This window comes from Quercus suber, unplaced genomic scaffold (assembly GCF_002906115.3).
Source record: "Quercus suber isolate HL8 unplaced genomic scaffold, Cork oak 2.0 scaffold_773, whole genome shotgun sequence".
NCBI lineage: Eukaryota > Viridiplantae > Streptophyta > Magnoliopsida > Fagales > Fagaceae > Quercus > Quercus suber.
Window position 1 is genome coordinate 86,538 of NW_027070209.1, and position 71,733 is coordinate 158,270.

At 34.8% G+C, this 71,733-nt stretch overlaps 5 protein-coding genes across 8 annotated transcripts; 3 read left to right on the top strand and 2 right to left on the bottom strand.

Moving 5' to 3' along the window:
• The first annotated feature begins 1,814 nt into the window (after window positions 1–1,814).
• Window positions 1,815–23,058, top strand: LOC112033995 (uncharacterized). Of its 4 annotated transcripts, none has more exons than XM_065767113.1 (15): window positions 1,815–1,974; window positions 2,134–2,193; window positions 2,365–2,485; window positions 3,572–3,644; window positions 4,206–4,251; window positions 5,502–5,612; window positions 13,656–13,737; window positions 16,635–16,731; window positions 19,005–19,065; window positions 19,170–19,300; window positions 20,389–20,506; window positions 21,264–21,387; window positions 21,592–21,708; window positions 21,853–21,927; window positions 22,037–22,677. In XM_065767113.1, exons 1-15 carry the CDS (start codon window positions 1,903–1,905, stop codon window positions 22,072–22,074), a joined length of 1,326 nt encoding a protein of 441 aa, XP_065623185.1. In that variant the 5' UTR covers window positions 1,815–1,902; the 3' UTR covers window positions 22,075–22,677. The 4 variants fall into 4 exon arrangements, with proteins under 4 accessions (XP_065623185.1, XP_065623183.1, XP_065623182.1 ...); XM_065767111.1 differs by lacking the exons at window positions 13,656–13,737; window positions 22,037–22,677 and adding exons at window positions 7,555–7,636; window positions 22,728–23,058 and having other exon boundaries at window positions 1,817–1,974; XM_065767110.1 differs by lacking the exon at window positions 22,037–22,677 and adding an exon at window positions 22,728–23,058 and having other exon boundaries at window positions 1,817–1,974.
• A 2,580-nt stretch (window positions 23,059–25,638) lies between these two features.
• LOC112034087 (probable F-actin-capping protein subunit beta) lies at window positions 25,639–30,622 on the top strand. Its single transcript, XM_024066873.2, has 8 exons — window positions 25,639–25,995; window positions 27,578–27,648; window positions 28,421–28,534; window positions 28,738–28,820; window positions 28,899–28,972; window positions 29,120–29,239; window positions 29,958–30,053; window positions 30,281–30,622. Exons 1-8 carry the CDS (start codon window positions 25,867–25,869, stop codon window positions 30,359–30,361), a joined length of 768 nt encoding a protein of 255 aa, XP_023922641.1. The 5' UTR covers window positions 25,639–25,866; the 3' UTR covers window positions 30,362–30,622.
• A 244-nt stretch (window positions 30,623–30,866) lies between these two features.
• LOC112034265 (pentatricopeptide repeat-containing protein At1g34160) lies at window positions 30,867–34,231 on the top strand. Its single transcript, XM_024067092.2, has one exon. The coding sequence runs from the start codon at window positions 31,778–31,780 to the stop codon at window positions 33,527–33,529; it is 1,752 nt and encodes a 583-aa protein (XP_023922860.2). The 5' UTR covers window positions 30,867–31,777; the 3' UTR covers window positions 33,530–34,231.
• Window positions 34,232–37,716: 3,485 nt separating this feature from the next.
• LOC112034196 (co-chaperone protein p23-1) lies at window positions 37,717–40,929 on the bottom strand. Its single transcript, XM_024066997.2, has 6 exons — window positions 40,791–40,929; window positions 38,733–38,919; window positions 38,485–38,650; window positions 38,331–38,368; window positions 38,188–38,245; window positions 37,717–38,060 (listed from the first exon to the last, which is right to left on the bottom strand). Exons 1-6 carry the CDS (start codon window positions 40,793–40,795, stop codon window positions 37,951–37,953), a joined length of 564 nt encoding a protein of 187 aa, XP_023922765.1. The 5' UTR covers window positions 40,796–40,929; the 3' UTR covers window positions 37,717–37,950.
• Window positions 40,930–49,781: 8,852 nt separating this feature from the next.
• On the bottom strand, window positions 49,782–60,438 carry LOC112033980 (very-long-chain aldehyde decarbonylase GL1-9). The gene is made up of 3 exons (XM_024066766.2): window positions 60,123–60,438; window positions 59,579–59,930; window positions 49,782–50,709 (listed from the first exon to the last, which is right to left on the bottom strand). Exons 2-3 carry the CDS (start codon window positions 59,807–59,809, stop codon window positions 50,167–50,169), a joined length of 774 nt encoding a protein of 257 aa, XP_023922534.1. The 5' UTR covers window positions 59,810–59,930; window positions 60,123–60,438; the 3' UTR covers window positions 49,782–50,166.
• Between the last annotated feature and the right edge of the window lie 11,295 nt (window positions 60,439–71,733).

Genomic DNA, 71,733 nt, shown 5'->3' on the forward strand with positions numbered 1-71,733 from the left:
TCATAAGTTCATAACACATAGGTCATTTATTTTTTCTCAAAGTTGAGATTTTGTTTTTTGGTGGATAACAGATTTGTTTTATTTTGTTGGTAAAAAGATTTTTTAAAATATTTTTTGGATGTGAGTTAAGCGACCATTTTAATTATTTTATCAAACTTTCAATTTGGGGAGCTTTAAGTTATAATTTTTGGGCTATGTGCAACTTTTTTGGCCAAAAATTTTCAAATCATATCCTATGCTTTTAATCTTAACATAGTTCAAAAAGTTTATCATAGAATGTCTAATGAGTCAATTTTGTACCGATTGATATTGGTGTACTGTTTCAAGATTACCACTATTTATATATTTCTATATACACACATGTATGTATGTATTTACTATGTAAGTATGAATTTATGAATTTTTATGTTTATTAACAAAAAATAAATAAAATTCACATATTTTATAAGCCTAAGTACACTAACTAAAATATTAGCTTAAATAATATGTTTTAAAGAATTACAAATTTTAACATTTGTTAATTATATTGGCCGAAACGTCGATATTAGCCAAAACACTCGAAATATGCTTGATACAGCCAATACAACTAGGTATTTTTTTCTGTACAGTTTAGATGAGTATCGGTAGGGCTATCCACAAGTCAGGTTTGTGCCCAACTTGAACTCGATAGGAAAACTTCAAGTGGATGAAAATGTAATTTGAAGCCAACTCAGAAGACTCATCGAATCGGCCAATTTAAGTCTCATCAGGTGTCGGGTTTATTGGTCAGCTTTGGGATTTGTCATCGAGGGCGAGATTTGGCCTGATCCATCGAGATCTAGTTAGATCTATTAAGATTTGGCCTAGATTTTGGCAGATAATGACGAGATCTTGCTAGATCTGGACTAGATCTCAACGGGTCTTGACAAGATCTCACCTGATCTGATCTAGAATGCTTGAAAAATTGTAGGAATTTATGAAAACTTTGGGTGGGTCGCGTTTCATTGGTTTTTAAAGAGGAGACTCACAATCAACCCGCTGGGGTCGTGTTTAGAGAGGTCAGGACTCACGTCCGACCACCAGAGTAGTTGGATCAAGTGACAGCAAATTGGGTACAGGCAAGTTAGGTGGGTGGGTTGGACACCCCTAAGTACTGGTATTGGTTTAATGGTTGGTATGGTATATCTCTCTGGTACAATCAATATTGGTACAATATTGACTTCTTTGTAGATTGCACCCTAGTCTCATTACTTGTCACCACAACTCACGCCCTTATTTGCTTCACAAAATGGGTTACATGCCATACAAAATTTGACTATATGACATGGGTTAACAGGTAATGACCCCTATTTTCCCTCTTTTTGTAGGTTAGGTCCCATAAAATGACCCTTGTGAATGTAAAATATGCTTTTGTATAGGAAATGCTCAAGTGATAGTCACTGACGTTACTCTAGTGATGAACACGGCAGTGAATTTATAGTGTTTGACGGTGGCTAAATTTGACTAGTGTGAGATATTTGAAATTATTGTGTATTAAAAAAAGAGAGTAATAATTAAAAAATTAAGAAAAATTGATATTTTAATAAAAGATAAAGTAAAATAGGTAATTTAATATAGAATGTTTTAAAATTCAATTACATGAGGTTTGGAAATGTAGCGTAAAAATTTACAGGGGTTTTTTCTTTTTTCAAATTTTGATTTCCAACTTTAAGCCCAAATTCATTCTCAATAAAATTCAATTACTTACATAAAATAAAAAAATAATTTTTTTTTTTTTTTTTTTTTAAGTTCTTACCTCTTCAAACGCCGCCGTCTCGTCTGCACCTCGTCTTAGTTCATACTTGCAACTCTTTGTCCCCCAGAGAGAGAGAGAGAGAGAGAGAGAGAGAGAGATCCAAAGTCAAAAGCAATTTGGGAGCGACCATGTCGAAGGAAGATAGAGACCTCATCGCTAGTCTGCAATCTCTCGTGCACTCTCTTCAACACAGAGTTAAGGTACATGCTACTTTTGCTGTATTCAAAGTTTGTCAGAGGCGCTGTTTGGTTTTTATGCAAACTACAACTTTTTTTTTTTCAATTTTTTTTGTCCTTTGAATTAATAGTGTCTACAAAGTTTATGGCTTTTTAGTTACTAATTTGGAAGCTATAAACTAGGAATTAGAGGCAGAGAATACAATGCTCTCATCTCGACTTTCCAGTTGTCGTTGTCACGAGGTTTGCAATTCTAAACTTTTAATAGTGTTTTTTTTTTTGTTATTATTTATTTTTTGGTAATTGTTGCTCTTGATTTCAATGTAAAACATTGTGCACAATTAACAAAAAAAAAAAAAAAAAAAAACAGAGAAAAGAAGAAAAAAGATTAATTATGTAGTAGAGATGATGCAGATAGAGGAAGCATGTGACAGAGCTGTTGTAGATAGTAGTAATTGTTTTGATGAGAAAAGAAGGGAGTCAAAAACAGGTGGTAAGAGGAACACAGTCAAGAACTTAGCAGTGAAAATCCCAGGTTTTGTTTCCCACACTCCATTGATCCAATGATGTCCAATACATTGTTTAGCTGTGACTTCGTTTATTTATTTATTTTTAACAAGCACAAAAATGTGATTGAAAAGAATTGTATAACACTTACACAGTTACACCATAAAATTGTTTTTTTTTTTTTTTTTTTGGCTAAGAAGAAAGAATTTGACATTGATGAATATTAATTGCAATTATGAAGTTTTGGTTGTGGATAAAAAACTTAATATGGCCTAGAATGTCTCAGATTGGTGGTTGTTGCCTGCATTCGACATTCCCTTGGGTTTTACATAAATTTTCTTGCTTTAATGTTTTCAATCCATCTATTTTGTAGCTACAAGAACTGCATTAGAATGATTCAGGAAAGTGCCCTGACACCCCCCCCCCCCCCACCAAAAAAAAAAAAAATCAATATCATCATTAAGCTTAAGTTTTGACATATGGAGAGAGAGAGAGAGAGAGAGAGAGAGAGAGTCCTTATTTTTGAGATGAGGTATGATATCTTCATGGTTTATTTGCTTCTTATTGTTCTTATTCATCGACTTTGTGGGTGTCTTATTTTTCAAGGCCAATATTGGCTAAGCCCAAGGGATAGCACAATCAGCTCGGGACCATGCCTCATGAAGCAGAGGTTATTAGATTGAATCTTTCCTTCCCCCTTCCCTTGGGGCCCAAAATCTCACATATCAGGACAAAAATATTGGCTATTTAATAGTATCAAAAATAATTGCAATCTGCATTGGCATAAATAAAAAAATATGTGCTTCATAGTTTTAATTGCAGAACTAGTTTGTTTGCAGATATTTTGCAGGAAATTCTGTAACTGTTTTTTTCCCCGCTCCTTCTGTTTTTCCTTTTCTTTTAATTATAGTTGTTATTTGTTTTGTTATAAAACTGGTTGCAAGTTTTAAGTTTAATGAAATTGTTGTTGTTTATACTGTCCTCTTCTTGTGAAATGTGTCAGTTTGCTGAACACTGGGTGCCTATGTGACAACGTTTGTATCTAAACATTCCAATAAATTATCTTCCTTTAAAAAATGTCTGTATTTAGATTTACTTTTCACCTCTGGTGCAGGTTATAACACAAGGACCCTGAATCACCATTGCAAGAGATACGTTGCTCTAAAAATTATGTATTTTGGGCAAAGGTAAATTATGTAGCCATTATATTAAGCTCGATACATTTGGAATATATTTTCCGTTGACCAATATTTACTTATATAATTTACAATGACATAATAAGAAAAAGATGGAAAACATAATTTTTTTTTATTAAAGAAATGTTGATTCTCCTTAATACTGTACAAAACCCTTTGTAAAAAATCAATTTACCTTCTAACTAGCCAACACTAGAGGTAAAAGGTATTCATAATAACTAATAAGGCTGAGTTTCTCTCTTTCTTTTTGTCTATTTATTCTTTTTTGGGAAACATGCAGTAATCTTATACGTATATAGGAGGTGTTTCAATAATAACTTAAAAATTTGTATTTTTAAAACAACATTCCATATCTTTAGGCTCTTACTGTTTAAAGCTTGCAAGCTGCATAAAGACAAGAAGTTTTGGCTTTAACTAAATGATATTCCTCTTTCCTGCAGTGTCCTTCATGGGAATTTTAATGATCATCATAATTATTATGTTAGAAGAGCTCACACTCTTCATTATGACAGTGGAATACAGATATAAATGACTTAATGTGCTACATGACAGGTTCTATGCTTTTGCTTCAGAGGCGCATATGGAACCAACTATTGAGGTATTATTTGCCTTTATATACATATACATATATATATATATATATATTCTTTGGATTGTTATTTTTTCAGAGTTATGAACTAGTGATCCACAAAAGGTATAACTGAAGTATAATAACGTCTTTTCATGCAGGATTTAATTTGTAACTTAAGGGTCTTCTTGTAGCCTGGCTAGTGTTAATTGATGACATTTAAATATAAAAAGAATGATAGATATAGTTTACTTAGTGGCTAGGAAGCACGGGCACGGGCATGACATGGCAACAGGAGCACTTTCTAAAAAATTATAATATGACATGCCTGGTACGACACGGGTACGGCATGGATACATCATCCCAAATGAGGTGTCCTTGCTTCCTAGCTTAGTGGTCTCAAGAAGTTAGAACTAATATATATGTTAGGTAACTACCACCAGAACCCATGCAGAAAAATTCAAATTTTTATTTCACTTCTTCAAACTTTGTGGCAAATATTGGTGGGTCTTGGTGAATGGTAGTGGCTTGTGTAGTTAGCTATTGGGAGAGAGAAAGAGTTGAAGGAGATGAAGATTAGGGGGGGTGGCTGTGACTGGCCAAGAAGGGGAAATGGGTGAGATGGGAAGGAGAAAAATGGTGACGCACATTTTTGGGTAAAATTACTGAACTGCTCCCACTATTTTCCCTTAATTTCACATTGACAGATTGACCTAACCAGGAATTGACATCTATGCCCTTATTCTTTTTGACAAATTCCAAAAGTTCCCACTAAATATCTAAAGGGCCTTATCAAAGTAAAAGTTAGGTGAGTGATTCTCTAATCAGAAAAGAAAATTATTTATTTATTACATAATTAACACATAATCTCCATGGGTAATTTATGAAGAATAGTTTTTAGTGGGTATTACCAATTTGAGTACATTGTTTCAGGGTAAAAAATTAGTTTCACCCAAAATAATAATCATAATAATAGACAATGAATCTTATAAATAGTTTATTAGACTAATAAGCACAGGATATCACACTTTTACATTCCGATTTATGGTGGCGGTTGTACTTGGTGAATAACTGACAAATATTTCACTTTTTTGGCTCTCTAAATATGATGTTTTAAGGAAACAAGAGAACAGTTGCTTAAATTATAGTTGATATAAGGCATATATGGGTCCATAAATTAATTACACTTAATTGCTTACCACATGAACTTCTTTATGTTATCAAACTTTTTGTTTTTGTTTTTTTTGGTTAAGTCATATGTTATTAAATTTTTCTTGCAGTCTGAAATTTTCAAAGCTTTTGAGAAAACAAGGCTATTAGTTGGTGACAAGAAGGAGTCACAGTACTCTAGGTGTGGTAGAACAGACAAGGGGGTTTCCTCTGTTGGACAGGTAAGTTGGTGCAAAAAGATTTTTTCTTTTTATATTTTTTTTCTTTTGATTGAATTTGGGTAGCAAAAATTGTTATAATCATTCAAGTACTTGTGCTTAATATTTTTGATGTTTTGTTGATGGTGCAACCATAGCATGTTTGGATAAGCAATGTCCTTTTTGGAAGCCTAGGTAAAGGTAAAGCCCAAAAATAAGTGTCTATGGTAGTTTACTAGGTTTTTATATTTTATTTTATGTTTTATTCAATTACTTTAGAGTCAAGGGTATTTTAGTAATTCTACTATTGTTGGGTATGGACCATAGTTATGGGCGTTGGGATTTATTATATTAATAAGTGAGTCTTATTTAGTTTATAGGTCTTTGCTTAAGTCTTCTTCTGCCAATCGCTTGACAAAACTTCTCATCCAAGATACTGGTGACTAATGTGGAATTAGAGTTCCAATTTAAATTTTTTTTTCTCAAGACTACAACCAGTTGTGGTAAGAAGGCGAATTCAATGGAAGTAAAAGTTGTGGTAAAAAGGTGAATTCAATGAAAGTAAAGCTTGAAACATTATCCATTATGAAATGAACTTTGGATAGGCTGTTAGCCATCATTCTTGGCAAAATTTCTGCTGAAAATCCCCATTGATGAAGGAGACAGTATCTTATGCACCTGTCCTATGGAGACGCCTCTCACAAGCGTGTGGGTCCCACAGGTGTGGGGCCAACATGCTTGTGAGAGTTGCGCTCAATAGGTTAGGTGTATAAGATAATTTTTCTTGATCAAGACTTCAAATCCTTTTAATCAAGTCCAGGTTCATCCCCTATACTTCCCCCAAGATCAATACATTTTTCTTCTGTAAATTCCTATGGACTGAGCACTAGCTGGATGCCCCCACACGGTCCAATATTGTGTTCGCACATCAAGGAGGTGGCTTTATGGAAGGGAATCGATCTAATCATCCATTATTGGTTTGGTCTCAAGGAGATCCTAGATTGGTTGATGCGGATGGAGGTGTTATACTAGAAGTTAGTGATTTTTATGAGGAGGGCAATCCAAAGGTTTTTTTTGATTGGTTGTATGGTATAAAAAGCTTTTTTAGATGGTATAGCCTTCTTGATAATTTGATAGTTTAGTTGGGGGAGGGGGGATATGAACCCTGGACGTTTCCTTTGGAAACAATAGGAGGTGCTTGTTGAGCTACAAGGCTTTTGGCAGTATAGCTTAAGGGAAGAGCGGAAACAATAATAATGAAAAATTTGCCAATATAGTTAATAAATTAGCGATTGTCTCACAAGTTTAAATTGTTAGAAAATGGTGAATTTAATCACCTAACCATAATTCTAACATTTCCCCTCATTTGTGGGCCTAAACTTCCTTTTAATAAATGGGGCCTAACATGTGGAATTTTTAACATTTTAAATGGGAGGTAGAGTAAAGCTAAGGATCAAAAACTCATGATTTGTTGCACCGATACCATGATAATTTATCGGTTGTCCCAAAAAACATAAGCTGTTAGGAAATTGTGAATTTAATTACTTAACCTTAATTCTAACATTAGTAAATGTGCTAATATCATCTTTTCATCTTTTGATTTAGTTTATTATTCTCTTTGAGCATTCATTGGCTTTTGAGCTAAACAAGTTGATGCTTTCTCCTTGGTAAATAACTACTGAATGAATGGCATCTATCATCAGGGTGTTCTTAATAGTTAATTTCTTTGTTATACTTGCTATCATAGTATGTACTTCAAGCAGTGAAATTTAGTTGTTCTGATTTTGTAATTCCCACCAAACTATATAGTGATCGAGACAACATTTTCAAAAATCGTAGCCCTAAACTTTGTAAGATGACATGGCTCATTCTTTTTTATGGGTTATGCTCTTATACTAGTATGCTGTAAATTTGTCCACTTTCTTGTGACATGGATGATTGAGAAGATGGCAACTGCTTGATGCAGGTGATTGCTCTCTTTTTACGATCAAACCTCAAGGGAACTGGTGTGAACAAGTCTGGAGATATTGTTTTAGAAGATCAATATGGTCAGCCAAAATATCCTTTTCTATTACTCTAATGTAGAATATTGAGCTTTTGCTGGTTATCAAATATAATTTATTTAAGTTTCAGAATCTCACAATGTTGCTTCTAGTGGGTGAAAAAATGCAACCTTAATGTGGTGGAGGTTCAGAATCTTGCTAAATCGAAAAAAAAAAATTACGAATAAATAATTGGACCAGATACTTGGTCCCATGGTAGATCTTTTTTATTGAGATTGCAAGTGTTTGACATGCATTCTTCTTAGTTTTCTTGACATCAAAACATGGCAGAAATAGAACCTATATCATTTTTTGTTATTGAGGTTGTAATGATTTAAGGGATCGCTAGGGCAAACAGGACTTTCCAGTGGATCCAAGTGGGAACTTTGCTCAGTTGAAAGATTGATGCCTCAACCTCTCCCCCCCCCCTCCGCCAACTATCTCCCTCCACCTTACCTCATCCCTCTACCACAACCACTAACATCTCTCCCCTCTTCCCAGCCAACCCAGCCTCCAATTCCACCCCCTGCCGCCCAAAATTTTTTCCCTTCTCCACAACAATTCCTTACCCCATACCCTTGCCCACCCACACAACCTTTCTTTTGGCCAATTCAATTCGGTCAATTCATTCCTCGTTATCCCCAAACCCTGACCTCCTTACCCTTTAATCCGAAGCCTATATTGCAGATGCCTAAACCCAATCACAAGTCTGTTTCAACCAAACCAGGGGTTCGAGAGGTGAAGCACTCTTTTTCTTTTCGTATTGATTCAAAGTCATTTCTCTTGGCTTTTGATGGGAGTCGTATGGATGCTTATGCCATTACTGAAAATAGGGGTAGGTATCATAGCTCTATCCGGGTTGGTAGATCAGGGTTGGATTGGACCATTGCTTGTTTAGTAGAGTTGGGCAGGTAGGACTTTAGCAAGAAGCACTTTTTCAAACGATTTCGTGAGCGGTATAAAATCTTGGAGTTTTCTAGTAGGTCGAATAAGAGTGGTCTTTTTGTGGAAATCTCCGAGTATCACAATGGGGCAAGACGTGGTTGTTTGTGTGTCCCGGAAGGGAGGAATAAGGGAGGTTGGGCTTTCTTTGAATTGAAGCTACGTGAATTTTTCTTGGGAAAATCAGCATCTAGGCCGGGGAAGGAGGTGGTTGCTGGCGGTGGTGGGCTAGAAACATCCACCGGAAATTCAAGGAACCAGATTTGGAAAAATCTTAATGGAGGCACGAAATCTGGAAGGGAGTTATGTCTAGAGGATCAATTTCCAAATATTCCTAGGAATTTAAATCAGAAGGAGAGTTTTGGGGGATTTGATTTTCTTCAAAATTCAAATAAGCATCCCATAAATATCTGTCCCTTACGTGGCCCTTCTGCCAGATGGACCCAAGCCCACTTCTCTTTAAAAATAACTGCTGCCTTTGATGGGCATACTCAACGTCAGGTACGTTGGAGCAATTTTGTCAAACCAACAGGAGCTAAGTTGGGCTTAGTACATTCTGATCCAGCTCAGCGGGCCGAACCAACTAAAGCCCAAAATGAATTTCTTAAAAACTTAGAACGGTTGACAGAGAGAAGCTCGTGGGAGGTGGGAGAAGGTTCAGGAGTACAAGCTGAGAAGGCTCCGAAGCTGTCACTGATCACCGGCGAGCTGGGTGGGGACCTCCCAAAGGCCGATGAGCATGTGGAGGAGGTTTTGACTTGCGATTTATTGGCGGGACCCCAGTGTAGTGACGGATCGAACCCCCATGGTCCAGCCGAGAAGCTTCTGCTGGTGGTTCCAGGTTCCGGCGAGCTGGGTGGAGTCTTCCCAAGGTCCGATGGGCACGGTGATGAGATTGGGGCTGTTGATGGTCTCCCGGTGGGCCATAAGTCAAGCGGGGCTGAGGCAAGTGGTGTGGGTGACACTGAAATTGTCGCCGATAGTTCAGCGGAGGATTTCCCAAACTCCGGTGGTGCTCAAAACTCTGATGGGCAGTCTGTCAACGCTGATTCCGATGCTTCCCCATCTCTATCAGTTTTTGAATCCTACGATATGGTCCGCCATCACAAGTTGCTGGGTAAAAATGATTTCTATCCTATTTCTGAGCTGGGTTTTGATTCTAAGGAAGAGGAAGTTCTATTGTTGGATTGGGTCAATCCCATGGGGTCAAGTCAGGATGAGGAGAGTAGGAATACTTTGGATTGTGTACCTCTGGCTAAGTGGGATCCTCACGGGGGTTTGGATATAGTCTCAGAGGCTGTACTAGATGATTTTCTTGTGGGGGAGGATCTAGAACCTTCAGTGTGGGTGAAGAGGAAGATTAAAGGCTTTAGTAAATATGTGGGATATCCTATTGATTCCTGTGAGCAGCAGTGCATTGCTCTCTTTCAAAAGCTTGAGGAAGTGTGGGAAAAGCAAGCTACGGCAGGTAGGTTGCGCCGCAATACCTCGTCATCTAAAAAAGGTATGAGGGAATTGAGGAATTTAGTTTCTTCCGTCAACTATGAGAGGCAATCTGGGCGACAAACCAGAGGGATTGAGTATTCCTGTGGGGTGGGTTCAGTTAGTTATCCATGAATTTGAAACTCTTATCTTGGAATGTGAGAGGATTAAACAATCCTCATAAGAGAGATACGGTGAAGAATTTACTCAAGGAGTGGAAGTGTGATGTAGTGTGTCTCCAAGAAACTAAAATGGATTCTGTCAATCCTGTTGTTGTGAAGAGTCTTTGGAGCAGCCCTTTTGTTGATTGGGTAGCTTTGGATGCCATTCATACAGCCGGAGGGGTTATTTTGGCTTGGGACACGAGGGTATTTAAAAAAATGGATGTACTGGTTGGATGCTTTTCTGTTTCTATTTTGTTTCAGGGTGTGGTAGACGGTTTTGCTTGGATATGTACAGGGGTGTATGGTCCGAATGTTGATGGTCTTAGGGATGCTCTGTGGACTGAACTTGATAGTGTGAGAGGGAGGTGGAATGCAGCTTGGTGTGTTTTCGGTGATTTTAATATCATCAGATACCCAGCAGAGCGTCTTGGTTGCACTTCTTTTAGTCCAGCAATGTTCAAATTCTCGGACTTTATTGAGAGGAATTTTTTGGTTGATATACCTTTGGTGGGGGGCGAGTTTACATGGTTCCGTGACTCAGAGAATCTTCTATGTCTAGAATTGATAGAGTGCTGGTATCCGCTGATTGGGAGGATCACTTTTTGGATGTGATTCAAAGGCCTCTTCCTCGAGTGATTTCGACCATTGTCCTATTCTAGTGGAGGCAGGTGGAATGTCGAGGGGAAAGACTTCTTTCAAATTTGAGAATATGTGGCTTAAGGTGGAGGGATTTGTGGATCTGGTGCGAGGTTGGTGGAACGGATACCATTTTGTGGGGTCTCCTAGTTATATTCTAGCTTGCAAATTAAAGGCTCTCAAGGGAGACTTGAAGCATTGGAATAAACATGTTTTTGGGGATGTGTCTTTTAGGAAAAAATGCTGCTGGCTGAGCTTTTGGACTTAGATTTGAGAGAAGGGATGCAATCTTTGTCACCGGCAGATAGTGCGAGAAGAGGTGAGATAAAGGCTGCTATTGAGCATTTAGCTTCTTTGGAGGAGATTTCTTGGAGGCAAAATCGAAGGCTTTGTACTTAAAAGAAGGGGATAATAATACGGGTTTTTTCATAGGCTTGCTAATTCTCATAGACGTACAAATGCTATGAGGGCTGTGGAGGTTGAGGGCATTTTGTATGAGGATGAGCCTGCCATTCAGGATCAAGTGGTGGGTTTTTATAAATCTTTGTACCAGGAGACTGAATCTTGGAGGCCCACTATTGATGGTTTAGAGTTTGCAAATCTGGATGAAACTGATAGGGTTACTTTAGAAAGGGAGTTTGAGAAGGAGGAGATCATAGCAGCCCTACGGGAGGCTAAGGGAGATAAGGCCCCGGTCCAGATGGCTTTACGATGGCTTTCTTTCAAAAATGCTGGTGTGTTTTTGAGAATGAGATCTTGGCTTTTTTTGCAGACTTCCACAAAGAATGTATCTTTGAAAAATCTCTCAATGCCACATTTTTGTGCTTGATACCCAAGAAGATTAGTGCAGTCAATATAAGAGATTTTCGCCCTATCAGCCTTGTGGGTAGTTTGTACAAGCTACTTTCAAAGGTTTTGGCACATAGACTTCGTTGTGTTTTGGATAAACTTATTTCCAATTCTCAGAATTCTTTTGTTGGAGGAAGACAAATTCTTGATTCTGTTCTAATCGCAAATGAATGCTTGGACAGCAGATTGAAGAGTGGTATTCCGGGTGTGATTGTTAAATTGGATATTGAGAAGGCTTATGATCACGTGAATTGGAGTGCATTATTTTATCTTATGGAGAGGATGGGTTTTGGGAGAAGTGGGGAAGATGGATGAAAATGTGTATTTCTACTGCCCGTTTTTCAGTACTTGTTAATGGGTCTCCAGCTGGTTTTTTTGGCAGTTCTCGTGGTCTTCGCCAAGGAGATCCTTTATCTCCACTCCTATTCTTATTGGTAATGGAGGTTTTGAGTAGGTTGTTGAAGAAACAGAAGATGGAGGCTTTCTCAGTGGATTCCAAGCAAATCCCAATTCAAGTGGAGGTTTGCATATCTCTCACCTTTTGTTTGCTGATGATACTATTCTCTTTGTGATGCATCTAAGGAACAATTATTACATATTCGTATGGTTCTAATTTTCTTTGAAGCTATCACAGGATTGAAAGTAAATGTTGGTAAGAGTGAGATTGTGCCGGTTGGTGAGGTTGGGAATTTGGATGCCTTAGCTCGTATTTTATGTTGTAAGGTAGGCTGTTTACCCATGTCTTATTTGGGTATGCCTTTGGGGGCACATTATAAGGATTCCTCCATATGGAACCCTATTGTTGAACGGATGGAAAAAAGGCTTGCAGGTTGGAAGCAACTATATTTATCAAAAGGGGTAGACTTACTTTATTGAAGAGTACCTTATCAAGTCTCCCTACATATTATTTATCTTTGTTCACTATTCCACAACACGTGGCGGACAGATTAGAGAGGATTCAGAGGAATTTCCTTTGGGGGAGATCTAATGATGTTTTTAAATTTTCACTTGTTGCTTGGGAGAAAGTTGTGTGGCCAGTGGAGGTAGGTGGCTTGGGGATCCGGAAGATTGGGCTGTTTAACCAAGCTTTGCTTGGGAAGTGGCTTTGGAGATTTGGGAATGAGGCACCCATTTATGGAGGCAAGTTATAGCTTCCAAATATGGGGAAGCCAGTGGGGGTTGGTGTACTAGAGTTGTTAGAGGGACACATGGATGTGGCATGTGGAAGAACATTAGGAAGGGGCTGAGAGCTTTTTTGGGCATGTGTTGTATGCAGCAGGTGAGGGTTTTCGTATTAGATTCTGGTATGACCCTTGGAGTAGCCCTACTGCCTTGAAGGATTTATATCCGGCTATGTTTGCTATTGCTGTAGATAAGGCAGCTATGATTTCTGATATGGTTGATGTTGCTCCGGATGGGGGTGGTAGAAGTTGGAACTTACGTTTCCGTCGTGCATTTCAAGATGGGGAGACAGGGGTCTTTTATGATTTTTTGAGCATATTTCATCCAAGCTACCTAGAGGGGGTGATGATACCATGATATGGCAATTGAATCGTAGTGGTGTTTTTGATGTGCGCTCTTTCTATTTTTCATTGCTGGCAGCCCGATGGTGTCTTTTCCTTGGAAGAGTATTTGGTGTGTTAAGGTACCTAAAAGGGTAGCTTTTTTCTTATGGACAGCTGCTAGGGGTGGGATTCTTACGATAGACAACCTTGTTAAGAAGCAGTTACCTCTTGTTAATTGGTGCTGCATGTGTCGATTGTGAAGAGGNGATTTTGTAATTCCCACCAAACTATATAGTGGTCGAGACAACATTTTCAAAAATCGTAGCCTAAACTTTGTAAGATGACATGGCTCATTCTTTTTTATGGGTTATGCTCTTATTAATGCTGTAAATTTGTCCACTTTCTTGTGACATGGATGATTGAGAAGATGGCAACTGCTTGATGCAGGTGATTGCTCTCTTTTTACGATCAAACCTCAAGGGAACTGGTGTGAGCAAGTCTGGAGATATTGTTTTAGAAGATCAATATGGTCAGCCAAAATATCCTTTTCTATTACTCTAATGTAGAATATTGAGCTTTTGCTGGTTATCAAATATAATTTATTTAAGTTTCAGAATCTCACAATGTTGCTTCTAGTGGGTGAAAAAATGCAACCTTAATGTGGTGGAGGTTCAGAATCTTGCTAAATCGAAAAAAAAAAAATTACGAATAAATAATTGGACCAGATACTTGGTCCCATGGTAGATCTTTTTTATTTATTTATATAGAATCTCAACCTATAATATTCACTTCTGATAATTGTGCTCTTACCGTCAGAACAAGACATCAATTGATTTTTGGTGTAGGCGGGGATCGAACCCTAGATTTCTTATTTAACCATCAGATACTTTACTAGTTAAGTTAACTGGAACCACATAGTAGATCTAAAATACTTCTAATAAGATAATCTTAATTTTTCTCTGTAATATTTATTATTTACCAATTAAATCCATGATTGGCACCATTATTATCATTGAATTATATAAATATATAATTGTGAGAAGATATTGGATGCTTGAAAAGCTACTACCTGTCACCCCCCTCCCTTACCAATATGATCTTTTACACTATGTTTGGTTTGAGAGAAAGAGGAGGGAAAGGAAGAGAAATAAAATCTTTTCCGATGTTTGGATGGCTTGAGAGAAAAGAAAATGAGCTAAATTTGTTAAGAAACCTATCACTTGGGCCCACATTTTTCCCTTCCCCCTTATTCTTTTTCTCTTCTCTTCCATTCCCTTTCCTCAAACCAAACATAGGGTTAGTAAACAACTTTGTCCTCCAATCAGCAAAAATTAAATTAAGGGAAAAAAAAAGAAAAAAAGAAAAAAAGAGGCTAATGGCCTTTAAGCAAGGTTTTTCTTTTATTCCTATGGCAAGGTAGGTTGTTGGAATGATGTATTGAAGTTTTCTTTCTCTTAAAGTCTTTATTGTAGAATCTTAATAATAGCTAAATGTAAAGATTTAGATTTATTATCATCATTTACTAATGTATTTTGTGCCTGCATTACTTCTTAGTTACTATACTTTTGACCTTAAACTGTATTCCTCATTGGAAGATTATGGTCTGCAAAAGATGGCAGACAGTATTCATATATTTAGTTAAAAAAGGGTAGCTTTTTTCTTATGGACAGCTGCTAGGGGTGGGATTCTTACGATAGACAACCTTGTTAAGAAGCAGTTACCTCTTGTTAATTGGTGCTGCATGTGTCGATGTGAAGAGGAAACTGTGGATCACTTATTGATCCATTGTAAGTATGCTCAGACCTTGTGGAGTGAAGTCCTTCGTTTGTTTGGGGTTCAGTGGGTGATGCCAAAGAGTGTTGTTTCTCTTCTCTTTGCGTGGTGGAATTGGTTGGGGAGTCACACTTCTAATGTGTGGAATATGGTTCCAGCGTGTCTTATGTGGTTACTTTGGAAGGAGCGTAATGCCCGAACTTTTGAAGAATCTGAAAGACTTGTAGACTGTGTGAAGTCTTTGCTACTTAGGACTTTGTTTGAGTGGTCTCGTATTTGGGGGTTTACGCATTGTCACTCTCTGTCTGATTTTCTTAATTCTGTTAGCCTCTCTTTTTGATTGATTTGTATTCTTTTCAGTGCAATGAGTTTACTATCGTAAATTCATTGTACTTTTATTATCAATAAAGTCTGTTATTACCTATCAAAAAAAAAAAGATATTGGATGCTTGAAAAGCTACTACCTGTCACCCCCCCTCCCTTACCAATATGATCTTTTACACTATGTTTGGTTTGAGAGAAAGAGGAGGGAAAGGAAGAGAAATAAAATCTTTTCCGATGTTTGGATGGCTTGAGAGAAAAGAAAATGAGCTAAATTTGTTAAGAAACCTATCACTTGGGCCCACATTTTTCCCTTCCCCCTTATTCTTTTTCTCCTCTTCCATTCCCTTTCCTCAAACCAAACATAGGATTAGTAAACAACTTTGTCCCCCAATCAGCAAAAATTAAATTAAGGGAAAAAAAAAGAAAAGAAAAAAAGAGGCTAATGGCCTTTAAGCAAGGTTTTTCTTTTATTCCTATGGCAAGGTAGGTTGTTGGAATGATGTATTGAAGTTTTCTTTCTCTTAAAGTCTTTATTGTAGAATCTTAATAATAGCTAAATGTAAAGATTTAGATTTATTATCATCATTTACTAATGTATTTTGTGCCTGCATTACTTCTTAGTTACTATACTTTTGACCTTAAACTGTATTCCTCATTGGAAGATTATGGTCTGCAAAAGATGGCAGACAGTATTCATATATTTAGTTAGATGAGGCTCATATGAAAATGGTGGTATAAAGCCTTGGTTTAGGCAAGTATGGATTGAAAATGGTTTGTTTTTGGGCATGTCAAAAAATGAAAATAGTCTGTTTTTGGGGGCTGGTAGGTTGAAGGAAAAAACAAAAAAGCGAGAATCCACGGATGTTGCCTAGTGGTTGAGATTTTAAAGTGTGGCTTTCACTTTTTTATTAATAGTTTGAGCTATATTTTAAATTCTTTACTAGCTAGATTATATAAAATTTAAAAAATTATCACTAGTCCCAAAACTTAAGCTGTTAGGTTTAGGTAAATGTAATCATTTTACCATTATTCTAAAAAAAATCTTTAATGTGGCCCAAATTCCCTATCAATAAGTGAGGTCTAACATGTGAAATTTTTAAGTTTAAAGGGAGGTAGGCGGAGACAAGATTCAGGTTCTGGACTACTGTTTTGATACCATGATAAGTTAGTTACTATTTAGCACTAGTCCTGGATGTTTAAGTTGATAGGAAATAAATTTGATTGCTTAACTATTATTCTATCACATCTTTTGATATTATGCTCAAACAATATAAATTTATAATAACCATGGTTAGCCTTTCTTTTTCTAATTTTTTATATCTTTCACAGAAGGAGAAATTGATTATGTGAGAGTGCTAAATCGAGCCCTTCCTAATGATATTCGAGTTTTAGGGTGGTGTCCGGTTCCAGTTGGCTTCAGTGCAAGGTTTGTCTACCTTTCTGGAAATTTTCCTTGTTTCTCATGGTGAATTTGTATGATGAATTTCCTAGTTTGCAAAAGGAGTTTGTTCTGCTATATGTTGTTCTTTAAAATTGAAATATAGTGAGTAGTACAAAAACCAAAGGGTTGTTTTGGTAGTCTCCCAGTTGATAATAATTTGTCATGCCATTGGTGGGCCGTTTAGAATCTTTGAGGATCAGTTCAATCAATAAGAGACCGTTTTGAGCATGATATTTTAAGATGGAAATGTTCCAGATGACAATGAAGAGCATGTGACATGTCCCATTGGATATGCGAAATTGGTATGCTTGGAAGGGCTATGGAGTGGGTGCAATATCCAAAAGAGTGGGGCATTCTAAATTGTGACTCTCATCTCTAGGGCCCAAGTGACCTCAAAACTTTGTGGGTCAAGGAGATGCTTTGTACTGACCTTAGAGATCTGGATTGAGTCTCATGTCTTTTACCAGGAGGAATCTGGTTTATGTCTTTTACCTGCTTCCTTGACAACATTAGATCTCTCTTTGGCTTCTGAGTATCACAGGCAATTTGGATTCTAATTTGAGGCCATATGGCATGTAGTGGATCCCTCAAGTGTTGTAGATGTAGTGAGCCATAATTTGCTTAATGGTGATTGCAAACAAGAGCACAGCACTGGTTTACTCTTGAGAATTCATGTTTTGACAATATCTTAGTGAAAACCATCAATCTGGTGATTAATCAAGATACAAAATTAAGATGTGTGCTACTTTTAAGTGTTTTTATTTGAAATCACAAAAGCCCTGTTTCCAACATCATGCATGTACAAAATTTTGTTCAAATTGATTCAAAATCCTTCGAGATCATGCAAGAAGATGGGGGATTGTTGTTCAAGTTATAGATCATCGAGAGAGGCAGGGACTGCATGCGGTCTGTGGTGATGGGGAGGGTTGGATTATTATGGTTGAAATCAACATTGATCGAGTTGTTGGGAAGAAACCCAACCCAACGTTTCATTGGAACAGTAAAAGAGCCAGGGATTGCAATCTTGCACCATTGGTGTAGGACCTTTTGCAGTAACTGAGTTTGGGGAAGGAACCAAACCCAGAATAGTCATCATACCAGAAGGTTGAGATTATTGGGCTGGAGGTGTTTTTAAAGAGCAGCACTCAATGGATTAATTGGAGATGGCAAAGACCAACCTTTGGAGGCGCCACCAAAAAATATAAACAACTTTCCTTATTTAACTAAGGAAAAAGTTAACGGATGTCCTAAAAGCATTGGTTTAGACAAAAATTTTAGAAATTTTTTATGGGAAAATAAAAAAAAAACAATTAATTTTTATGATGGCTTTTTATTTCCCAAAAAAGTGGTGTAAAAAATTTCCTAAAATGGTTTATTAACAATTTCCCTAAGGGCACTTGTTAACATGACCCTTTAACTAAAACAAGATTCAGGGCCGAGCCTAATACCCAGCCCCAGCCTCAGCCTCACTAGAAAATGTCTCATAGGCTGTATGAAGGCTCTAATTCTGAAAAGTGAGGAGGAAAAGTTGTTGGGAGTGATGCAAGGAGAGGACCTGGAGTTTGTTTGACTTTGGAAGGAGCAGTGCATGGGGCTAACACAGTGTGCGGTTGACAGCGCATAGGCAAGTGGTTTTGGAAAGGAAAAATTTTGCGGAAGCAGAAGCAGAGGTTTCAGGGTTACCAGGAAACATAAGGCAAAGAGGGGTAAAATGACTAAAATTGTGGCAAAGATCTCGGCTCAACTCAAGATACACCAACTCAAATTTTGTAAGAAGCCTTCAAATTTCAGTAGATAACAAAGAAAAATGGGCTGTGAAATGATCCACCATGCCTGGCCCACAGGTCATCTGGGTCCCCATTACTCAGACTTGGCCTCAGTTAACATACCATAGAGAAGGATACGGGATCCTCCAAGTGCAAGCAGCATTTTGTTATATCAAATCAACCTGAAGCCCACCTGAAAGTTCCTTTCGGGCCCAAAGCAGTTTAAACAACTAAACCAACCCATTCTACAAGTTGACATTTAACCTAATTTTTCTTTTAACAAAAAAATTTTACTAATCAAAAATACAAAGTGAAGATGTCACATTCTTCCTATGCTTCATTCTCTATATAGATTTTCATTCAATTTGCAAAGTATAACCATTGCTTTCTTTACAACTGGCAATGGTTGAGCTGGTGCCTATGTAGTTTCATTTTGCTGGTCTCTATACTGGCCTTCTTTTTGTTAGACTAATCTGTTGCTTTTCTTTGCAGGTTTAGCTGTTTGAGCAGGGAGTATAAATATTTCTTTTGGAGGGAAAACCTGAATCTCTTGGTATGCGAATATATGCCCTTTAGGATTGCAACATGTTGTGGACCCATTTTGGTGCTTTGCAAATAACTAAGAAATATTTATCTCTTTGGTTCATGTTTGACCAGGCTATGGAGAGTGCTGGTAGGAAATTTGTTGGGGAACATGACTTCAGAAATTTTTGTAAAATGGATGCAGTAAATGTGCACAACTACAGGCGGAATGTCACGTCATTTGAAATTTTTCCTTCTGATGTGAGGTTAACATTGGTAGACAAATCTTCCAACCCAATTCTTGTTTAATGAAGTTAGTTCATTCAAATTTTCTTGCCCATATAGATGAAATTGAGTTCTATTGTGATAGCCTTACAATTGTGCTTGCAAGTAGTACTAACAGTAACATTGTTTAGGCACTAAGAGTAAGGGACAACAATAAAGAATGTAGTTTGTTGCTGGTTTACATTTTGTTAGATAATTTTTTTTATTGGTATGTTATACACACATTTTATGGGTTTTGAACTCACAGTCTCACCCTCCCTTTCTTGTGAGAGTAGGAAGTGCCATTTTAGCCATGGCTAATTAGTTTTTGTTTGGATAATAGTTACATGGTAGCTTATTTAATTCTGGGAATTTTAGTTAAAAAATAATAATACATGTGAAATGTACAAAGGAGTGCGTAGCTAACTGCAAGTGATTAAACTGAGGCTTTGTTGGTAGATTTTTAGCAGCTCACAAGTTTTGATTGCACTAATTATTTAAGATAACCAAAATCTAGACACTAATTATGAGCATTCCATGCAAATAACATAGAAAATGGTGTAATTTTCTCTATAATTAGTGATCCAATTTAGAGGTAATGCTAATTTTGCTTCCTTATTGTCGTATATATAGAAGTACATGTCCTGGTCTTTTTCTAAGCAACTTTTGAGAGTTATCAGCCAGACAGGAAAGTGCATATTTTTACAGCACCATTTCAGATTTATGTAAGCATGATATGCACACATACATATGTGTGTATTTCTGTTTGATTGATTTTTTTTTTTTGTTAATCTGTATTCTAGAGTTTTTTGTTTCAACTCTTGTTGCTAGTACTCATGATATTTATTTTTGAAAATTTCCTTCTAATATGTTGTGTATATTCTTTTTAACCTGAACTATTTACCAATAAAAAAATGTTGTGTATATTCTTTTTATCTTAGAGTTTGGTTATGTAATCATGTCAACATTACACGAAGCAGAAAAATACCTATTGAAATTTTCTTTGATAAAAATTGTCGAAGTATTGTTTGTAAAATTCTTACTTATATATAAAAAATTATTGCTTTTAAAATTTTCTGATTCCCTACAGATATGATGGCAATCAACTTTGGGCATTTAAAATCAAAGGAACTGCTTTCCTATGGCATCAAGTTCGTTGCATGGTGTCTGTACTGTTTTTGATTGGCCAAGGTCTTGAATCTGCTGATGTACGTACCAAATTTCCCCACAATTTATTGGTTTCCTAAGCTTGTTAGTTTAGCACTTTTAAGCCATTGAATAAATTCCATGGACACAAGAATATTATGTTACCTGTAACTAATTTTGTTTCTTACATCTAAGATCTTCACAATTGGCATTTTCATAAATATGAAATGCCACAAATATACTGTGATGATGGCCAACAATAGTTGGCAGATACTCTTGACACTTAACTTTCAAAGCATGCACACACTTCTGTTTTCAATGAGTTGCATCTATCTCAATGTTAAACTATTCTTCATAATTTTATCCATTAAATACTCAACTTGAGTTGACCTAAATCTCTTAGGTTCTAGTAGATCTCCATTAGGATGAAACACTTTGTGGTTATTGTTCTATATTTATGGGTGGTACACATGAATAAACTATCCTTATAATGAAACACTATGTTTGATAATCCAGATAATGGAATTAGCTTGTTGCTGTTTGTTTAAGGTCCACACTGCATGTGTAGTCAATTAGAACAAATGTATAAGTGAATTAATGATCATCATAAGAGATCTTGAAAGCTCTTTTGAAGGATGAGACCCGGCTTTTTGCTTACGATCACCATTTGCAGCACTGATGAATTAAATCTCAATGAATGAAGATGCTTATATTTCTACCTCTTGGAAGTTGTATTTGTTTTAAAATCAGAAAGAAACTCACATTCGCATAAAAAGAAAAAGAAAAAAAGAAACTCACTGTAAATACTGAAATTTGTAGGTGATTGATGCATTACTGGATACTGAGAGGACAATGAGAAAACCTCAGTACGCCATAGCTCCAGAGCTTCCATTGGTTCTTCACTCCTGTGAATTTGAAAGTCTTAAGTTTATTTGTTCAGCAGGTACTTATAGCACAAAGGATACACATGTTAATTGTGTGAACTTGATTCCTCTTTTAGGAATGGTAGCATATCTTGACCAGTCATGCACTTCTTTCACATCTAATTTCTACTCATTTTTTGTTTATCACGTGCTTGCCGTGTTTGACATTGCTGTTTGCAGTAGTGTTAATTACTTCATAATGTTTGAATTGCTTATTTCCCTAGATGCCAGACAAGCTTTGCATGTGCACCTTGCAAATCAATGCCGCAGTTACCAGCTCCAAGCTGCAATATTTCATGAAGCTCTGCTAAGCTGTTTGCCCATATCAAGTGCTGCTGAAAGTAATATTACTTTCTTTTATGCTGGAACAGTATGACTTCATTACATTACCACCAAGCAATATTACCTTTTTAAGTAATACTGCTTGGTTGCAAATATATACTCATGTAAATCTTTTATTGCTGATACTGCCTTCATGTTTTCAGATCAGAGCTCATTAAATAATGGAACATCCAAGAAAAAAGCTTCCTATGTTCGACTCATGTCACAGGCAACTGAACGTAAGTTATAATTAACCATAAACATTCGCATAGTGTTTGGCTTAGAAGGGTTCATTTTGATGTGATTGAATGGTTATTACCTGGTTTTTCTCAAAAATGTCATTTTCAGTTACTGGTTGGATATGGCATAGTGCATTGTTAATATGAAAAAGAAATAAGCTATAGTTTGATTGTGTGATCTCTAAGTCTGCTTCTTGATAAGATAATTTGTTCATGGATCTTGGTTGAAATTTGCTTTCAGAGGTTGTCCTAGACTGACCAGCTAGCAAGAGACAATCTCATTATCTAGAGTCATTAAATAATTTTGTATTTAGGATTAGAAGTTAATTAAACCTAATACACATGTATTATTTATAGTTTAATCCCACAAAACAAAAATATCCAATTGCACTTATAAATTTTTTTTTTTTTTTTTGGGGGATAAAATTTCCCGTCCAAAAAAATTTCACTCATAACATTTATAATCTGTGTAATTTAAATTATATGCTTTATTTTCTTCTTTTCTATAGAAATGATACCTTGGTTAAAATTCTATTGGCTTAACTCGAAGGATGCCATGCAATGTGAGATGCAGCATGTTTAGATTTGAGATACATAATTCTTTGCAACTGAGCCTGTTGTGGTTAATTCATAATTGTCTTAAAAGCACATAAAAGCGCACAGATATTATATTCAAGAAAGCGCATAAAAGCGCGCAGATATTATATTACTTTGTCTTCAACACTAATCATCAGTAATATTTATATTCACACATGGTAAGGGTTTCTTCTAACTTTTAGTACTGCTTCAACTGGTTGCAGCATCGTATGAAGAGCGAAGGATGAAATTGAACTCCAAAACATAGGGTGTATCAAAATCCTTTTGGAAAGTAAATAAAGTGTACCTACTTTTGCTGGTCCTTTTGGTTCTTTTTCTAATTGATTAAAGTTTTTTGAAATGAAACTTGTTAGTTGGCTGCTGATGTTTTTTCAAGAGGTCGTCCTTTTTATTGTGATTTTCTTTTTGAAATATGTTACAAACGTGTTAACAAGAAAAATTCTTGCAAAATTCTTTTGTAATATCTGTAAGGCAAAGCAAGAAAATCTTTAATTTTCTGTTATATTGGAATTCACACTCCCTTTGGCGTCGGTATATCAATAGTGCAATTTTTCTACCGTGTGGGAATGGCAAAATTGTTCAAGCAATACATTTCGGGGCTTCATAGGTCATCATTACCCTACCAAACCCGCCAACATGCCAAATCATTTTATGAATCTTGTCATCGAAGCATTCGGTACTTCTGAAGTTGAAAATGGGTTAAAAGAAAGAAATAGTAAAACTTCAATTTAGCTCGTAAGAGAAAACAAACTTGGAAGTTTTGTTTCCACCGAAGTTCTTGCCAAATAACAACCCAAACAAATATAGTGGTCTAATTATTCAGCAAAAATAGGGAAAAAAAGAGTTAATGAAGTCGAGCAGTGAATTGCAAACCAATCCGTAAAACACATAGGAGATCGAACCATGTGTATGTATGTGACTAAGCGAGAGGTCGTGGATTCGAATTTGAGAATTAGCCACCGCAGAAATATTTAAAATATATTAAGGGCCTATAGTTCATTTCTCTTGTACCCCGTAAAAGTGGAAACTTTGTAGCATTACAAATACTATTAGCGTAGAGTTCACAGCCTCACAATCACGGTCAATATGAGCCTAAAGCCGAAATCATTTTACCCACTATCTGGGCCCGAGAGTGGGTCCTACTAAGCTAACAACCCAGCACAGACAAAAGCTGCTTCCCAACTCTTTGCTCGGCTTTTATGTGTTTGTATTGCCTTCAAATCAACTCTTCATTGCCTATCATGCCGTAGGAAAAGTAGAACCAAAAGGTACCAAAACAGCTCATCAGTTATCACTATACTTTCCTGTACATATGGGTTAATGAGTATGTGCTAACATGCATCACAACTCATCACCGTTAGACCTATCTAAATATAGAATTGGTCTGGTTGTTCTTAACGTCTCATGAAATTCATGATATTTTTGGGTCCGTTTAGATATAGCTTATTTTGCTAAAAACTGAAAATACTGTAGCAAAATAATTTTTAAATGTGTAAATAGTACCGTGAGACTCATTTTTATTGAAAAAGTTGATGAAAAGTGAGATTTGTGAGTTTTGTGAACAGGGCCCAGGACTCACTGATGTACTGAAAAGTCAAATATTACGGCTACTATTCATGAATAGTAAAATTTGTATTAAAAAAAAAGCATGAAACCACTAAAACGCCAAAAATGCAGACGCATGTAGAAATAATTTCTACCCAAACGCACACTGATTCAAAAGTCTTATCGAACATATTATAGCCATCCTTAAGGGATATGGCACACAAAATTACACACAAAAAACAAGCAGATTTTCTAAGAGCTCTGGATTGCCAAACAAAAACAAAAAAAACAAAATAAGACCAATTCATTATCTGTTTGCAATGCAAATGATGAGCATGAGGTGCCCCACCATGCACTTAGCCCTCCACATAGGGATTTTGGTAAAAGCAAGCTGCACATTTTCTCTTTAATTAGACGTTTGAGGGGAGTAAGACTTGTGGGTTAAAACATGACACGAAAGGTTACCCAAAAAAAAAACCACCCACGACATGACTGGGCTTGTCATTTGCAATATAAATTGTGCTACAAATTTAATGGGTGGAGTCCACATGCAAGACATGAATGATCACATAAACATTCCATTCACATAAAATGAAGAGACGAATTGAATCAAAATCTTTAGTTCAATAATCGATACAGCACACAAGTGAGAGTGACTCTTTTTTTTTTTTTTTTTTTATTTTTTTTTTTTAAATATATATATATATATAGAATTAGTGAGAGTGACATATAATCTTGTACTCCAGTCTCCAACCCATTTAAAATTACAAGTGAAAGATGCCATTATGAGATTTTGGTAGAAGAATGATCGTAGTAGTAGTGTGTACACAAAGTTTTTTTTTTGGAATGAACAAACTAAAATTTTTATTCAAACAAAAAGCAGAAACTACATCATGAAGTAGAATTTGTTCTATAAAACAAGAATTCTCTTCCATCCAAATGGAAAAATCATCAATGCCCAATACATGTTTAACTAGTAAATGAGCAGGTCTATTACATTGCTTGCGAAGATGTGAGAAATAACCTTATGAGAACTGTGATAAGCAGCTTGCATACCATAAATAATCAACACCATAGAGAATGGTGAAGGTGAAGTCAACAAAGTTTTTGGTTAAAGTGAAAATGTCATATATATATATATATATATGATATGAGACCATGAGACCACACAATTCCAATCAAATCAATTTCACCATATTTTCAACAATTTTAATACTTTACTTTGTTATAGGCTTATGTTACTCAATTTATCTAATAATTTGATAATTAGAAGAAGAAAAATTTAAACTTTTTACCCTTCTAACAAGAACACGAGAAAATGTAAAATTAAGCTATCAGTCTATAATTATAAAAAGTCTTAGTATAATAAAGATAGATAGTATTCACATTTTTATTTTAGTAATATTTTTAGTCATTTCATCAATTTATCAGTTTATTAGTTGGACATTTCACAATAAAGATATCATTGAACAAGTGGTTTATATTTTTGAGGTAAATTTTTTAGGGGGCAGTATTAAATAAGAAATAATAAAATAGTAAGGGTGAGGATAATAATTTGGAAACAAGAAGTGGAGGTGGAGGTAGCTGGGGACAGTGCGTTCCCGCGAGGGAAACTCGGATCAAACAAACAGTTACTAACAAACAAAGTGAACCTTCTTTTGAGTTTTGAGTTTTGACAAAGGAAGGAAGAAATACATATTATACATAAAAATAGAGTCACACACAGACACACAGACACACACACACACACAAGCGCAGAGAATAATAAGAGAGAGAGAGAGAGAGAGAGAGAGAGAGATGGAAGCAGCAATGGGATTGATGAGAAGAATACCTCCGAAGCAAACGGAGACAGCACTCTCAGCACTCCTCACCCTTTTGCCCCATCACTCTTCCGATCTCCTCTCTCAAGTTGATCAGCCCCTCCAGGTTTCCTCTTTCATTTCCTTTTTTTGCTGCTGCATATTTTATGGATCTCTCTCTCTCTCTCTCTCTCTCTCTCTCTGTTTTTCGTTAGGGTTTGGTTCAGATTATTTAGCATTTATCGATTAGTTTTTCAAATTCCTGATTTTTTTTTTTTAAAATACTGAATTTTGAGAATGTACCATTTTCTGTTTGATCTTTTCAAAAAAAAATATATATATATATATTTATTGGGGAGGTTTTGAAAATCCTTTTGTGAATACCTCCAATCACACTTTCTTTGTTTTTGGAAATGATAGTAGGCTAATAGTTCCACTATTATGATTAGGTATTTCCTTTTCCCTTCAATTTGAAAAAGGAGTCCAAACAATTTAGTCACATGCAACCAAGTGATAATTTTAGGTTTTGCATACCCAAAATTGGAAAAAAAGAAAAGAAAATGGAGGCTAGCTGAACCATATTAGTCTGCATAGCTAAATAGCGGAGGGCTTTTCTTTTGTTGGGTCAAAATTAAATTCACTTAACGAAAAAGACTTGTAGGAGATTTATTAAATTGGAAGTTCTATAGCTCTGAAAAATGAGAATATCACAATGTATTGCCCTTTGTCCTCTTATTTTTATTGGTAAGTTACATACACCCAATGAGTCTTGAACCCACAACTTCACTTCACTCTTCCAAGGGAAGGAGGTGTTCTTTGAGTTAGAGCTCATTGGCTTGCCTTTTATCATATTTTAATCTTATTTTATATCAATTCTTATTGTGTTGATTGATGATTGATCTCGTCTGTGTGGGTGTGATTTCAAAAAGTTTTGAATGTTCCAACATTGCAATAATTACCTTCTTATGATTTTCCTCACTTCTTGTGTTACTTTGCAGTTCTCTTTTTATGGTCAAGTATTACCATATAATGATTTTACCTCTGGTAATTTAAGCTTCACTTTGTTCCATCTATAAGATTCCACAGATCATGGACAATCTTATTAAGAGTAATCTACCATTGATCAATCAGTGTGTATGTGCATGGCTAACAGTGAATCTTCTTTTGCTTTATTGTTCAGTTGCTTGACATTTGTGGTCCTCTGTTTTTCTCAGCATTTTGGGTTAAGTGGATGATGCCACACAGGGTGTTTGATGTTTATTGCTGTTTGAAAGGGTTGTATGAGAAACATAGGAACAATATCACATGGAATGTAACTCCTATTTGTCTAATGTGGAATAGCCGGACTTTTGAGGGCATGGAGAAATATGTTAATGAACTCAAGTTTTGTTTTTTGTGTGTCTTATTAGAATGTTGTACTATTGGGGGTGCAGGGAAACTCTTAAGTTGAGTTTATGTATCACTTAAGCTTCTCGTTGTATTTTTTTTAGGATGCTCTATCATTTGAGCTTTTTGTTATTTATATTTTTTAATAAGGTTTCTTTTTTAATTTTATAATTAATAAGATTTCTTTATCACTTATCAATGAAGCAAACAATTATTGGAGCCAGTTTTGTTTTTTGTGGATAAATAATGTATTGCTTTCTCAAATATGAGTATTTTGTAACCTATTGCTTCATTTAAAAAATATTTTTGGACTGACTAAACAGGTTTTAAGCGATGTGGATCATGGGAAGGAGTTTATTTTGTGTGAATACAACAGAGATGCCGACTCCTATAGGTAGATACTCAACTTTTAATGCTTTTGAAAAGTTTTGGTTTAGGTTTTAGCATGGTAGATTATTGAGTTTGCCTACTTGGTGAATCTTCTTGCACACTCTTTTGGAGATTAAGACATCTGCCAGTAATTTGTGGACCTGGATACTGAGCTCTTTGGAGTTTGTACTTTAGGAGGGTGTACACTCAGTATACTCAGTGAGCAAAAGAACTGATGTACTTGTTCTTCTGTCTGTAATAAATTAAAATAAAAGATTAAAAAAAAAAAATCATTTACCCATCAAAGAAATTATGGATCTGGATATTTGGTTTGGTGATCATTGCAGCTCCAAGGGCCTTTTTTCATAGCGAAGTCCATTGAAAGGAGTAGCATGGTTTTCAATCAGAGAAGCTCATCATGACTTATAATTTAAATCACTTGTTGCTACCATACTTTTTTTCTATACACAAGTACTTTATGTGGTTCTTATGCACACATTAAGTAATATGATAGATTTATTTGAATAGCCGATGACCCTGCTCAAATGGCACTTCCCCCTCTTACAAGAGTGGGTAGAGGGTGAGGTCATAAATTCAAAACCTACTGGGTGCATGTGTAACTTACCAATACATTTATTTTTGCATGAATAGTCATTGATGTATTTTCAACCTTTGGATTATTATCAGTGTTCCCTCTCACTGTGCATTATCTCTGTGTGTGTTGGTGGAGGAAAAGGACTTTGCTAAAGTGGTGACTGGTGATTTATATTGTTTTCTGTTACTTTATTTCCATGTAGATCACCTTGGTCAAATAAGTACCATCCACCATTAGAGGACGGAGCCCTTCCATCACTAGAGTTGAGGAAACTTGAAGTTGAAGCGAATGACATCTTTGCAATTTATCGTGACCAGTGAGGTCCTTTACTTACCTCGTCCTTAAGTTTTTTTTTTTTGAATATTAAAACTTATTTCTTTGTAATCTCTCCCCAATTGTCTGTTTTTAAATAAAACTAGATTCAGGTTTATCTTCTACACAATTTTTATGAATTTTCTTATTGAACTACTTATTGTATTCTAAAAACTGTAGTAGTTCGATTAACCAATGATATGGTAGGTACTATGAAGGTGGCATTTCCTCAGTTTATATGTGGGAAGATGATAACGAAGGTTTTGTAGCATGCTTTCTAATAAAGAAAGGTAAGCTTTTTTCCTGAACTGGCAGTCAGCAGACTTTTGTATCTTTTAATGACTTGCTACTATTTTTGAGGGATGAAGATGGCTCAAAGACAGGGCATGGTCGAAGGGGTTACCTGCAGGAGGGAGGATGGGATGCTATACATGTCATTGAGGTAAAGTCTATTTTCCATGGACTGTAGAATGTAGATGTGGTGGAGTCGATGTAGGATGTCCGTGCAATTTCCCACCATCCTTTTTTTTTCTTTGTACATATTTCTGTCAGTCTTCCTTCAGTCATACTGCAACTCATTTTTATCTAGGTGGGGCCAGAGGAGGAGGGAGTGGCTCATTACCGGTTAACCAGTACTGTCATGCTATCTTTGACTACGGATAACGAGTCATCAGGCACATTTAGCTTGTCTGGGTCAATCAGACGACAGGTACTTCATACTTGATTCTGTTTTATACTATGGAGTTTAATATTTTTCCCCATACTTTTTGCATGTTAAAAAATTCATTTGAAGGTCTGGTGAAGCCAAATGAAAGAGAAATTCACCTTTGTGCCTGAGTGAATTTGCAAAGACTGGATGATTAAATTTATGTAGTGTAGTCGAAGTTGAAAAGTGGCCTTATTTGCATGGCCTGAGGGGCACCAAAAAGGTGGTCACCTGAGAAAAAAGCAAGGCACCAAAATATAAATATAGTTATTATACGCATAATGAATTCAAATCATAGTGACTAAATCATAAAAACTGTTAAATGTGTGCTGCATGAACATAATAGAGAATAATATAGAACATATGAGCATGAAAAGTTCATAAATTTTGTTGTCTTTGACAATTTCATATTCTTTAGCTTTATCAGGGACGAATTATGCTAGGCATGGTTTGAATTTTTAATTTTTTAAGCTGGTAGGAGGCTCTACTAATTAATCTAAGAATAGGCTTTATAACAAGTTCATATTAAAAAATATATATAGTTTTTGTTTTTCTTTAAATACCCACCAGAGAATACCTATCAGAACTAAAAGATTATATTATTGATCTTTTTTTCTTTAAAATTCTAGAGAGAGAGAGAGAGAGAGGGGGGGTGGTGGTTGGAGGAATTCCATCACTTCTTTTTTGTTCCTAAAATTTCTTTCTTCCTTTTCTTTTTTAGATGGATATGAGCCTCTCAGTTGCAGAGGGTCATCTTTGTAATATGGGAAGGATGATAGAAGAAATGGAGAGTAAGATGAGGAATTCACTGGATCAGGTATTATGGGTCCTGCGTTTTCGTTTTTCAAGTTTTGCTCTGGGTATTTCCATACAGATCTATATGTTTTGTGTCGATGGTAATATGTTCAGTTGTGCACTCTGGTTGTTAACTGGGGCCTTATGGCCTCTGAATCCTCTTATGTTAGGAAATGCAAGATAATGTCTGGTCATGGAGTCACAAGATAGTTTAGTGTATCATTGAGTTACAAAATTTACATATTGCAGGTATATTTTGGGAAGACGAAAGAGATGGTGTGTACCTTACGACCACCAGCTGAAGTTGTGATGAGACTGCCTGATAGCTGATGTGGGATTCAATGGCATATGAGATAGAGAACTGAAATTCTTTGTATTTTCCAAATTTGCTTGGCAGTGTGTTGTTACTGGCAGATTGTTTGTACTTCATATGTGTTCTATTTATTTGGGGTTAGACAAAATTTTGTGCAGTATCTGTAAAACTGTGATAGTCTGAAAAGTAAGGTGATGCGTGGTTTAAAGATAGATGCTCATCGAATTGGAAACTTATTTGGTGTTCTTTTTATGCTATTCTTTACAAAGTTCTGCTGATATGAATTGTCGTTGTCAACACCTAAAAGGTTGAAAGTTTAGACCTCTCCTTTAGTCTATGTAATATTGTGTATGATGTTTCCAAATTCCTCACTGCCCGTTTTAGACCTCTCCTTTTAAGCATTTTCCCCCAATCAACCTCTGTTTCAAAAAGGAAGTAAGGATAATCTGGTTTTTGGTCAAAAAGCTTTCATTGTGTGAAGAAAAACAGAGGGATTACAAGAAAGCATTGTTACTAAGGTTGACCTTGAGAAGGTTTTTGATCAGTTGAGAAAGTGTGAATCCAACATGAATTGTATCACTCTTCCATCATTTCCATCTTTCTAAATGAGGGTAACTTTGAACCGTTCACTTCTACGCTTGATATTTGATCAGGAGACCCTTTGTTTCTTTATTTTTCTTACTTTCGTGTATGGGGCATTTACTATTTAGGTCTAAAATCTTTTGAAGCCACTCAAAAAGGCAACCGAAGGCCTCATGTAATGGTCTTTTTTCATCTTTCACCTTTTCTTTGCCGGAGACGTCCTGTCTTCTGCCAAAGCATGGGTTAATGATTGTGAAAGTAGCATTCATAGGGTAATGGAGGATTTTTATGGGTTAATCTGAATTAACCCAAAGTCTTCTTTACTACTTAAATTAGTAACGGCGTTATGGTCCAATTATGCCAAACGTTAGGTATTCAGTTTAGGGAATCTCTTGGCTTTCCTATAGTGTGATTTTAGGGAGTATCTTGGCTTTCCTTTAGTGTGGTAGTGGTAGACAAATTGCTCATCATTTTTATTTCATTACAGAGAGTCCAAATCAATTTTGCAGGCTTGCAAAATGTACCTCTCCAATTTGCAATTGGGTTTGTAAGAAAGATAAAATTTCTCACTTGTTGCTTTAGCAGGTGAGTTTCTTGTCTTCAAACATGTAAAGAGTAAAGACGAAACAAGTTTGGCTTGAAACGTCCATGTAATGTTAATGTGTCTTTCTTTCTACTAGACGACGGGCTTTTAATTATTAGTTTTGGATTGTAGAATAAGTTGGTGGTGATTCACGCATTTGTATAAACAAATAAGAAGCAAGAGTGCAAAGTTAAAATTTAGCAAAAAAAGAGTGCAAAGTTAAAGTTAATGCAATCCCAATCCCAGATAAACGTAGCATGGCATTGTCATGGCCTATCTTGACTCCTTGATAAAAAAATGCAACTCTCTCACTCTCACTCTCACTCTCACTCTCACACACATCAAACAACTCCAAGCCCATTTCATAACCAGTGGCCATTTCCAATTCTGCACTTCCCACCGCACCAAACTCCTCGAGCTCTGCTCCATCTCACCCGCCGGTGACCTATCTCACGCCACCCGCATATTCCACCAAATCCAAAACCCATCAACCAATGACTGGAACGCCGTCGTTCGAGGCCTCGCCTCTGGTCCTGAACCCACCAAAGCCATCTCATGGTACCGAACCATGTCTCGCTATTCTCACAGAGTTGACGCTCTCACTTGTTCCTTTACACTCAAGGCTTGTGCACGTGCGCTAGCTCGTTCTGAGGCTATTCAGATTCATTCTCAAGTTTTGAGATTTGGGTTTGATGCTGATGTTCTTTTGCAGACTACTTTGCTGGACGTGTATGCAAAAGTTGGCGATTTGGATAGTGCGGAGAAGCTGTTTGATGAAATGTCTGTGAGAGATATTGCGTCGTGGAATGCTTTGGTTTCTGGGTTGGCTCAAGGAAGCCGACCCAGTGAAGCTATAGCGTTGTTTAAGAGAATGGGGGTGGAGGGTTGGAAGCCTAATGAAGTCACTGTTCTCGGAGCTCTCTCGGCTTGTTCGCAATTGGGTGCTTTGAAAGAAGGCGAAAAGATTCACGGTTATATCATGGAAAAGAAGCTGGATATGAATGTTCAAGTTTGTAATGCAGTTATTGATATGTATGGAAAATGCGGGTTTGCTGATAAAGCGTATAGGGTGTTTGAGAATATGGGCGGTAGGAAGAGTCTTGTTACTTGGAACACCATGATTATGGCATTTGGTATGCATGGTGATGGAGCTAAGGCACTTGAGCTTTTTGAGCAAATGGGTATAACTGGAGTGCACCGGGATGCAGTATCATATCTTGCTGCTCTATGTGCGTGCAACCATGCGGGTTTAGTGGAAGATGGGGTGAGGTTGTTTGATTCAATGGTAGGGTCTGGGGTAAGACCTAATGTTAAGCATTATGGCAGTGTGGTTGATTTGTTGGGTCGAGCTGGGAGGCTCAAAGAGGCCTATGATATTATAAACTCTATGCCTACGTTTCCTGATGTGGTTCTTTGGCAGAGTTTGCTTGGTGCCTGCAAGACTTATGGCAATGTGGAAATGGCTGAATTTGCATCAAGGAAGCTACTGGAGATGGGGTCTAAGAGTTGTGGAGATTTTGTGTTGTTGTCAAATGTTTATGCAGCTCGTGAGAGATGGAATGACGTGGGTAGGGTGAGGGAAGCCATGAAGAGTAGAGATGTGAAGAAGATACCAGGATTTAGCTACATTGAAGTGGATGGTGTCATACATAAATTTATAAATGGTGACCAGAGCCACGCAAATTGGTGTGAGATTTATGCGAAGCTAGATGAGATAAAGTTCCAGGTTAAAGCCTATGGGTATGTGGCTGAGACTAACTTTGTGTTGCATGATATAGGACAGGAGGAGAAGGAGAATGCATTGTGTTATCACAGTGAGAAGTTGGCTGTGGCTTTTGGTTTGATTAGCACCAGTGAGGGTACCCCAATTCAAGTAATTAAGAACCTTCGGATATGTGGGGACTGTCATGCTGTGATCAAAATTATATCGAAGATTTATGATAGGGAAATCATAGTGCGAGATCGAGCTCGATTTCACAGATTTAAAGAAGGTTTGTGTTCTTGCAGAGACTATTGGTGACCTTGATCTATTCAGAAATTGAACTATGAGATCGAGCTCGATTTCACAGATTTAAAGAAGGTTTGTGTTCTTGCAGAGACTATTGGTGACCTTGATCTATTCAGAAATTGAACCGATAATTTGCTAGGGCGCAAGGGTGGCATTCCATCAATTTAAATCAGTGAAAATTTGGTGATGAAGGTTTTGTAAACTGATTTTCTGATCAAAAGTTGAGCATTTTACTTAAACCAGCGGCTGGTAGACACAAAATCTTATCTCATAAACTGATGTTATAATTTTTGACAATGAACATAGTTCAAGAGAGGTTAGGGTCGAAGGTATCATCTGCATGCAGGAAGGAGGTTGGGCTGCTATTCATGTTGCCTGGAAAAACTCTATCGACTTCAGTGTGTAGACTTGAGAACAGTCTGCTACGGCATGGTTGAGAATATGGCTACTATTGGCGAATGAGCTTTAGCTGAACTTGCACCTCCTCCCTTATGGGTTCTAAGTGCAAGATAAGAATGTGGGTTCAAGACCCATTGAATGCATATGTAACTTACCAATTAAAGAAAAGACAGTTTTGTTACAAAATTGGTTATAGCCTTAGGCTACAATCTTACTCAATAGTTTTTTTTTATTTTAGGTGAATTTTGACAATTTTATAGCTAAATTTTGTCCTTAAAAAAAATTGATGCTATTTGATTACAAAGGTCTCATTTTTTTTTGGTTGTTTAAAGCTAAACTTCAGTGTGTAGATTTCTTACATTTTTTTTATTTGTTTAAAGCTGTCTCCTACAAGTTAAAAGTGTCAGATGCAACTCCAATTTATATAGAAATAGAGAATAGCCAGCATGTGTTTTAACAACCCTTATGTAAGTCATGCAGAATTTTGTGCTAGTCTTTTAAGTTTTTACATGCTTTTCCATTTCCATTTGCTTGCATTGATGCTTCATCTCTATAAATCCTAGCAAACACAATCGAAAGGTATGCAGTTGTCTTTGAGTTCTTGTGAGTGAAGTTCTAAGACAATTCCTAAAATTTAGGTTAAGTTAATAGCATTGCATTGTTTTTCCCTTTTCTTTGAAGGTAAATTTCAATTTTGTTATTGAAAAGAGACTTGGATCAAATAGATGTTTATTTTTAACAAGTGCACAATCTTGGTTCTTTGCCATATACTGTTTAAAATTAATTCATTGTTGATGTAAGAGTCATTATATCTAACAACTTCATATATATTAGCATACATCTGTCACGTAACGTAATTGCTACATTCTGAATTTGGTTTAAAGGTCCCACCCCCTCATTTTACAGCAGTTATGTAATCTTTCCCTCCTGCAATATGTATCATTTTACTTTATGCAATGAGGTAGACAACTAAACATGTCAGTGTTTAAATATAACATATCATATTAGCTATGTAATCTTTCCCTCAGGCTATCTTTTCCCGGCAAAATAATTATGGCCCTAATTTTTTTTTTTTTTATTATGAAATTCGTCATTTTCAATGTGTTAGAAGATAAAATGAGATTTTTCATGAATAATTCATAATAGGAAAAAAAAGCCTACATAGGAAAAGCATTAATTTTCTAATCCAAATTAAATATACTTTGATCAAGGTTCTTTTGTATTACACATGAATAATTCTGTATTACACATGAATTAGCATTTTTTACGCGGCCATACAATGAAGTTACTTTTACCTTTAATCACTTTGGAGAATAACAAGTATATTGAATCACAGTAACAATGTCATGTAATTACTTGAGATAATAATGTCACACATGACAATAACTTCACTTATATCCACTAGTAACTACTTCTTATTGAGCAACATCTCAACTTTTTTTCTACTATTTATTTATTTTTACTTTTAAATATTTGACTATGACATGGCGACATACAATGGCAAAGCTACAGCCATGCCCCCAAATTTTAAAATTTTCTTTTATTTTTTGTATAATTATTTCTTTTTTTTTAAATTTAAGATTTAGGTACAAAAATAGGAGTTTCCCTCAAATATTTGAGTTAGTCCAATGATACTCCTAAAAAAATATAATTTGTTAATTGATCTAGTAGTTATAAAGACAAGGTAGTTTTTTTTTCTCAATTTCATTTTTTTGCACGTCTAATATCAAACTATACAACTTTTGTATACTCATTGGAGTTTAAAAAATGTTAAATTCTCCTAAAAATTATCTCTTGAATATACATCAATATATTTATAAATTATGATCTACTCTAGTATTAAAATATTAAGGTTTATATGTGTATATGTTTAGGCATATGTGATATTTGTCTTGACTCTTAACTAATATATTTATACTACAAATTGGCTTTCCAAAAAAAAAATATTGACTCCACCCCTGATGATATAAGATAGGTACATCAAATCTAATGGTAGGCTTAGCCATATCCCATGAGGAGCTAATTTTTTTTTTTTTCTATTTTTAGTCACTTTTGGCAAGCAATAATAGAATAACATATAACAATAACTTTGTCACATTCAATACTTCACAATTTTGATGGAAGCTCTATTTTTGTTTTTCAAATAGTATAATTGTGTTTGTCAAATCCGTTACTACGCTATGTTGCATCCTAACATTTTTTTTTTCAATTTTTTAATTTTGTAACCATTTTGAACAAACACTAGCATGATCACAAATGATAATAACTTTGTTAAGTTCAGTGATAACTTAGTCACTTTAACTCAATGATTTTATAGCATTTGGGAAACACCAACAAGGCAAAACATGACCATAACTTTGTTGCATCCCACGGTAACTCATGTCACATTAAGCTATAACTTCATAATTTTATGGCAATTATAATTTTTTTTTTTCCATATGTTTTTTTTGGCGTATGCCGTTATGTTTTTTTCCATATGTGATAAGAGTCACAAAAGAACGTATGTCGAGGGATTTATGGCAAAACTGTGATAGGGTAAACTCAGAGAAGATCCAATGGTAACCTACATCGCGGTGATCAATTAACTCTATGATTTATAGCATTTAAACTTTCATGGTAGAATCTGTACCATTGATGAACACAGGTCTGGATGGAAGAGTTTCCTCCATTCCTTGGTAGTTGTATTGCAGTTGAAGTACCCTCTTTTTTAATTAATACTAATTTTTTTTTTTTTAAATAAAAATACGATGACTCCAACCACCTTTTTTTTTTCCTCTTCCTTTTCAACCTAATCAAATAATAAAAAATCACATTTAACTCCCCCTTTTTCCATCTTCCAAAACCCTAACCAAACAAAATATTAGAACTAGGTTGGACTCCCCAAACATTCCCAGGCCGTGGTAATTGGTAAATTCCTCGTCAACAGAATCCCATGAGACTAATTAATAACTCTTCACCCACTTTAATATTTTTTCTTTTCTTTTCTTTTCATTATCTATAGAAGTAGAACTTGAGTTGAAAATAAGGAGTATATAGTGTCCAATTGGCATAATTAATTTTGATTGGCATGATTAATTTTGTTAGTTTATTTTACTATTCAGCTTATTTTTGTTACCATTCATAAACCCCACTACATTTTTTTACTATTCATAAATCTCACTATATTATTTCAGCTAATTTTTATCTTTATTTATAATACTTTTAACAAAAAAAATTCAATTTCAACAAAATAAAAAAATCTCAACAATCCTTGAAAAGATAATCATCTAGAAGATGCAATATTCCTTGCAAAAATAGTTTTCATATTTTGTTCAGTACTGACTTCATTTTAACGTTCAATCCTTCCTTTATTAACTTGCTATCTTTATAGGACATCAACAATTAAATTTTCAGATTTACTGAGCCATTTAATAGTTTTATAAACTATACAGAACCTGTTAATGTGATAAAATTTAAAATAAATTATTCACGTTTTTTTAAAAATGTGAAAAAAATTGAATATGTATTAAATATGTGTCAGTTTAGATGGAAAAAGTCAAATTATTTTGTAATAGACTACAGCCAAAAAGTAAAATTTTGTCAATTTCCCATGCATTGGAATTTGTAATAGATCATAAATGAACTACAGTCGTTCATTAAGCACCTGTTAACAAAGTCCTTTTTTTAATTATGTGTGAAAGTTAAATTTCAAGATCAATACTTACAAAATGTTAATTTGAATTAAATTTGCACTAAAACTCTAATGAAATTCCCACCAAACACCCTTTTAAGATGAAAGTAAGATGGTAAAGAAACAGAAATTATGAAAACACCAAAGCCCGATAACTCATGCTTGTATACATACACTACGAGAGTTTAAATTTAAAGCTTGCCAACACCAAGAGCTCAAAATTAACATACCCCCTCCCCACCCACGCAATAGGTAAAAAGGCAAGATATGTGAAGTAAAATATTCACTATTTGTACGTTAGTTAAAGCATTAAACTGCGTGACAAAACATCAGCTTAGCCGTGCAAAACACATCAAACAGAGATTCAAGCTCTTGCATCAGGCTTACCACCAGTTTCAACACCATGAGAATCTTCTGCATCAGGCTCACCAACAGCAGACGGTTCCTCCTCTGTGTCACTATCATCATCAATTTCTGCAGGAAATAGAAGACACTTGAGATCATTTTTATTTGAACAAAGGAGACCAAAATTCAAATCCAGTTCCAACACAGAAATTCTGCAGGAGAGGATTACTGTATATGGCTGGATTATTGAACTTACCATCATCCTTGCCTGCAGCGTCAGCGTCAGAGCCTTGACCACCACCCATGTTCAGGTTCTGAAATGAAAGGGCACAAGTAGAGTGCATAAGTAACTAAATAAATGCAATGAAACAATATTTAAGTGATCATATCAGGACTTACTGAAAAATCAAAGTCGCCGAAGTCCATATCAGATCCCGCTGGAAAACAAGATGACAATTTAGAGTAACAAATCAATTATAATAGCCAAGGGAAAAAATAAAATAAAAATCAACGGTATGAACAACAAACCAAAAAGTAACAAAAAGAGACTCACATTTATTTTCTGGCTCCTCCTCATCTTCATCAACCCATTTATCCCAATCAACTTTCAAAAAAATAGGAGGTTTTCCTTCCTGCTTCAACAATCTGCTCCACCACCTGTTCTCGGCCTTTTTCACAAGGTAGCAGATATTTCTCAAGCCAATGCTAGCCTTGCTCTCCTGCAGAATGTCATGTTAATACAAATGTTGTTCAAAAGGATGTAACAATAACAGGGAGAGATTATTATGATTTGTGTCATACATTTACATCAACTTTATCATACAGATCTATGTCAACTTCATAAGGTATCCTTTCTGCTCCACTGGTAGCAGAGAAGAAAAATTTTCCTTCAGGCTCCAGTTTAAGCTTCACATCCAGGGCATCCGGCAAGTCAATCGTAATGAAAAGCTTATCAGAACTCTGGGCCCATTTCACGGTAGGATGACGACTGAAATTTGGAAATTGAAAAGAAGTTAGGACAAGAAAGAGTTTTATAGAAAAACTCATTTATTATACAGACACAATTAGTCTAGTCTTCAACATCTGCCATTCTAAACATACTTCAACTCTGCAGTCACCATGTTCTTGAATATACAATCTTTGCATAGACTTGCCAGTAAGCAATTCCATTTCCTTTCATCTGTTTTATATACAAGCACACATAACCTAGTTTCACCAATCACTACAAATCAGAACACCTTGCCTATACTGATGGTTGTGGAGTCGGAAGTATTGTATGGTGAACGAAGAAGAGGTAAAAGAAAGAGAAAAAAATTCCAATGTCTTTTTATCAAATTCTAGCTGACATATCAAAACACTTAAAAGCAACAAGAAGACAGAAAGAGCAGCAGGAAGGAAAGCTGTAAGCTTAATGAAATATTAGTTCTAAACTTCGACGGATCTGGATACAGAATATGGCACCTTATACAGTTGGATGTTTTCTTTTTGTGGTGTACTCCTACATTGGTATTAGGGTATATTCCTATTGCTCCTTTCTTTTTCTTAAATCTATAGATAGGTCATATTAGCTCTCGTTCCATGATGAGATTTTACTCTCAAATTTTTTTGGCTTAAATATATTACTGGTTCCAGAGATTTAAAATGATCAATTTTAGTCCCTTAGTTGATGTAATCAAACTAAAAACTGACACATCATCACTCTATAGGGACTAAAAGTGATCACTTTAAGTTTGTTAGGAACTAAAAACAAGCACTTTAAACTTCAGGAACTAAAACCTCTCATGGGCTAAAGTTTGGAGAGTAACATTGTATTTTGACCAAAAATTTTAAAACATAACAGAGTCCAATTTATTAAAATGATTTTTACCATTAGAATCAACACTTCCAACATAAATAAGTCAATTAACACAGATAATAGAACAATGCCAAACTATAAAGCTTCTTGTTCATAAAATCATCACAAGGATTGGGTGATCAATGCTCTCTTCAATCCTTAGCATTTAGCTGAATAAAAAAATAACCAAACAACCACACTACCTTCTAATTAAAAATTAAAATCAAATATAACAACACTACAAAATTAATTTAGAACAAAAGCAATATCATAATTCTAAGCATCAATGCAGCAATTTACAGTAACTTTTGCATACAACAAATCAATGAGAAGAAAACAAACGCATTTCACACGTGCACTCATCATGCAATAAAATCAATTATGGAACCTAGCATGAGAAGATATCTTGTGCATCAGATATATACATTATCCCTCTCAGTCTTTAGTCCCCCACAACTGTAGGACCCCCCCACACGCACACATAGAGGGAACCTACCCCGAGCTTATAAAACAATCTTAAACCCTAACCCTCCGTTTGGTTTCCAAGAATATATATATATATATATATACCATACAAAAATCCTAGAAAACAACAAGAAACTCGGAAACTTGTTTGGTTTTCATTGCCATTCATTTTCTCAGTAATAAAAATAGTGATAGAAAATGAAACCATTCCCTAATCAATCAACTTAACTCAAACCCTAACTTCTGTTTGTTTTCCCAAATAAGATAAACCAAAAATAAAAATCCAAGAGAGCCTAGTACAAGTCTACAACCACCTGGTTTAGCAGTTTAGCCTAGTCAACTGTCAAATTATTATTATTATTTTTTTAAAAAAAGGTAAACCTAAACTTAAAAAATGTTCAAGCTTTTCTTTCTCAGTAACCAAACAGAAACACAAACAACCTAGGAAACATCGAAACTTAGGGTTTCTATAACCTTAATATATATATATATATATATTTTTAAATGACGAATAAAAATGCTACAGATTAAACGATTGCATAGAGCGTGAAGAAACGTACCTCATCTTAGCGGCTTTAAGGTTACAGTGACACACGAAGAGACAGAAACAGAGGGAAAAAGAGAGAGACAGCGGAATAGAAGAAGAAAACGGAGGAATAATATGCGGAGTATATAAAGGGTTTTAGAGTGATTTTAGTTTTAATTAATTAATTACTTTTATTTATTTTTTTAATCTCATTTTTAAGTTTTAAGTGCGGTCTAAAATGTGTTCTGGATGCTTCTATTCGGCTCTAGGCGCCGCGAAGAGATTTTTGGTGAGTTGCTTGGTGAAATGGTGAATGGTAAATGGTGAAAGGGTTTACCAAAAAAAAAAAAAAAAGGTAAATGGTGAAAGGTGAGTAGATATTGTTGTAGTGTGTGGATCCAAAGAGAGCGACCTCATTCTAGTTTTGCTACGGAGCCCCCACCTTAAAAATGATTGGCAAATTACCATTTCTTCATCCTAAATTATGACCCAATTCCAGTCTGAAAAATGAAAGGTAAGTTATAATTTTTTCATCCTAAATAATGTCTTGATTACACTTAATCCCATAAAGCATAAACTATTGAAACATGATGGACCCTTCTTAATTATAACCGATTACACTTAACCCTCGTAACTCAGTCTGTGAACACATTCAAGAAAAAAGAAAAAAACACGACAAAGGGAAAAGTGCCTTAAAAACTGAGAATATGTTCGTAACTTTAAGGGCTAGTGATACTACTATTTATGTTGAAGATAGAGAAGAGATTATTATGAGATTTCTAGAACATTAAAATAGAGTTATAACTTTAAGAGTCAATCGCTCATTTCAATAGTTCATAGGATTAAGTGAAATCTAGATAATAGTTTAAGATAGAAACATGTAATTTTCCCAAAAATCAAATAGAATTTTATTACAATATATAAATAAATATAAAGGAGTATTGAGGAAACAAAGTCTCTCCAAGAAAATTACTAATATATATTGTAGGGATACGATTTGATCCATAGCCCAAAAAATGACTCAGGCAATGGCCCAATAAGCCCACCACAATATATTTGTTAGAAAATGGGTCGGATATTGATCACTTAATAAGTTAAAGTTAATCACAATGAAATAAGAAGCCAATGAAATGATTAAGACAATAAATTATGAAATATAACCTTAATATATATATATATATATATTTTTAAATGATGAATAAAAATGCTACAGATTAAACAATTGCATAGAGCGTGAAGAAACGTACCTCATCTTAGCGGCTTTAAGGTTACAGTGACACACGAAGAGACAGAAACAGAGGGAAAAAGAGAGAGACAGCGGAATAGAAGAAGAAGACGGAGGAATAATATGCGGAGTATATAAAGGGTTTTAGAGTGATTTTAGTTTTAATTAATTAATTACTTTTATTTATTTTTTTAATCTCATTTTTAAGTTATAAGTGCGGTCTAAGATGTGTTCTGGATGCTTCTATTCGGCTCTAGGCGCCGCGAAGAGATTTTTGGTGAGTTGCTTGGTGAAATGGTGAATGGTAAATGGGGAAAGGTGAGTAGATATTTTTGTAGTGTGTGGATACAAAGAGAGCGACCTCATTCTAGTTTTGCTACGGAGCCCCCACCTTAAAAATGATTGGCAAATTAACATTTTTTCATCCTAAATTATGACCCAATTCCAGTCTGAAAAATGAAAGGTAAGTTATAATTTTTTCATCCTAAATAATGTCTTGATTACACTTCATCCCATAAAGCATAAACTATTGAAACGTGATGGACCCTTCTTAATTATAACCAATTACACTTAACCCTCGTAACTCAGTCTATGAACACATTCAAGAAAAAAGAAAAAAACACGACAAAGGGAAAAGTGCCTTAAAAACTAAGAATATGTTCGTACCTTTAAGGGCTAGTGATACTACTATTTATGTTGAAGATAGAGAAGAGATTATTATGAGATTTCTAGGACATTAAAATAGAGTTATAACTTTAAGAGTCAATCACTCATTTCAATAGTTCATAGGATTAAGTGAAATCTAGATAATAGTTTAAGATAGAAACATGTAATTTTCCCAAAAATCAAATAGAATTTTATTACAATATATAAATAAATATAAAGGAGTATTGAGGAAACAAAGTCTCTCCAAGAAAATTACTAATATATATTGTAGGGATACGATTTGATCCATAGCCCAAAAAATGACTCAGGCAATGGCCCAATAAGCCCACCACAATATATTTGTTAGAAAATGGGTCGGATATTGATCACTTAATAAGTTAAAGTTAATCACAATGAAATAAGAAGCCAATGAAATGATTAAGACAATAAATTATGAAAAAAAGAGGCTCCTCGGTCAAACATGAGGAAGTTCTACTTTATATATGTGTGTTTCTTTCTCACTTGTATAAATATTTCAATTTTTCGTTACAAGGTCTTCCCCTTTTTCCTTTCTTTCGATCCCCTACATATGGATCTTCATTTTTCCTTTATATTTAAACACAAATCATCTTAATCCTACACTTAGAGTGCTGAGATTGCATTCCTAGTACTTCTGTCTCATCCGGAATATACTAGTAAGCTTCTACCCTGCAATCTTAGCTATGCCACCACTGTTCATGGTCATTTCCTCATTAATGCGGCCAGAAGAGTGGTTGTCTTGTATTTAATGTGGAGGGATGGCTTTTACACCCTTCTCCCTTCATCATTCTCGTAATTTATGCCTAGTATGCTTTCTTCCCTTTGTGATATTTTAACTTCATGCACCTCACACAACTAATGCTCGTCCCTAAGGTCCGAGGTGTGTCCTTAGAAATAATCTTGGTAGCCCTTCTAAATCGGATTAGGGATCCTCGTCCTCACACACACATATATATTATAGCGAACAACCTAAGAAGAAACAACCTTACAAACTTTAGGTAGTGGTTAAGAAAAATAATAAATAATGAATCCCAATTGATAATATAGTTGATCATGGGTTAGACTCGATCTCTGAACACTTTCAAGAGAGAGAGAGAGAGAGAGAGAGAAGACATAATAGAATGAAAAGTGCCTTAAAAAACTGAGAATATGTTAGTACCTTTAAGTGTTGGTGATATCGTTATTTTATGTTGCAGATGGAAAATGGATTATTCTAAGATTTTTGGGACTTGATTTCACCCAATATCTTCCCTTTAATTCCAAAGTTATCCCCAAAGGGAGGTTTTGTGGCATAAAACATGGAGGTAATAAAGATACGTCTTTCCATTTGAGGTTGTTAACTAAGCAGTTTATCGGTCCAACCTGCCACACCATCCTTTTAATATAGGGCAACGTGAAATGTGTGAGAGATCGTGCCTCCCAAAACCTTTTTAGTGGTCTTTGGCACTTTCCCACGTGAATGGGGTGGACTCTTGTTATTACCTCTCAAGAGATAGTAGAGAAGTTCTACTGTTATTATCATTCCTCCTAGATCAAGAGTTTTATAATAGAGTTGCCACTTATTTTAATAAAGAAAATAAGAAACTAAAAGAATTGAAAAAATACATCATTGTTATTGATTATTTGATAGAAAGTACATATCTTTGATAATAACAAAAATTTACATTGCTTTGGTTCTAGATACAATCTAAAACAAAAGTCAATATTTTGATTCCTACTTACAATCTAGAAAGAGAAGATTACAAGGATAAGTCTAATCTACTAATCTTTGATCTAAGTTCGGAGGCTAGGTTACGGGATTGGGAAGGCGTTGTTGGTGTGGATGTGTGTTCCAAACACTTTTATTATTATTTATTTTCTAGCTGTTATGAATTTATGAGTAAAATAACCGTTAGGCAATTATGAGAAAATAGTCGTTGGGCAATAATGGATTATATAGCCGTTGGGCTTTTATGGGTTATTAGTAATCAATAACTATAAACCATTATTGTCATAAATAGCCTATATAATACCTATCACTACACCATTCCTAAAAGGGTTTTTCTATTGCTCTATATTTCCAAATACACCATTTCTAATCTCTTACTCTCCCACATATTTTCCTACAATTTTAATTGTTTTAAGGAAAGGCAATATTCAAAGGTTATCCTTGAACCTTCATGAGTGGAAATGCATCCATCACAAAGGTTGACGCTATAGTACTCTAATCCTGAGGGGTTATTTGGCTAAGAGAATTAGTCACACCGAGTTTTACTTCAGGTGACATGAATCAACTTTTAAGGACAACACTTTCACAATATGATTCTATAGCACTATGAGATTGTTCCTCTATATATATATATATTTATATATTTATATTTGTTCTTACTAATTTGCATTCTAGATAAAATACTTGAGATAGTATTTGTTGTATTAAACTTGTTTATTCTATGATATATTTCCAACAAGTGTTAAGCACCTAACCTGCTTGGTGAAACCAGTCTTCTAGACTGTGGTGGCCAATGATCATATCATTCAAGAGTTTATACCATGCAAAACGCATGATTAAAAGGCAAAACATCCAAAAACACGATGAAACCCTATTCTAGGCATGCATATATTGGATATTGAAAGAGATTGTGAATATGTGTGTGATGTGTGATAAATCATAATCTAAGGAGCATATGAACATGTTATTGATATTAGAAAAAACCTAATCTAAGAGCATAAGAACAATGTATTTGAATTGAAAACCCTAATCTAAGAGCATGTGAATTGTTTAAAAAAAAAAATCTAATTCATGCAGGCTATGAACATCCAAGATCTAACATGCTAACAAACTAGAACATGTGAAAAACCTAGAAATTAAACATGCTTGGATCTAAAAAGCTAAGACATAAAAATAAAGTGAAGGTTAAGAAACCTTACCTGCATGAACAACACTCCAAGCTAGACGATACTTCTAGAAGGGTTTGTAAGCAAGAAGTTGTTAGCTTGAGACTAGAAGGTCCAAACTATCCCTTCTAGTAAATTGAGACCGGGAGGTCCAAAACACCAAATGCACCTTCCTACTACTAATGTGAGAGAGAGAGAAAGAGAGAGAGAGAGAGAGAGAGAGAGAGATCTCAGTTTGCTAGGAAGCTCTAAGAGTTTATGGGATACTTGTTATGTTTTAGGACTGATGGTGGAAGGGGGTATTTATACTAAATGCATGGGAGCTAGGGTTTAGTCTCCAAACAATGTGGGATTCCGAGAAAATTAGGTTTTTTGAAGGAAAAACCTAATAATCAAGATCAAATATAATAGAGAGCAAACTAAAGCAAAAAAAGAAGGAGATTTGAGGATTCTAGTCGAAGTGCCAATTGGCACTTGGTCCATATCCTCCTCAGATCTTTGCCTATTTGGGTCTAACAATTTCCGTTTTCAAATGAGATTTGATTCTTTCGAATTTTGACTTTCTTTTCTAATTTTCTTGGTCCTTAAGGTTAGCAAATTAATTCCAAATAGGTTTAATTGATTAAGTAATTGTCTAATTAATCAATTTCTTCCTATCTTGTCTAGAATCAATAAATACTTTGATTTTGGATTAAATTGGATGCATGCAACCTTACCATGAACTCTATCCTCAGCCAATAGGAATATGACACATTGTTTAAACCAATTAGAATTAGGAGATCATAATCACCTATGGTCGGAATTGGTTTAATGCTAATGCATTTTACCGTTAAAACTTGTTACTCTGATATTTTTTTGATTCGATGGTCTGATTAAAGCTCATGAATTGTTGCTTTGACGTTATGACCTCTAGATTTGTTTTATGAAAATTATTTGGAGTTCAAAGAATCAAAATTACAATCTTGTCTTGGAGACATGAGATGGTGATTATATGGAATGCAATGCAAGTGAGGTTAAATGGGAGGTGCAGAATTAGGTGTCTACAAAATGCTATGTCATAAATATTCCCCATCAATTGCCCCCCTAGTCCTTTGTCTAAGGTGACAAGTGTCCTCAAGCAGGAGACTCACTTTCAAATTTCAATTTCTTTATTGGAAGACACAATGCTCGTTTTAATTAAATTTAAGTAATTCTAGTACCACATAAAATGCCACAACTTTTACCACAACTACCCTACCAAATATGACTGACATTTTGTCGCTTTCACATAGATCCATCAATTTTTCTTCACCATTCACAGTTTACCATATATACAATTCTGGCATAAGTTGTGGTGTTTTATATAGTCTTAGGATTTTAGATTAATTTTTTCAACACATTTAAACTAGCATTTTGGCATGGAGCAATTTCTAAACACAATAGCCTTTACCGTTTAAACTTTTCATCTTCTCCATCAAAACTCACTGTTTTGGCTCAACAAAACTACAATACTTGATTAAACAAAAAACACTTTTCCTTAGGCCCTTGGCTCTTTTTACATAGTTAATAGAAATTGATGTTTAATCTCTCCTATTTTAAACATAAAGAGTCATTCAAAAAAAAATTAGAAAACAGTTCAACAGGGCTAATTTGTCTACTAGCTTTAATTAGAAGAAGGCAACAAGGAATACAAAAATGAGATGAAATGGAATAAATTCTATTCAGCATGGTCATCAAAGAAAAAGAAGAAGCACAAGGCGAATTGGAACAACTTGGGCATTATAGCTAGAATTCAAATCATTAAGGCCTTGTTTGGTTGTTGGGTGATAATTAACTCATCACTCAAATCCCATCCTTCATCGCTCATCACATTATCACCCATTTCTCATAATTTGAAAATTCCCAAAACACTCTTACCCTTGTTTGGCAACTAAAACCAGATCTGATTTTTGCCTAAAAACTCACAAAAACTCACCTTTTGTGGGACCCGCGGGCTGACCACTGTGCAGTGCACACGGTCAGGTTACCTGCAGATTGAACAAAATTGTTTTGGGCAAACATTTCCTCTTTCACTGTGCAATGCAAACTCATTTCTCCTCTCACTTTCTCCTCTCAAACAAAAAAGGGTGTCTCCTATTTCCTAAGAGCATTTGCAGCAGTGGAGCTAAAAAGCTATAATGCTATTTTAGCTCCACTAATATACCAAAAAAGCCTTGCAGCAGTGGAGGCAAACCTAAAATTTTTTGCTGATTTGCTACAGTGCACATCTATAAATAAATGTGCACTGTAGCAGACATCTAAAAAAAAAATTAATTTTTTATTCAACCTCCTATTAAAATAATCTTACCGTGCTCATCTCTCTTCAAGCTCTCATCTCTCTCATCAGGGCTCTCATCTCTCACATCAAGCTCTCATCTCTCCACGCCGTTGCCGTCCACGCCGTCGCCGTCGCCGTCCCAGCCCACGCCGTCCCACGCCACGCCTCAGCCCACGCTGTCCCACGCCATCCCGTCCCACGCCATCCCAGCCCACGCCGTCACCCTCCCAGCCCACGCCTCAGCCCACGCCATCCCGTCCCACGCCGTCGCCATCCACGCCGTTGCCGTCCCACGCCGTCACCGTCCCACGCCGATCAGCACTTTTTGTTTGTTTTTTTTTTTTTCCTGCTATGGGCTGTGGTGTGGTAGGTGGTTGGTTGTTTTTTTGTTTTTTTTTTTTCTTTTGTGGTGGTGGTGGTGGTGGTGGTGGTTGTGGTTGTGGTTGTGGTTGTGTGTGTGTGGCTGTGATGTGTGGATTTGGTTTATTTGTTTTTTCTTTTGTTGTGGGCTGTGGTGGTGGTGGTGGTGGTGGTTGTGGTTGTGTGTGGCTGTGATGTATGAGTGTAGTGAATATATTATTTTATTATAGTGAGATATTATTTTATTGTTGTAGATATATTATTTTATTGTGATGTTTATATTATTTTATTGTGTTGAAAGCTAAAATAGATTCACTGCTGTAGCATGTGTGTAGGTATAATAGATAAAGTAACTTTTGGTAGAGCTAAAAAGCTAAATTTTTAGCTCCACTGCTGTGGATGCTCCCACCTCAGAGTTTCTCTCACTGTCTGATCTGAAGAGATATATATAAATAGTAAAAACAAACAAAAAATGGCATTTTGTGTGTGAAAAAAGAAGAAGAAGAGAAACAATGGAAGGGGTGCTCTCTTCAACTGATAAGCAGAGTATGGTCTCGTCTTTTCTAGAGATCGGAGTTGGCCAGACTGCCGATACAACCAAATAGTTCTTGCAGGTCATGATTTTTTTTTTTTAATCTAATTTCTTTGATAATAAAGTTTGCATCTTTGGCACTAAAAGATTGAATCTGCTTCTAGGTTTTCATTATTTTTTTTCTTTGGGTTTTGATTTTAGTTTGTGTTTTGAATTTTGGGGCTGTTTAATAAAGAGATTGTAATGTGGGTTTGTTAGATTGCTTTGTGTATTAAAGTTTAGTTATGTTATGTGGGCACTTAATTTAATTCACTTGGAGCATTCACAGCCAAGTGAGCCAACATCTCAGTAAACACAACGCAAAAAATGGAGGAACATGAAAAAAATAAAAAATAAAAAAACAAAGCAATACCCAGTAGCTTCGGGCATGTAAACAGATGGAAGGGTAGCGTTTAGGTCTTATTGGAAAATGGAATCGGTCAACGAAGCTGGGCCTTGTGCTTCGGATGGATTCATAGTGATATTTTCGGTTGTGCTTGTGTTGTGGGTTTGGGAGAAGGGAAAAGGGCAAGCGAGATGATGAAGAAGAGCTCTGGTTTGGGTCGTTGGGAAAGTAAAGGTAAAGAGACCTGTTGGAGCAAAAGCCTACGCAAAGATGGGACGGGACATTGCTGTGGGACTCGTTTGTGCTAAAAATTTACGAAATTGCCACTAATTGTTCATTACTCATATCTTAAAAACAAGTCTGGCGTGTTTCTGAATTAGTTAACTCAAATATCAAAATACTGAGGGGTGTTTGGTAGAGTAGTTTGAAAATTGTTGTTTGTAGTTTTTTAAAATACGTGTGGGTGAAAAAGTGTGTTGAAATGCGTAAAATATTGTTTAAAAACTAAAAAAATGTTGTTTGAAAACACAAACCAAACAGGCCATAAGATTTGTTAACAGAGTTAAGCTTCATAATAATAAGCCAAACAAGCCTCCTACCCGTGGGGCCCACTAATTTTGGGTTATGAGTTTACAAAACTCAGATTTTTGTTAACTAAGTTCACCAAAATCCAAACAAGGCCTAAAGCATTCCAAATTCCTTATTTTGCAAACAATTTCTAGCTATCTAAAGCAACATACAAGGCAAGTACACCAATCTCAATAGTCCCGAATATCCTACCATTCCATGACAATGAAGCAAATATGCTACATGATAGACAACATGGAATAACACAATTAGAATTCATAATAGATTGGTAACGCTACAAGAACCGACTGAAAATACTGTTGAGCAATCAAAAGAGGAATGAAATCAAATGAACTCCGACTGAATGCCTACAATGTAGCCTCTAATAATTCTTTCAGCTTCCCAACACATGGCTCATCCTCAACCAAAAATCATTCCTGTCTGAGTGAGGTTAAAGTAATACACTGAGAAAATTGTTAGTGAACTTCTAGTCTTTCATTGCCCTAGCCTCAAAACCCCCTTCAGGTCGCTTTACTAGATTGTATGGCATGTGCGTTCCAAGAAGTTTATCCCATATGGGAAAGAAAGGTTGAGAGTAGTTGTACTTAAGTCCTTGGAGTTGATGATGGATGTCATGATAAGCACTGTTGTTCTGGAAGACAATATGGAAAATATTGCCAGGCAACCAAAGACCACAGTGATCATCAACAGTTTTAATAACAGCAAAGCAGAAGAAAAAAACAGCTGTTCGTGCAGTCATCCCTGAGACAAGAAAAGAGATTGCCCCACCAAAAGTGTCCAGCAAGAGTCCTTCAAGCGGATGATTGTAAAGGGCCCCAATTGCATAGGGGACAACCAGCCTGTGATGCTGAGAGTGGATGTGGCGGTACAGAAACTTGTTATGATGCATGTAGCGATGCACAAAGTACTGCCAAGTGTCCATGACAAACATTGCAACAACAATCTGCACAATTTGCACAGGAATGGAGGGCTGAATCGTGATCCCTGATGCATTAGCCTTCGAGGTCAGCTGTAGCACCAATGCAAGAACATTAGTCGAACTCAAACAGTAAAGGTACCAAAAGGGAAAAAATAATGTCTTCACTAGCAGTTGATTTGATATACCAAAATGTGAAGTTACCAGCTCTCAACTTCTTAATATGATTTATCAGCCACATATTTATCAACATGATTTGGTTGGTATCTAGTTGTATAATTCTGACAAATTCGCTGATTACTCAGTAGGCAGGCTCACGTAAATAATAATGCTACTCAATCAATCATCCAAAAAGCATAAAGGGATGAAATTTTTACGAGATTTCTTAAATTGAATCAATTGATAGTGTTTTCTTTAATATAATATCCACAATTTGAGTTTAGTAAATTTTCCAAAGATGAAGCAAAAACAAAAAGTAGATCAAGCAATCTGTGTGATCTCCACAATGCCATGTCAACAATAAGAGCATATCAGACCTTTCAACCATAGCACTATACTGGTAAGATACATTCAAATGTAAGGGGGTAAAGAAGTTAACATCTTCTTACAATCTGCAAAAAGATGACATTCAATGGGGTTGTGTGTGTGTGCATATATATATATATATATATATGTTCCCTTTTAAGTGTGGGAGGGAGATTCAGACCCTGGATGTCTCTGTTGGAAACACCAAAAAATATCATTTGACCTAAAGGTCATTGGCTTAGATATGAAAGACAGGAAAAAAAAATATTTGCATGTGAACTTATGTCCTTAATGAAACAGATGTGATCATATCCTTTAGCATGGTTGAGGAGAATACATGAGGCAGTAAAAGCATAACTTGTAATCCGGACATATTTATGCGAACCTTTAATTACTTAATAATATGCTCTGTTTATTTTGACAAAAACATTTTCTGAAAAATGGCGTGTTTTCTAGAAAACATTTTCCAGAAAACTGACTTCTTTTCCCATGTTAGGTTGCGACCCTGAAAATGAGTCAGAAAACATCCTCTCTTATTTGACTTACATTGATAATCACTAAAAATTCTTGTAATTCCAAAAATTATATGACAAAATCTTTCTTTCATGAAACAGACCCCAAATAGGATTTTCTTTTTTTCTTTTTTTCTTTTTGCATCCTCAAATGGGAAATTTGATCCTAAATTCAGAATCCATGCTACAGCAAATATAAAGCAGAAATGCAACTAATTTAAGCAAAAAGTATTGTTCAAAAAGACAACAATTAGTCAACGGTGGCAACAGTTGGTCTGTGGGGGGAGAGGGGAGACAAACAAAGAAAAGTCACCATTGGGAGAGTTTTTGTGGTGTGGAGTTTATTTGGGATGGTTTGTTGAGTATGTAACATTTCTGAAAATATTTTCTGCTCCATTGGGCTTGTTTTCCAATTCAGTCTCTAACACTAGAAATAGAGAAAATGTTTTCCGCCTACACAAACAAAGCATAAATCTAGTAAAATTGATAACATGATGCAATCATGCAAAAAGTTGTCATTACATACGAGTCAAGGCACATACTATGATACTAGCACATGCATCATCAATTAATTTGAACAATTTTAGGGTACTCATAGGAGAAGTTGGTGAATAGTGATATTTTTGTAAAAGAGTGGAGGGTGGCTTGGCAAAAGTTTATTTCTCTACTGGAACCACGTATGATGGGTAAATAAGAAATCCAATGTTTATAGGCAAAAAAGAACAAGAGGTATTTGGAGATGTGAGGCTGAAGAAGTCAAATTTGTTGGAGAAACTTAGACTGCTGGATAGTCTGGAGGAAGATAGATCCTATCAAGTAAAGAGAAAGCATTATAATTTATACAACAACAACAACAAAGCCCGTAGTCCCAAATTTTTGAGGTCGGCTATGGATCCTCAACAGGATTAGTTAGGGTCAGCCAAATGTATTCTTTTTCTCCATTCTATTCCATTTAAAGTCATAGACTATGTTACTTCCTTGATTGACATGTCCATTTAGACCACTACTACTAATGAGAAAGCATTGTAATTTATCCCAATAAAAATCCCATATGTGACAAAATGGCACTATCTGGACCATAATGCAATCCAAACCAGTAAGATTAAGTTACATGAATCCTGTGACCAAAACCCAAATTTAACTGTATATGTGGCAAAATTTTAAAATTATAGCAGGTCATCAGATGGTTCTAAGTTTGTACTCACTTCAAGCCCCCTCTTTTTAGTTCTTCTCCCAGCTATTGAAGAGACTTCTAAATAAAACATTAGTTGAAAATGGTGCAGGCGTGGTTCTTCATGTTCAAATTTTCTTGTCCATCATTTTTTTCTTTTTTTCAATAAGTAATAAAATTGTCTTATGCAGCCTTTATCTCAATAACTTAATAGTAACCTTCCTTTTAAGGCAATCAAGCAAGGTAGATGTTCAAACCCATGCTTAGGCTTAAGCCTAGGAATATAATGATCGTACATTGTCACAAATGCATCCTTCTAGATGCTATGAAAGCTCAAATTGCATTAACTGCAATCAAATGATGCAACGATGCCTGGTGTAAATGATACCTAAGGTAAGATCTTTTTTTTTTTTTTTTTTTTCCATTAAGACCCCACACACAAAAATCCGCTGTCTGCTCCACGTGGAAGATGAGCTGAATAAAATCGAGAAAAAGAAGCAGCAAGCTCCAATCTTCAAAATCCCTATAAAATCTCGAGTTCCAAAATCTAACATCATCCCCCTCTTGATGACTCACAACATCAAAAATACAAGTTTCCTTATCAGCTGAAATCACATATAACTCAAGGTAGAGGATTTTAAGGGGATCAACCCCAACCAATCTATCATGACAGAAACGAATCCAGGTACCATCACCCACAACAAAGGAACAATGCTTAGAAAAGCTTTCCCACCCTTCATTAATACTCGCCACAAACCACACCCATGAGTTCTTCTACAAATTTTAGTACTCCAACCCCCTTGACCCTCCCCATATTTAGTGGATATAACCCTCTGCCAAAGATGAGTAACTTCATGCCCGTATCTCTACAACCACGGATAATCTTTCCCACCTTTAGGTAAGATCTTGACTGCAGATAATATTTGGAAGAGGCATATTGCAGTGTTAGAATAGTAATTTATGTGTAAAAGGTGTGGAGAATCGGGGAATCATCTTCTTCTTCATTGTCCTATAGCATATGAGTTGTGGTCTATGGTATTTTGTTTGGTATACATTGGGTTATGCCATATAAAGTTAGTGAGTTGTTAGCTTCTTGGCAGGGGAAGTTCGGTAGGCATCGAAATATAGGTTTATGGAGGTTTGTGCTGCATTGTTTGTTTTGGTGCTTATGGCAGGAGTGGAATGCTAGATGCTTTGAGGATTGTGAATAGTCTATTCTTGACATTAAGTTTTTCTTTTTCCGTACTCTTCTTGAGTGGAGTTTACTTTTGCCTTCTTATTCTTGTTTTTCTTTCCCCGATCTTGTTGATCGTTGTAATCTAGGTTCTTGATTTATGCCACTGTAGTACACTTCTAGTGTACTTGGTTGGTTTTTTCAATAAAATTTTTTACGTTACTTATCAAAAAAAAAAAAGGATGCCTGGTGTAAAGTGGTGGACCACAGCAGCAACCGTTAAAAACGTATAAGAGGCACCCAAAAGCTAAATCTAATTTGCAAGCATTAATTAAGCACATGTCGACAAGAGCCTCATAGCTCAATCGAAACCTCTTAGTGTTTCTAATGGAAATGTAATCCCCTCACCTCCTACTATTGAATTAGCAAAAAAATTTAGCACATGTCAAACGATACCTAGGTACTTGGGAACAACCTTTTTTTTAGATAATCGTACTTGGGAACTTGAATAGGCTTGCTAGTGGATTGTGATTTTTATTTTATTATGTTTTTGGGCATTATAGATGAACAGTCTCGCTGTTCCGGTCAGATTTCTTATACTTTAATTTAATTTTATGCGTTCAGGGTAAATTTGTAATTTTATAGTTTCTGGAGATGGGCTTTTCTAATAGTCAATTGAATCTTATTTCGGTTTTATTTGAGTTTAGTTTTCAGTTTGGGCTCACTAATAAAAGCCGTACGAGTCCAACTCTTATATTAGTCACATATTTATATGAACGTAATGCTTTCTATTCAAGACTCAAGAGAAGAATAATATGTTTTCTAAATTGTAAAAAAACTATGAAGAGTTATTTGAGGTTTATAGGATACAAACTTCTAGAAATTCTAGGTGTGATGCCTAGAGGTATATTCTTTTTCTTTTCCATTTTTAAATTTCCAGCAACTTACATTGCAACCACACATTGATTTGTCACTCTTTTGTTTTTTTGTTTTTTTTGATAGGTAATGAACATAGATTTGTCACCTTTAAACCCTTAAGATCCAGAATCCTAACCCAAATTCCTCAAAATCCAATCTTGATACCAGGTATGGGGAAACCAAAATAACTCATTCATCTTCTTAATTAATTCAAAATAATGGGCTTTATTTGCTGGACTTCAAAAACAACTTGGTTGAGCTTGGGACACTCCTGTGTCAAATCTGTCCAGGAATTGCAAATGTGATCTGGTTTCTGTTCTTTTTGTCCTACATCATAAAGACGACCATTCCTACAAGACTGATAACTTTACATATAATGATGCATTACAGTCAGATAGACTCAATATCTAAGCCCAAACTAAGATACAGGCCAATTCCAATCAAAATGCCTATGGAAAAGAAGATGCATTTTTACTCCCAAGATGAGGGGTTCATTGTAGTTTTTTTTTTTCTTTTTTTGATCAGTAAGGGTTCATTGTAGTTAGTTGAGTCAATATAAGTAGTCTTCATTTAAGTTTTCCAAAAATGATGTTTTAATTATGAGTAGGATTTATGTGGTTTAAGTAATAGCATTAGTTTTTTTCTTAGTGTTACCCACTCTATAATTGGGATGAATTATCTTATCAGATTGTGCCATGAAACTGAAACTAATAGCTTGAAGCTTCGTTTTAGTGTTTCATATTGTACATGCTCTGTCTTCTGCTAATTACGCTTACTCTTTTCCTCTTCATCTGTTAAACCATCTGCATTTTCTTTCAACCACCAAACTACAGTGATTCCATCTTTCAAACCTTTGATTCTATGCTTCCATCAAACAATCAAAGCTGGAATTTTATCAATCTTTTTTACACCTTTATGCAATTTTTTTTCACAACTTTTAACCTTGATCTACTCTACACAAATTTTACCCAAAAGCCATTAAAATCCTTTTTACACATCATCTCAAATCTTAACTGCATTATTTACCAAATTATCCAGCAGTTTCCTACCTCAGCCAGTACCAAAATGAATGATCCTATTACAAATTCCTAGCGAAATTTTGTTCCCTATCAAACATTTGATAGAATGTTCATCAAAGTCAATGGTGCCACACATTAAACTAAATTCCATCTTTGACGCTTCCCTCAAGATACTGAGACCAACATAATGACATTGACTGTATGAAAGAAGAACTACAAACTATTCAGTCTACTGTTGCCAAATATAAGGGAAGATTGAAGCAACTCTAGAATCTAGATAAAATCTAGGCTGCTGTTCTCAACATGAAAGCTATTGGAATTTCTATTAGTGAGAAGATAGGATCTCTAAAGTAAGTCCAAGTTCAGCTTCTATGCCTCCAACACTGCTAGCGCCCACACGTCATTCAATTTCCACAGAAGAAGGAATGAACCCTTTTGTTTTTAATTACAGTCAGATAGACTCAATATCTAAGCCCAAACTAAGATACAGGCCAATTCCAATCAAAATGCCTATGGAAAAGAAGATGCATTTTTACTCCCAAGATGAGGGGTTCATTGTAGTTTTTTTTTTTCTTTTTTTGATCAGTAAGGGTTCATTGTAGTTAGTTGAGTCAATATAAGTAGTCTTCATTTAAGTTTTCCAAAAATGATGTTTTAATTATGAGTAGGATTTATGTGGTTTAAGTAATAGCATTAGTTTTTTTCTTAGTGTTACCCACTCTATAATTGGGATGAATTATCTTATCAGATTGTGCCATGAAACTGAAACTAATAGCTTGAAGCTTCGTTTTAGTGTTTCATATTGTACATGCTCTGTCTTCTGCTAATTACGCTTACTCTTTTCCTCTTCATCTGTTAAACCATCTGCATTTTCTTTCAACCACCAAACTACAGTGATTCCATCTTTCAAACCTTTGATTCTATGCTTCCATCAAACAATCAAAGCTGGAATTTTATCAATCTTTTTTACACCTTTATGCAATTTTTTTTCACAACTTTTAACCTTGATCTACTCTACACAAATTTTACCCAAAAGCCATTAAAATCCTTTTTACACATCATCTCAAATCTTAACTGCATTATTTACCAAATTATCCAGCAGTTTCCTACCTCAGCCAGTACCAAAATGAATGATCCTATTACAAATTCCTAGCGAAATTTTGTTCCCTATCAAACATTTGATAGAATGTTCATCAAAGTCAATGGTGCCACACATTAAACTAAATTCCATCTTTGACGCTTCCCTCAAGATACTGAGACCAACATAATGACATTGACTGTATGAAAGAAGAACTACAAACTATTCAGTCTACTGTTGCCAAATATAAGGGAAGATTGAAGCAACTCTAGAATCTAGATAAAATCTAGGCTGCTGTTCTCAACATGAAAGCTATTGGAATTTCTATTAGTGAGAAGATAGGATCTCTAAAGTAAGTCCAAGTTCAGCTTCTATGCCTCCAACACTGCTAGCGCCCACACGTCATTCAATTTCCACAGAAGAAGGAATGAACCCTTTTGTTTTTTATAAGTTATAAACTTCATTTAAAATCAATATAAGGAAAAAAAAATAAAACAAGGCACACAGGCAGCGTGCTAAAAGGCAAAAAAAAAAGAAAAAAAAGAAAAAAAGAAGAAAAACTAAACAGGAATGAAAGTACAAAAATCCATCATATCAGGAAGAGAAATGAAATTAACAACATCCGAAGCATTTGCCCATTCAAACAAAGTTTGAAAGAAGAAGTGCTTCAACTCATGAATCGACCTTTCATCCCCTTCAAAAGTACGATTATTCCTTTTCCTTTCCCTCCATATGATCCACATAAGACAATGAGGGATCATACTCCAAAGCACCTTAGTTTTGGGCCTGTGAAACTTCCGTGACCAACTTGCTATAAATTCCACCACACTACCCGGCATGACCCAGTGAACCCCAAAAAGGAAACACACCATATTTCATAACTCTTAAGCTATTGGGCAATGTAGAAGTAAGTGATCCATAGTCTCCCTATTCCTCTTACACATGCAACACCAATCCACCACCACCAGTTTTCATCTCCTTAATTTATCAACAGTTAAAATTTTCTGTAACGCTGCTGTCCAAATAAAAAAGCTAACCTTAGTAAGCACCTTTGGTTTCCACAAAGATTTCCATGGGAAAGGACAGGTGATTGAAGGTTGTAAAGCCTTGTAATAAGAGCGAACATCAAAAACACCCCGAGGAGAAAATTTCCAATACATTTTATCCACCTCATTTCTTCTCAAAGAAACAGCATACTTATATGATCCATAAAGGAGGCAACCGATTCTAACTCCCAATCTTGAACCGGTCGGATAAATCTGATATTCCAATAGAAAGTGCCCCCTGAAGAGGACATCATCTCAGGGAAATTTCAGCCTTATCCTTTACCACAAGAACAAGTCTGATCCCAAGAAAAGACAAATTGGTCAATGCAAGCGATGGAAAAACTAGGCATCCAAAAGCAGATTTTAAGGCTGATGGGAAGACCTATAATAAGTAATTTTTAATTATAAAGGTTCGATGTGGACGACACGTACTATAAAGACAGACACTACAAGTTATATTAATACCATATTGGGTAATGCAGTAAAATTGGCTGTAATGATTGAGCGATACCCAAAGCAAACTATGCTACATGGATCAGAAACTCAAAGTTGATTATTCATTAAATTAAGCATTGGAAAACTTGGGGAGACTGAGAAGTTCAATTTGACACAGCTAAAGCTTCAGCTTATACTCTAAGGTTGCTTGAGGGTATGGGAAGGATGAAAATGATGTGGATGATTAAATTATCATCATTATTTTCCTTGTACTTCCTATTTCACTTCCTTACATATTTTTTTTATACCCCCTCCCCCTCCCCGGCCTCCCCGGTGATCCAGTCCTCTTTCTCTCTAGTTTCAAAAAGAATCTGGTTGGCAAAGAGGGTAAACAATCACATGTTGCCAATGTAGGTGTGATGATCATATCTAGCACTGAAAAGCTCAACATGATTATCCCATAAACACTGACAAGGTTTATAAGACCTCGTTAAAATTTCTTCTCATCATGTCATTTGCAGTACAGCTTTGAAACCTTCTTCCACAAACATGGTTTATCTTTTCCACTTATTCTATATCCTATGCAGTCTACACATTCAGAGCTTTGAACTCGGATCATAATGCCTCTAATGTTGTTTTGTTATCCTTGCTCTTTTGACAGGAAATGTTATCATGGCATCCCAAGACGTGTCATTAGTTAACTCTTCTCTCTTCATTATTTAATAAGTTGATGTCTAATTAGAACACAATGGGAGGAGCAAGGGGAGCACATTATGCAATATTTTAAAAAGCTATATTTTCAAAGTGAAGCATAACTTTCCAGAGATGAAATCACATTACTTGACCACTCATCGGAAATGTGACCTAGACACACAACTCCTAGGTTCAGAACAGAAGTAAACCTACATTTTAGCTCAAGCGAAATGCTGTCAACTCTTAGTTTAGCAGCATGATGTGAAAGGAAACCAATATTAAACATGAAATCACACATATACTAAGCCTTTTAAACAAAAAAGCAACCAACTTTTGAAACAAATGGCAACAAATTAACACAAAATTAATAGAATTGAGCTGAAAAACCAACCAAGAAGAGCGCCTGCGCGACGGTGGCTTGCACGAGCTGCTGAAGCAAGACACCCTTAACAACAGCAGAAAGCGGCACCGAATTCTTCTCATCCTCCTCCTTTCTAGTATGCAACCGGAAATTCTCCAATGGAGGCAGCAGCTGATACAACCCTGCGTACAACCAGTACACCACAATTGGGGCAAAAGTCCCCATTGCTTCGTCGCTCACATACCCTTCCCAAAAAACCATGGCTATGCTCGGAAATTATAATATCAATTTCTTTCAGCTTCAAAATTTAACTCAAGGAATTCGAATTCTGAACCCGCATTACACCTCAAGATCTAGAATTTCTATGTTCTTGTTCTACCCCCTGTAAGAGAATAAAAGTTGTGATTTTAAATCTTACGTACAATGCCACTTTGTTGTAATGTGGAACCTGAAATTCAAGTTTTGATTTTCTTTTCATTTCCAACCATTTTCTCAGCAACCAAACAAAACCCGCACAAATTATTTTATTTTATTTTGTACCAAAAATACAAAACAAAATAATTCAAAGACTTACCGAGATCAAAATGCCGCTTTCTCTGAAATTTTTCCTTTGAGATAAAAGTTGGGATTCGGATTCAGATCTAGAGATTAATCGGATCAACAATTGGAAATGCTTGTTTGTAATTTTTTTTTTTTTCAAATGATTTATTCGTATGAGAAAAGGAAAACCGATCTTCGTTTGGGAGAAAAGAAAATCATTTTGCTCTTTTTCTTTTCTCTTTTTTATTAATTTATTTTGTTTTTGTGGTGATTAAATATGTGTAGAGATATTTCCAGCTCAGATGATCTTTAATGATTCCCAGTTAAAAATCATTTACACACGTTTGAACTTGCATAAAGTGTTTCTGAGGTGGAAAATGGTAAAATTATTACGATTACAAACTGGTGATTCAATGAAGGTAATAAGTGAATTTTATAACTGAATATTTGAATTGTCTTTATGTGATTGGGGACACTTCACACCTTAGTATATAAGCTCAATGTAATTAGGCTAGTTAAGTTTATTATGCTCTTGTACGTACATGTGTGGAGGCTTCAAAAGTATTGTAACTAAAAGTGAAAAATAGAAAAAGTTAATAAAAGTATATAATTTAAATTGAAGATCAATTAAAAAATAATAATTAACTGCGTTATAAAATTTAACCTTATCATATGCACAAGACATCACTCAACAAGAATCAAAATTCTCTAAAATTCTTAGAGTATTCTACCTTGTAGAATTCTTCAATAATGATTCAATGAATGTAACAAATGAATTTTAGTCACTTATAACTGAATATTTGAATTGTCTTTATATGATTGAGGACATTTCACACTTCAGTTTATAAACTCAATATAATTAAGCTAGTTTATCATGCTATTTTACATACATGTGTGGAGGCTTCAAAAATATTGCACCTAAAGTGAAAAATAGAAAAAGTTAATAAAAATATATAATTTAAATTGAAGATCAATTAAAAATAATAATTAATTGTGTTATAAATGAACAAGACATCACTCAACAATAATCAAAATTCTCTAAAATTCTTAGGGTATTCTACCTTGTAGAATTCTTCAACAAATTATCAACTTCCATTTAAAACAAAAGGTTAAAGTTTATGCTACGTCACAAATCCAACTGAACAAGTTGAATAGTCAAACCTTTTTAAGGGATCTGACTAACCGAAGTCCAATAGTGAAGATTGAGTTATCATCCCCAATGCTTAGAAAGAAATACGGGTGAGTTGCACTTGGTCTTACTATAATTGCCAATGTGACAAATAGAGTGCATTGTTAACACATTAATTATTAATGTGGTCAATAAAATAATATTTAAAAATACCATGTCAAATGGAGGTGTTAATGCACTTTTAGTTCCTACATTTTGTATTTTTTCATTTTAGTCTCTACATTTTCATTTCACTTTTAGTCCCTAAATCAATTAACGCATTCCATTTTAGTCTTTACTATTATTCACTTAACAAAAATTGCCGATATAGCAAATGGAGTGCATTGTTGACACATTAATTGTTGATATGGCCAATAAAATAATATTTAAAAATGTCACGTCAACATAAAATAATGTTTAAACAATACACATAAGCATCCACATCAACTTTTGATTTTGAAAATTAATTTATCTATTTTAACAAAATAAAAAATGAAAAAAAAAATAGAACCTAAAATACACATGAATTCATATCTGGTCTCATCTTAAACATGAACAAGAAAGAACACAAAACCAAAATATTCAATCGCATGAACACAAACCCAGAAAAAATTTCAACCCAAAACTTCCTTATCAAAAACCGGTTCCCCCAACCCTTTTAAAACATTCTCCAAGCTTCCTTTATCTTCCAAAAAACGGAGATCTCCCTCTTCCAAAACACGTTCATGGCCAAAAGCTTTGAGCTCTACCTCCTTGTTCATCGCCACCGCCACCACCACAACTAGTTGTGATGCCTTTTTTTTCTTTCTTTGACTATCACATTCTCTTTATCTCTTGATTTTGCTCAAACCCAAACCCAAACCCAAATGCCTCAAGCTCCTCGCTCAAATTGGTGCTTTGCTCTCTCTCTCTCTCTCTCTCTCTCTCTCTCTCTCTCTCTCTCTCAGATCAATGTCTTTCTCTCTCGGTGGGTCTTTATGTCTTAGACCGGTGTCTCTCCCTCCTCGATTCCCCTTTCTACTTGCCCCTCCTTATTTCCTCCCCTCTCCACAACCTTCCATAGTTTTGATCAGGGTTTAGAAAGAAGCTGAGATCGGTGTGGTGGTGGTTGTGAAACAAAAATCGGTGGTGGTGGTCGATGGTTGTGAAGTAATGGTTGGTTAGGTCCAATGGTGGGTCGAAAGGTGGGTTTGTTGTTGGAGTGGGTTGTGGGGTGGGTTTGTTGATCGTTGATTGCTAGGTTTGAGATGTTTTGGTGTTCTTGTTGGAGATAAGTTTGTGTTTGTATTTGGTTGACAAGAAAGGGTAAGAAAAATCCTAGAAAATCTGAGTTTATGTTCTTATGTTTAATCTGGGTTTATGTTCTTATTTTAATTTTAATTTTGCTTTGTGTTGGTATGGTTGAGCTGGGTTTGTGTTGGTATATGTGGATTGATTTTGTTTTGGATAATTTGGTTTATGTATATATACATAAATGGATTGATTTTGTTTGTACAATATTCATTTATGATTTTTCTAGGTTTGATTTTCTTGTGTTCTTATGTTTGATTTTCTAGGTTTGTATGATTTTTTTTTGGGTTTGTGCTCTCCTGTCTTCTTGATGAAGAGGATGGTAGATCCACATTCATGTATTTTAGGTTCTAATTTTGTTTTTTTCATTTTTTATTTTGTTAAAATAGATAAATTAATTTTCAAATCAAAAGTTGATGTGGATGCTTACGTGTCTTTTTTAATCATTATTTTATGCTGACATGACATTTTTTAATATTATTTTATTGGTCATGTCAGCATTTAATATGCCAACAGTGCACTTCGTTTGCCATATCAACAATTTCTGTTAAGTAAGTAATGGTAAGGACCAAAATGGAATGCGTTAATTGATTTAGGGACTAAAAATGGTGAAATGAAAATGTAGGGACCAAAATGGAAAAGATGCAAAATGTAGAGACTAAAAGTGCATTTACACGAAAAAAAAATCTACACGCAAGTACAAAAAACTCCCAAACAAACAAAGAATGATACAAGTAAAGTGCAAGCGATAGAATGTTGGATAATGCATTAGTTCTATTATCTTATTCGAACAAATATATGGTCATTAGAAGAGAAAAAAGGGAGCGAGTCACAAAGCCCACAAACCCCAACTTTCACAGACCTATGACTAGACTTTAAGTCTTATAAGACTTGTGAGATTTGGGATCTAGGATCAATGTGTCCATAGTAAAAGGAATGGGTTAATGTATTCCACAAAACCCTATATTTTCTACTTATGGGGTTTGCTTTGCTTACTATTTTCACTCCTATCCTACTCTCTCTTTCTTCTCTTTTGAGTAATGCGCTCCCTTCCTCTTGTCATGTCCCTTTCCTTGGGCCTTGTGCCCTATTTATACTCGAGAATGTGTGATAGAGGTTATATTTTTGCACTCCCTAGTTCAAAGTTATCTTTGCCTCCTAACCACTTTTGCCATTTGTGGCATTAGGGCTTATTGAAAGCACCCTTGGTCCCTCTTTGATGTTTTCCTCTGAGACGGCTAGTAGTGTGATACTTGTGAGCGGGGTCCATTTTGCAAAATTGTGAGGACAAGGTGGAGTGGCATTTGTTGGCCCCAATCCAACAAAAATGGCATTAAGTAAGCAATTTTGAGATTTTCTTCTTAGTGGTATAGATGCCTTATAGAGGGAATTCATTTGCTAAAGTTCTTGGTTTGTTAGCTATTTTGGGCTCCCTAACAGCCGAACCACTGTGTCTGATCCTCAAAAGTTGGACCTCCTTCACACATCAAGGCTTGCACCTCCCTTTTTGGATTTTGTGGTCGAGTCTCAAGCCCTCAAGCTCATCGTGCTAGCTTCTTAGCTTCTTTGGGGCCAACTTTCGAATCATTTTGTCTTTTGTCTCCTCTTTTTGGGGATTTTGTGGTGGGACTCGGTTCCTCGTAGGCCATACTGTCGCAAACCCTTCATTTTCTTATTTGCTTTGGTCTGTTATATCCTTATATAAGGCTTTATTTATATATCCTTAGGCTTATCATTCCTTTATTTAAGGATTTACCCATTCTTGGGATTGCCATTCTTTATTCAAGGTTTGGGTTTACCATGTTTTGTTAATCTGGGTACTTTTATAGGTCCACAGACCCTTTTTTCTTCTTTTTTTGGGGCTTGGCAAAACCCTCAATCAATTATATAAAAATCAAGGACTAAATCACATACTCATGACTTATTTATTATACATAATTAGTTTAATATGTATATAGCTACACACAAGTAACTACACATCTTAGGGCATTAGAAGTTATTGTTCATGTGTTGTAAACTTGTATTTCTTTATTTTATTCATCTCTCTCTCTCTCTCTCTCTCTCTCTCTCTCTCTCTCTCTGCCTCTGTCTCTCTTTCTCTCAGACTTAGGCATCGACACCTCTATGGTGGAGAACGACGTGGGAGTGGTGGAAATCAGCTAGATTGACTTTGGTTTGGGTTTGGGTGGGTGGTGGACAGGTTTGTGGTAGACTTTGGTGGGTTTGTGGCTTTGGTGGTCGTTCTTGATTGTGGTGTGGTGGTGGCAATTATGGTTGTTATGGTTGGCAGTGTGGCTGGTTTTGGTGGCTACTTTGGTTGTTAGTGGTGGTTTCAATTTTGGTTGGTGGTGGTGGCTAAGTTTCAGTGGTGGGTTGATTTGGGTTTGGGTGGTGGGTGGTTGAGGAAAAGACAGAGACAGAGAGGAAGAGAGACAGTAATCAAAGAAGAAGAGAGGGAAGAGAGATTGGGGAGGAGAGAGAAATTGGTTAGTTTTATATTTTTTTTATTGGATTGTGTGTAAAAAAAAAAAAAAAATGAGATATTAGGTGAATTGTAAAATTGTATGTTAAAATAGATAAAGTAACTTTTTAGAGTGTAAAATGATTTTTTTTTAAAAAAAATACACGGATGGTAAATGCTCTCAATATCAAATCCAATGAATTTAATATATAAGCTAATCATATATACAAAATATGAACAATTTTATTCACTACCAAGCAACTATTTACGCATTAACTAACTCCATACCCATGAATCTTTCAATATGTAAAGAGATTAATTAATTTTTTGTATAAGAAAAGATGAATATAGACACAACCACCATCATTCAAGTATTCAACTATCTCATTCCCATCATTATATAAGCACGTTAACTTGTATTTCAAGCTAAATCTACTAATACATGCATAACCCAATGGGCAAGAAACTAATTACATACTTAAATCATCATTTTTGTACTCAAAATCATCTAAATAAATCACACAAAGAAGCGTGTGGAGGTATAGATCTAAGCATTCACATCCAAGGATGTAAAATAGGTAAAAAAAAGACCTATTTTACATCCTCAAACACTACTTTATCTATTTTACCAACTTATTTAATAATACAACCAACGTCTCAGTTCTTATTTTTACATATTGTCCAATAAAATAATATAAACTACACAATCAAATAATATTAAAAAAAAAAATTGTTTCTATCTCTCTCTTTCATCTCTCTTTACTCTCTTCCTCTTTGTCTTTCCCTCTTTCTCCAATAATATATATATATATATATATATATTTTTTTTTTTTTATGATCTCTCTCTCTCTCTCTCTCTCTCTCTCTCTCTCTCTCTCTCTCTCTCTCTCTCTCTCTCTCTCTCTCTTTGCCTTTGTCTCTCTTTCTCTCAGACTTAGGCATCGGCACCTCTATGGTGGAGAACGACGTGGGAGTGGTGGAAATCAGCTAGATTGACTTTGGTTTGGGTTTGGGTGGGTGGTGGACAGGTTTGTGGTAGACTTTGGTGGGTTTGTGGCTTGGTGGTCGTTCTTGATTGTGGTGTGGTGGTGGCAATTATGGTTGTTATGGTTGGCAGTGTGGCTAGTTTTGGTGGCTACTTTGGTTGTTAGTGGTGGTTTCAATTTTGGTTGGTGGTGGTGGCTAAGTTTCAGTGGTGGGTTGATTTGGGTTTGGGTGGTGGGTGGTTGAGGAAAAGACAGAGACAGAGAGGAAGAGAGACAGTAATCAAAGAAGAAGAGAGGGAAGAGAGATGGGGGAGGAGAGAGAAATTGGTTAGTTTTATATTTTTTTTTTATTGGATTGTGTGTAAAAATAAAAAATGAGATATTAGGTGAATTGTAAAATTGTATGTTAAAATAGATAAAGTAACTTTTTAGAGTGTAAAATGAATTTAAAAAAAAAAAAAAAATACACGGATGGTAAATGCTCTCAATATCAAATCCAATGAATTTAATATATAAGCTAATCATATATACAAAATATGAACAATTTTATTCACTACCAAGCAACTATTTACGCATTAACTAACTCCATACCCATGAATCTTTCAATATGTAAAGAGATTAATTAATTTTTTGTATAAGAAAAGATGAATATAGACACAACCACCATCATTCAAGTATTAAACTATCTCATTCCCATCATTATATAAGCACGTTAACTTGTATTTCAAGCTAAATCTACTAATACATGCATAACCCAATGGGCAAGAAACTAATTACATACTTAAATCATCATTTTTGTACTCAAAATCATCTAAATAAATCACACAAAGAAGCGTTTGGAGGTATAGATCTAAGCATTCACATCCAAGGATGTAAAATAGGTAAAAAAAAGACCTATTTTACATCCTCAAACACTACTTTATCTATTTTACCAACTTATTTAATAATACAACCAACGTCTCAGTTCTTATTTTTACATATTGTCCAATAAAATAATATAAACTACACAATCAAATAATATTAAAAAAAAAAAATTGTTTCTATCTCTCTCTGTCATCTCTCTTTACTCTCTTCCTCTTTGTCTTTCTCTCTTTCTCCAATAATATATATTTTTTTATGTTTACAACCCATGAATAGTAGGTTGTATATTTGAGAACTTACTATTCGTAGTTGCCAAAAAAAATAGCAATACATACCAAGATAAATTTGATTTTTGGGGGTGTTGGTTGATAAAATAGCAACTAGGGGGGTGTAAACCCCCAATGCTAATGCTCAATTCAAAATGGATATGCATGGGTTTGCATATGTATGCATATAGCTACATGTGGAAACATGTAAGCACATATGAACAAAGTATTTGATTAATACATTACTCTAAGAGTGGAATAATAGAAATAACATGTTAATAATACAATCATATTCATCTATACATGCTAATTACAATACCAAAGCAAAGCATGACATTATTTAATAAAAGAGTACTAAGACTAATGAAGTAATTAAGAGATTACTCAAGAAAAATGGAAATTTAATGAAGGATTATTTTTCTAATATGGCAGAGAGGAAGAGAGGATTAGAGACTAAGTGTATATGCATATATGACTCTCTAGTAAATGGGAGAGGGGAGAGAATCTAAAGAAAATAATGGATGAGGTTGGCTCATCCCCACCATGAGCTAGGCGCATGGTGGGGACAGGCCAAGTTCCCATCCCCAAGTTTCTACTTTCTACAATGTTATAATATCTTCTAGACCTATTTTTTCTATTTTTAGGTCCCGTGTTTGAGCACTTGTTTAGAGGCCCCTTAGAACTCCTATTTTGTGTTCTTGTTTCTGTTGGAAAAATATTGCATTCTACTTTCCAAAGATTCCAACTTTATATCATTTGATGATGTGGTCACAAAGATATTCCAGTGAAAAGTAGGGTGGTTTAGCGTATAAATTTGCAGAGGTGATTTTATGTCACTCTTGTACATGTAATATCTTTCAATCCAAAGATGATATTGACTAATTATTTGTTCTAAGACGTAGATAATTGATTCTATTTCATGAAAGTACCAACTTTTTTGGATCATCCATTCCTAAAATTGATTAAAATAAGATGGAATTTGGGATTGGGTGAATTTTAGGCTAATTTGACTGTTGATAAACTTGGTCAAAGTTGGGCAAAGAGATGTAATTTTGGGATTTTGGGCTCATAAACTATCAAATTAATTTATCCAACGTCTGATTAGGACAAATTAATTTATTTCATGTAATTATTTATTTTTAAAGGTAAAAAATGCGAAGTTTTGAAATCTTTAATGCTTAAATTGAAATTTTTATATGTAAATCGAGATTGGATAAAATACGATACCGACGCTAGAAATCATTTTACAACTTGTTGAAAACTTTAAGAAACTTTAAGTCTAGCTACGCCTATTCTGGGTACATTGTGGTAGATCCCTGAGAATAGCAAGTCACAAAGGGAGAAAGAGTGTTAGAAAGAGTGAAACATCTGCGTGTTCATGATGTTGGGTTTTGGCTAAATTGAAAGGAATCATAGTGGATTTTTTTATATTGGAAAAGTTTTTTTGTTGTTGTTGTTGTTGTTGTTCCATCAATTTGTTTTATTATTTTTTAGAATATATATATATATATTTTTTTTTTTTTAAATTTAAGAAACTCAATAAATACCAAAATCAAGTCATTTTAAAGACACATAAGGACACAATGTGACCTAATAGACAACAAGATTATATTGAATAAAAGTAAAAGTTATAAGGCCAAGATAAATAAAATAAAAATTACACAATTGAATTGAATTTTGGACATAATTAAAGAATGTAATTTGTAATTTATCCAAACTTTGATGCTAAAATGAAAAAAACAACCCTATGAGGTTTAAGTCAATTGCAAAAGCACTTCTTAAAGTTTCAATTATTCCTTATAACTTCCCAAGATTTTCATATCTGCCAAATTGACCAATGAGACTAACTTTCATTAGCTCTGATGGATGAAAATATCATGTGATCATTACACGATCACATTAGGAAGACTTGCCAATTGATTCGAGCCATTGGTCCCGTGATATTTTTGTCCATGATAGCTAACGAAAGTTATCTCATAGTGTTAATTTGGCGAATAAGAAAACCTCTGGGAGTTATAAGAGAGACTTAGGGCTCGTTTGATAAGAAATTTCTAGTAATATTGTTTAAGTTTTATGGAAATACATGTAGGTGAAAAAGTGTGTAAAATATGTATTGTGGTGTTTAAACAATAGTTTTTGTTGTTTAAACATTGTTACCAAACGGGTCCTTAAACCTTAGGAGGTGTTTTTACAACTGACTTAAACCCTAGGAGATGTTTTTGCAACTAATTTAAACCCAAATGGTGTTTTTGCATTTAGGAAAAAGTTTAATTTATGTATTTTAAAAGGTAAAAGTAGTACTACTATCGATGCTACCCGACCCCCCATCTTCTCCAAAATAAAAATATGGTTAAATTACAAATTGCACCCTTTAATTTTGATTTTTTTTTTTAAACAAAAAAATTTAATTCAAAATATTGTAACTTTACTTTTGTTTAATTTAGTCCTTTAAACTTTATTTATTTATTTATGAATGCTTGGACTTTATTTATTTAGACCTAAGCTAAAATTCTAATTGAATTTTAGGCATAGTTAGAAGGTATAATCTATATATATATATATATATATATAACCAAATTATTTTTGTTTAGTCTAAACTTAATAAGAAGTGAAATTCTATCTCTCTAACAAGTCCAACTTAAACTCAAACTCAAACGTTGATAAAAAATAAATAAAAAACTTGAATAAAATCCTATATTAAGTTTATCCTAAACGTGGCTTTATTTGGATAAATATAAAAATCCTCAACTATGGATAACATTCAATTTCTTTGGATAATAGAAGTATTCTACTGCAACTTCTTATACAACAATGTAGTAATTAAGATGCTTGGTAGACATCATTATAATTTTTTTAAACAAGATTATTTTTGTTTAGTCTAAACTTAACAAGGAGTGAAACTTTTTCTCTTTAATGAGTCCCGACTTAATCTTAAACTCAAACGTTGATAATTTATCTTCAAATTTATGAGGTTAATCATGAACACTAAAAGCAGTGCAAACCCCAATATATATATATATATATTAAAAGCCGAGTAGAGGTATAAACTATTTTTCTGTTATTTTCTTCTCCTCTACTTTGTCAAAATTTTATTTTATTTTATGGTTTTTCATGTATTTTTTATTTAGCCATTTTTTACAAGATAAAAAAGCTTGTAATAATTAAAATTTAAAGTTGTTGCTACTGCATATATATTTGCTTCACCTCATGAAATGAAAGTAAGTTAATTTTTTGGACAAAATGCTTATATACAACATATTAAGAGGAGGTTATATTAAGAGGAGATATGATTTTCATTATTTCAATGTGGGCTCTTGCTCAACATTTTTTAGTGTGGGTCGCATGCTAATAAGGTTCATTTAAATTTTAGACCCATTAAAATTTAAAACTTATTGTTTTATGGGTTCATGTACTTTTTTTCTTTTTATTATATTTCTCTTTTGAATAGTCATATTTTTGAATTGTTTCAATAATTTATTCTTTAATTTTATATATTCTTTTGGTATTTTGGAAGTTTTAACATCCGAATTTGTGTGTGTATATATATATATATATAAATAATTTGTAGGCTCTAAATTTTTTGATTTTTTTCAATAGTTATAGCTATGAATTATTCTTTTAAATATAACATATTTTTATCTTATATTTCTCTATTGTTTACTCATATATATTTTGTTTTGTTTTGTTTTGTTTAATCATCTGATTCTTTAATATTTTTTGATTTTTCAGAAGTTTTAATATCTGAATTTTTGAATTTTTTTTTTGAATTAAATTTTTTTGTAAACTATTGCATATTTAAGCAACGACTTTTTCAACAAATTGTAACATAAATTCAACTCATGCAAAAGCAAATCTTGCAATTGTGTAATTTCTTAATCAATTTAAAATTTTAAATAATTATTTTAGTTTACCGGTAGTTTCACGAGTTAGCGAACAGTGAGTGTATATATATATATATATATATATATATATTCTAAAAAATAATTTATTCTTTAATTTTATATATTCTTTTGGCATTTTGGAAGTTTTAACATCTGAATTTGTGTATATATATATATATATATAATTTGTAGGCTCTGAATTTTTTGATTCTTTTCAATAGTTATAGCCATGAATTATTCTTTTAAATATAACATATTTTTATCTTATATTTCTCTATTGTTTACTCATATATATTTTGTTTTGTTTTGTTTTGTTTAGTCATCTGATTCTTTAATATTTTTTAATCTTTCAGAAGTTTTAATATCTGAATTTTTGAGTTTTTTTTTTTTGCAATTAAATTTTTTTGTAAACTATTGCATATTTAAGCAACGGCTTTTTCAACAAATTGTAACATAAATTCAACTCATACAAAAGCAAATCTTGAAATTGTGTAATTTCTTAATCAATTTAAAATTTAAAATAATTATTTTAGTTTACAGGTAGGTTTCATAAGTTAAGCTCCGCTTGGGAGTTCATAAGGGAATGGAATGGAATGGAATGAGATAATCATAAGAGAATAGAAAGGAATGGAATGTATTTAAGTAAGGGAAATGAATGAAAAAGAATGGAATGGAATGAAATTAAGTAACCTTGTTTGAATGTTTTAAAATAAAGGAATGGAAAAGAATGAA

Coding starts and splice junctions, on each gene's coding strand:
- LOC112033980 (XM_024066766.2), bottom strand. CDS start 59,809: ATGGTTTTTTGGGAAGGGTATGTGAGCGACGAAGCAATGGGGACTTTT. Junction 50,710..59,578: donor TCGCGCAGGCGCTCTTCTTG/GTTGGTTTTTCA, acceptor TTGGTGCTACAG/CTGACCTCGAAGGCTAATGC.
- LOC112034265 (XM_024067092.2), top strand. CDS start 31,778: ATGGCCTATCTTGACTCCTTGATAAAAAAATGCAACTCTCTCACTCTC.
- LOC112034196 (XM_024066997.2), bottom strand. Junction 38,651..38,732: donor ATGATAAAGTTGATGTAAAT/GTATGACACAAA, acceptor GACATTCTGCAG/GAGAGCAAGGCTAGCATTGG. Junction 38,369..38,484: donor GGAGGAGCCAGAAAATAAAT/GTGAGTCTCTTT, acceptor CTTGTTTTCCAG/CGGGATCTGATATGGACTTC.
- LOC112034087 (XM_024066873.2), top strand. CDS start 25,867: ATGGAAGCAGCAATGGGATTGATGAGAAGAATACCTCCGAAGCAAACG. Junction 27,649..28,420: donor AGAGATGCCGACTCCTATAG/GTAGATACTCAA, acceptor ATTTCCATGTAG/ATCACCTTGGTCAAATAAGT. Junction 30,054..30,280: donor TGAGGAATTCACTGGATCAG/GTATTATGGGTC, acceptor TACATATTGCAG/GTATATTTTGGGAAGACGAA.
- LOC112033995 (XM_065767111.1), top strand. CDS start 1,903: ATGTCGAAGGAAGATAGAGACCTCATCGCTAGTCTGCAATCTCTCGTG. Junction 2,486..3,571: donor CTTAGCAGTGAAAATCCCAG/GTTTTGTTTCCC, acceptor CCTCTGGTGCAG/GTTATAACACAAGGACCCTG. Junction 21,388..21,591: donor TAAGTTTATTTGTTCAGCAG/GTACTTATAGCA, acceptor TTATTTCCCTAG/ATGCCAGACAAGCTTTGCAT.